Source organism: Hemicordylus capensis, chromosome 6 (assembly GCF_027244095.1).
Source record: "Hemicordylus capensis ecotype Gifberg chromosome 6, rHemCap1.1.pri, whole genome shotgun sequence".
In the NCBI taxonomy this organism is placed as follows: Eukaryota; Metazoa; Chordata; class Lepidosauria; order Squamata; family Cordylidae; genus Hemicordylus; species Hemicordylus capensis.
The window spans coordinates 31208154-31269815 of NC_069662.1; the positions used below are offsets into that span (position 1 = coordinate 31208154).

The 61662-nt window shown below is 42.4% G+C and overlaps 7 protein-coding genes across 7 annotated transcripts; 5 read left to right on the forward strand and 2 right to left on the reverse strand.

Annotated features, from left to right (window-relative positions):
• Positions 1-2856: 2856 nt before the first annotated feature.
• Positions 2857-3810, reverse strand: LOC128331168 (olfactory receptor 6P1-like). The gene has a single exon (XM_053264519.1). It carries the CDS (start codon positions 3808-3810, stop codon positions 2857-2859), a length of 954 nt encoding a protein of 317 aa, XP_053120494.1.
• A 4499-nt stretch (positions 3811-8309) lies between these two features.
• On the reverse strand, positions 8310-9239 carry LOC128331169 (olfactory receptor 6F1-like). The gene has a single exon (XM_053264521.1). The coding sequence runs from the start codon at positions 9237-9239 to the stop codon at positions 8310-8312; it is 930 nt and encodes a 309-aa protein (XP_053120496.1).
• A 13781-nt stretch (positions 9240-23020) lies between these two features.
• Positions 23021-23962, forward strand: LOC128331170 (olfactory receptor 6F1-like). Its single transcript, XM_053264522.1, has one exon. The coding sequence runs from the start codon at positions 23021-23023 to the stop codon at positions 23960-23962; it is 942 nt and encodes a 313-aa protein (XP_053120497.1).
• An 8135-nt stretch (positions 23963-32097) lies between these two features.
• Positions 32098-33039, forward strand: LOC128331171 (olfactory receptor 6F1-like). The gene has a single exon (XM_053264523.1). It carries the CDS (start codon positions 32098-32100, stop codon positions 33037-33039), a length of 942 nt encoding a protein of 313 aa, XP_053120498.1.
• Positions 33040-36986: 3947 nt separating this feature from the next.
• Positions 36987-40881, forward strand: LOC128331172 (olfactory receptor 6F1-like). Its single transcript, XM_053264524.1, has 2 exons — positions 36987-37125; positions 39923-40881. Exons 1-2 carry the CDS (start codon positions 36987-36989, stop codon positions 40879-40881), a joined length of 1098 nt encoding a protein of 365 aa, XP_053120499.1.
• Positions 40882-47621: 6740 nt separating this feature from the next.
• Positions 47622-48563, forward strand: LOC128331173 (olfactory receptor 6F1-like). Its single transcript, XM_053264525.1, has one exon. It carries the CDS (start codon positions 47622-47624, stop codon positions 48561-48563), a length of 942 nt encoding a protein of 313 aa, XP_053120500.1.
• A 4444-nt stretch (positions 48564-53007) lies between these two features.
• LOC128331174 (olfactory receptor 6B1-like) lies at positions 53008-58159 on the forward strand. The gene is made up of 2 exons (XM_053264526.1): positions 53008-53035; positions 57201-58159. Exons 1-2 carry the CDS (start codon positions 53008-53010, stop codon positions 58157-58159), a joined length of 987 nt encoding a protein of 328 aa, XP_053120501.1.
• Positions 58160-61662: the final 3503 nt, after the last annotated feature.

Sequence of the window (61662 nt, forward strand, 5' to 3'; positions counted from 1 at the left end):
TTCCAACAGGAAATCAAAGACCAGGAGTGGTTGAACATATGGAAATGCAAGCCAGTTACTTCCTCCTCGGCCCAAATTAAGGAGAACTTTCTTAAAGTTTTCCATTGATGGTACCTGACACCAGTAAAATTAGCACACATTCATAAAGACTGTTCTCTGCTTCACTGGGTTGTGGGATGAATGGTGCCTATTTTCAACTTTGGGGGACCTGCCCGCATTTTGGACAGAGGTATTCACAGAGATGAGTAAGATCACAAATCAGAAAATAGGTTTATGCCCCCAGCTGGGATTAGTAAATATGTTTTCTGGGGCCAACACAGATGTGTCATCAAAAAAATTAGTAGTGTTTATGGTAACTGCTCCCAAGTTCGTTATAGCCGGGCACTGGAAAGATCAAAGGATTTTGATGGATATCTTGTACAAGAACATCTGGCACATCACAATTTCAGAAAAGTTAACCTATATTATTCTGTCCAGTGCGAACCAGACCACAAATAATTCTTTTTATGTAATCTGGGCAGATTTCATTCTTTAACCCAATTGGGAGAATTATGCTTGTTTTCTTGCCCCAGACATTATTAGATTGTTGATGGAATGATGAATCGGGGTTTGTTGTATGATGTTTTGCTGTTTGTGTTTGGATCAATTTTGCTGTGCACTTTAAATTTTGTTCTAATAAAGTTTTTAATTTTTAAAATGAAAGGCAGTATAGAAATTTAACAATAAATACATAAATATATAAATACATTAATTCATAAATGTGTGAATGTACACCCTCCATTTTGGAGGTGATGCAAACTAAAAGCCGGGTGTGAAAAACTTCAAGGTGTTGGAAAAGACCTTGACCCGAACCTGATTGAATAGTCACAGCCACCCTAAGCAGACAATACTTAGATACAGGTTACCTTAGAGAAGTCCTTCTTCTGAATAATTCCAACCTCACATTAAGGTCATCTGGAGAGGTCCACCTCCAGCTGTCATAAGTTCATCTGTTGGTGACTCAGAATTGGGGCTTCTCAGCAGCTGCTCCTAGCCTGAGGAATGCATACCCTGCAGAAATCTGGAGCCTAACAACATCATTGGCTTACAAGAGAGCCCTTAAGATTTACTTGTTTGGTCTGGCCATGTTTAGTCTTTAGTTTTAAAATGTTTTAAAAGTGTTTTATATTGTTTTAGTTCTTTATTGTTTTACTGGTTGTAATTGATTGTTATGTCTCTGTATTATTTTTTGTAAACAGATGGGGTGGTATAAAAATATAATACATTCATATATATGTACTGGACCAGATAGACCAATGTTTTGATGGTAATATAAGGTAGCTTCCTATGATCATTCAAGAAAGTGAATCCTAGCCAATTACCACTGCAATCAGTGATCAGTTAAAAGAAAGCTTAGCCATCTATCCACACCATAGTTTTATAGTTCCCTCACAAAGAGCCTATAGGGGCATGAATTGCACTGGACATTTATAGAAAAATTATGTTTAAGATACATGCAAATACCTTTGTGATTTCTCATTTATTTATTTATTTATGTTGTCACATGGCTCACTTGATTGTAAGTATTAATTCCACCATAGTACAACATGTTCAAAACCATTTGCATTCCTATGAAACTGATAAGATTGACCAACTGAAATTAATGTACTAATGTAACCAAAGGCTCTGAACAGGTTGGTAGTGCTTTATTATGAAATCAGTAAATGGTGGGTTATCTAAGAGAGATAAGTTGTCTAAATAATAATAATTATCATTATGGATAATTATTAATAATTATTAAATAATATTATTAAATAATAATAAATAAAATATTAAATAATAATAAAAATTAATAATAGTTATTATTATTATCAATAATTATAAATAATTATTACACCATTATTAAATAATAATTAAGTATTAGTTATTCATCATCATCATCATCATCATTATCCTCATCATACTTTAAGGTCATCAAGAGAGGCCCATCTCCAGCTACCACCAGCTTGCCTGGCAGTGATTTGGAATCAAGCCTTCTTTGCAGCTGCTCCTGGGCTCTGGAATGCACTCTCTATTGATAGCCAAGGCTTAAGAGTTTTAGCAGCCTTTAAAAGAGCCCTAAACATTTATCTTTTTTTAGCCTTTAGTGAATACAGAAATGATTTTAAACTGGTTTTAATGAGTTATTTGTTTGTTTTTTCTCTGTTTCTGTATTTGTGAACTGCCTATAGCCATCTGGGTGAGGCAGTATAATAAATACATAAATAAATAAATAAATAAATACAGATACTACAAATACGAATACGACGATTATTTATATACTGCTTCTCAACAAAAGTTTCCAAAGCTGTTTACATCAGTATAAATAAATACATAAAATGGCTCCCTGTCCCCAAAGGGCTCACAATCTTAAAAAAGAAACATAAGATAGACACCAGCAAAAGCCACTGGAGGAATGTTGTGCTGGGGATGGAGAGGGCCAGTTGCTCTCCCCCTGCTAAATAAAGAGAATCAAAACTTTTAAAAGGTGCCTCTTTTATCAGTTAGCAGGGGATTCACATTCACAAATGGATACACAAGATGCCAGAATTGAGCTTCTTGAAACCTACATGTCCTAATTTCATAAATGAACCCTGTTCTGTAGTTTCTAATGTCCTAATCAATGTTGCCTTGATTGTGCACAGAGTAAGCCATCTGGGCTCTACTTCCAGATGCTCCAGTTAAACCCCACTGTGCTCCATAACCCTATTATTATCATAACTGTTATCACCATTAAAAAGTCATCATATCATGGAGGAGGGAACAATTCGAGTTCTCTGAATCTAGGCCCCCCCCCCACCTTTCTTTAATATGGCATCTTTCAGTTTGACCATGGCTTTAGTCTTCTGTTTGAAAACATCCTAATGAAATGACTGTGTTATGCAAAACTCTGCTTATGGTCTCTCTAACTTCCCTGTTCCGAAGGCTGTATATTATTGGGTTAAGAAATGGAGCCACTACTGTGTAGAGGATGGACACCAGCTTATTGAGATCAAAGCTCCCAATGGCTTTAGGACGGGCATACATGAATATGGTGGTGGCATAGAACATTGAGACGACTGTCAAGTGGGAGACACAGGTGGAAAAAGCTTTATGTTTCCCTTTGGTGGAAGGGATCCTCGCAACTGTGCAAAAGATGAAGATATAAGATGTTCCAGTCACCAGTAATGAAGTCATAAGGACTGATAATGCTGCAATGAAATCCAGCATCTCAATTAATGAAGTTTCAGTGCATGACAACCTCAATAAGGGTGACAGGTCACAGAAGAAGTGTCTGATGGTGTTTGTGCTACAGAACTGCAACTTGGAGATCATCACCACAGATGGAAAGGAAGCGAGGAAGCCACCTAGCCAGGAACTCAGGCTTAAGACAGTGCAGGTTCTGTGATTCATGAGTGATGGATAATGTAATGGGTGGCAAATGGCCAGATACCGGTCATAGGCCATTGTTGCCAAGAGGAAACACTCAGAGGAAGCCAATGACAGGAAAAAATACAACTGAGTAAGGCAGCCTCCCAGCGTGATAGCCTTCTCACCCAGCAGTAGAATGGAGAACAGTTTTGGCATTGTTACTGAGACATAGAAGATTTCTAGAAGAGAGAGATTTCCGAGGAAGAAGTACATAGGAGTGCGAAGACGGCTGTTCAACCAAATTGTCGCAATGAGGAGAAGATTTTCAAGCACGGTCAGAATGTAGATAGTGAAGAACAATGTAAACAACACTAGCTGGTACTGCGGAAGTTCAGGAAAACCCATAATTGTGAATTCTACATGGGATGTTTGGTTCTGCATTCTCCTATCAGTATAACCCTCCTTTCCTAATAAAAAAAGGGAAATGCTAGACATAATTTTCCCCAAAACAGAATATAAAACATAACTTGTAACCATTCATCAACTTGTTGATAGGCAATAAAATTTGTGAGGTGATATCAGTTGTGAGGTGTTATCAGTCCAATCAATATATTTGCGAGGGTCAGTAAATGTTGCTGATGTAAATCGTGCCCCATTAAATGAATTAATTCAGCAAACTGTTAATTAAAAGTACAATCTGATGCTGCTGCTCTAGATATCAGTCACAAGGTCAGTTCTGATAAGCCGGATGGAGAACTAAGCAAGGGTTTTTCTGATATATTAGTCAATACATACATAATTATTATCAAATATTTGCAATCTGTCAAAAACTATAACATATTTTGCAACTTGTGTAATGCATAATGTTCTATTCATTTTCATTTAGCTTTACATTCATTTCATTTTAGATACCCTTTGTTGATTTTATGTCTACTTTAATTCTGGAGATCCTAAGTCTTTCATAAAGAAGTTCTTCCATTTCTTTTACAGACAACATATTCCGGCGGCTTGCAATTTCATATCATAATTTTGATTATGTGGTGAAGCTGCATTTTCTTCCATGCCTGAAAAAGTTCAAATTGCAATTGATAGTCCTTCTGCTATAATTGCAAAAGTGCTTCTCAGAATGTCCGCAGGTCTCCTACTGGGCATTGTCCGATAGCAAGTTCTCCTGCTGAAACTTCATCAACCAGATAACAAACAGCTGTGATTCATATACTGACAGATTATCCCATTAATGTAACATATGAAAATAAGAAGCTGCCTTATATCAGGTCAAACCATTGCTCCATCTAGCTCAGTATTGTCTACACTGACTGGAAGCATCTCTCCAAGGTTTCAGGCAGGAGTCTTTCCCAGCCTCACCTGAAGATGCCAGGGAATGCGTCCAGAACCTTCTGCATGGAAAGCAGATGCTCTACCACTCAGCTATGGCCCTATCACTGAGCTACAGTAGAGCTCACTTTAGAGAGCAGACATTCCAATAGCATATACCCAGATTCTGTTTGTGGTTTCAACATTTGAATTACAATTTTTGCTTGAATTTTTTCTGCTAGATTTGTTTTTGATCAAGTAACAACTAAAGATCAAGAGTGTTCATATGAATGGAATTGTCTTACTCTGAGAATCCTATGTGTTTCACCTCAATTCCATGATGGAAGAGAGATATCAGTCATATAAAAATCATCTGAGCTGAAGTCAGAGATCAAAACAGGCCCGAGTGGAAATCACTTCCTCTGCATGCACCAAAACCAATTATTTCTTCTGGTGATACTTTCTAAGTGGCAATTCCAGAGTGTTTAGGAACAATGAAATGTAAGAAACTGCCTAATACCAAATCAGGCACTTAAGAACTTAAGAACATAAGGATAGCCCTGCTGGATCAGGCCCAAGGCCCATCTAGTCCAGCATCCTGTTTCACACAGTGGCCCACCAGATGCTGCTGGAAGCCACAGGCAGGAGTTGATGGCATACTCTCTTTCCTGCTGTTACTCCCCTGCAACTTGATCTATCTAGCTCAGAATTGTCTACACTGATTGGCAGCAGTTCTCCAAAGTTTCAGGCAGGAGTCTCTCCAAACCCTTCTTGGAGATGCCAGAGCATGAACTTGGGACCTTCTGCATGCAAACATAGCTCTTCCACCAAGCTATGGCTCCATCCCCTATTGGGAATACCTAACAGCACTCTGGAATAGTCACCCATCCAAATGCAAACCAAGGCAGATCCTGCTTGGTAGAGGGGACAATTGATGCTCACTGTCTCAAGACCAGCTTTCTGCATGGAGCCCTCACTTTTGAAGGGAGGCTTTGGAAGGGGGATGTTGGCAGAAGGCGGGTGTAAAAAGACCCCTTTGTACATGTGGAAAACTGCATTCATTTTTTTAATCCTGGCTGATGTTTCTAGTAAGAGAATAATAAGAAAATGTACCTTAGGATACAAGAAAATGTATCCTAATATCATATGATTGACTCATGTTTAATTTTGAGTGTAATGCCTCTTGAAGCATTGACCTACTGTTTTCATTTTCTCTGTTACTTATGATGCATGTCCATTGTGATATAGTACTACTAGTAGGAGTACCAAAAAGAACACACACATCCCATATTCCTATTGTCTTTTTCCAGTATCTGTCATTTTTTGTTTGGCAGAACAAAATTTCATTCATGATTTGCATTTTTCAGCTGATTGCTCCAATTTAAATTGATCTGTTTGATAAAAGTTGTTGAGTGTGCTGCTTACAAACTGTATTTTCAAGCTTCTTGACATTCTCCAGACAGCCCTTGCAAATTTTAGGCACGAACCGGACAAAGTTAAGCACATTTAAGATCCATTTATTTCAATAGATGAATCACATGTTCTTAAAACCCGTACTTTGAAATGGCAAAACATTAAGGGAAATATAGATATGGATATACTTCTTTAAAGGATATGAGATAATTATCCATGAAAGAAGTATTTTTCCCTATGTACACATAAGAAGCATGCTCCCTCCTATAAGGAAGTTTCTTAAAATGCCTGCTAAGAAGTTACCTTCTTTTGCACTAGAAAAAATCCTCTTTAATAAGGTTCATGACTGACTCATCTATATTGTTGTTTCCATTTCTGGGGCTATGCATTCCAAACTTGATGTATGCTGTTACTGATTGCAGTATCTCAGAAGAAATGTATCCATAGAATGTATACACTCGGTAAATATAATGGATGCTGCTTGATTTATTACTAAATCACAAGGGATGTTATTATTCATTTTAACAAAGGAGGAGTAATGGCTCAGAGAGAAAGGTTTTTTCTCCCTAGGGTTGTCAACTCACTCACCACCTCCAATTGATATAGTTTATTGATTTTGTTTCATGTGTTCCATTTCCTGTGTATCAAAAAGAATGGCTAAATTGTGCACAGTGTGTATGATACAACAGAAATTACCAATTCTGTTAAAATAAACGTTATTTAAATTCTGTTAAAATAAATGTTAAAATTACATTTTTATTTACCTTAGAGTTGGGATGTGCACAAAACCACTTTGCCCAATTCAGCTTGAATCCGAACTGGATTCGAACCAGGTGGGCATGTTCGGTTTTGGCACCCCCTCAAACCAGGCCCAGTTAGGTTCAAATTCGAACCAGTTTAGGCTCAGTTTGAGGGTGGTGATGGTGGTGTGAGAATTGATTTAATAAAGGAATGACTTACTGCTGCTGAAGGCTTTGGCAGCCTTGGGTTGCTGTGGTAGATGCAGGGGGGTGTCTCCGGTAGCTCCCCTCCCCCGCCAGCCTCCCCCAAGTCTCCCTGGGCTGTTTCAGCCCATTTTGGAGCCATTTGGGCCCTCTGTGTATATGTGGTGGCCCTTTTGGAGCCACCATGCATGTGCACAGTCAATTTGCATGACCCAGGACATGAAAATCGCCAGTGCAAATGCACGGTGGCCCCAAAAATTGACACCATGTATGCACATAGGGCTGAAACAGCCCCAAAATGGCCAAACCACCCCAGGGAAATATGGGGGGAGGCTGCCGGGGGAGGGGAACCACTGGAGATCCCCTGCAGCCACAGCAGCACCCCAAGGCTGCTACAGCCATCAGTGGTGGTAAGCCATTCCTTTTAAAAATCAATTCTAATGCCCCCTGAGTCCCTCAATCTGGGCCCAAACAAGAACCTGCTCAGCTCAATGTCGAGTCGAGCTGGTTCAAGGTCAAGCCAGCTCACACACTTCTACCTTAGAGTTCTGCAAAATGGCACCAATGTTTTCTAAATGGTATACATGTAATATAATGCATATATATGTCTTAGATGGCTCTGACTAAAGCTTGCCTTGCTACATGGTCATCTGAAGAAACTGCCTGCCCGCACTTTGGATGTGGATTGTGTTGGCTCTGATAGCATCTGCCAGGCCACCATTCATGCCTCTAGCCCTACCAGTGAAAACACAAATCCATACAGTCATTTGAATCTATGTTTAATGTATGTTAAAACATTAACATGATTGTGTGAACCCATAATACAACTGAAAAAATATGCCAGAAGTGAGCCTTTATAAGCCCTGATGAGATTGGATTCTGTGAAGCACTCTCTGATATTGAAAATAATGGGACAGATCTTGCTTGCCCACAGACCTATGTGCCAGAAGCCTGTGAAGCCTTAGATCCTGCCCAACAAACTTTCCACAGTGATAATTGTGTAATTTCTGGTAAATCCATTATTTAGTCCAGGTCAGCTCTCAAAAGGTGTTTTAGTTATATATTTTTTGTCCAGACCTAGACTGGAGGCAGGGCAGAAAAACAACAGCAGCAGGAGTATAGAAGGCAATCTGCACTTGCCTTTCCATAAACAATAGATATTTACTCCACGGCTTGGTTTTTGCGTGCCAAAGCTTTTCCTCTGGATTCTACAGTGATCTACTTGATTATTGTGTGTTTTGCTAGTTTCTCCTGCCTTTTCTATAACTGTCATTTTTTGTCTCTGAATATGCTCCTCAAAGCTTCTTTCACCTCCCTATTCCTGAGGGTGTAAATAAATGGATTCAACAAGGGTGTGACCATGGTATTTAAGATGGTGACCCTTTTAGTCAGTTCTAATGACTGATGTTTGGCTGGTGTGACGTGCAGGAAAATGGTAGATCCATACCAAATAATCACCACCATGAGATGGGACGAACAAGTGGAAAAAGCCCGTTGACGTCCTTGAGCTGATGCCATTTTTAATATAGTGGTGATGATATAAATGTAAGATATCAAGGTTATTAAACATGAGCCTGTCATGACAATACCAGCCATTATAAACCACACAATTTCCACTGTGTAAGTGTCAGTACAGGAAAGAACAATCCAAGGCACAATGTCACAAAAGAAATGATTAATAGCATTGGAGTCACAGAAAGACAACTGGGTAATAAGATAGGCTGGCAAGGCAATACCCAAGAATCCACAAATCCAAGATCCAAGGGCCAATTGGACACACACAGTTTTGGACATGATCGTGTTGTAGTGCAAGGGATGGCATATGGCTAGATAACGGTCATAGGCCATGGCAGTAAGCAGAAAATATTCTGTGAATCCCAGGGAGAAAACAATGTACATTTGGGTGACACACCCTATGAAACTGATGGTTTTGTGCCGAGACATGATGATTGCTAAAGTTTTTGGAATACAGGCTGTTGTATACCATATCTCCAGGAAGGAAAGATTGCAAAGGAAGAAGTACATGGGAGTATGTAGCTGTCGTCTGGACTTCACTAAAGCTATAATGGCCATATTTCCTGTGATTGTGAGAATGTACATGAAGAAGAAAAGCATGAAAAGGGATATCTGCAGGTTATGAGATCCAGGGAATCCCAGGAGGATAAATTCCTGCACACTGGAGATATTTGTTTCTTGCATCAGTATCGGGAGTCTACCTGCCAAAACATCAATCATACAAATGTAATGCTTGGGAAAGATAACTTTAAAATTACTGACTATTAGAAAATTTCCAGAAATATAATTGATAGATTGATAGTTTTTATACATTACTTATGTGATGCTCAGAATGAGGACGAAAATGGCTTGCCTGAAGCTAACCAATGAGTTCATGAACTTCATAGCAGGGATATGATTTGAATAAACAACATACTGATTCATAGGCAAGCTCCTAGCCATATGCTGTTCTGATTTTCTCTAGCTCTCAGTGACTTGAGTTCATATTCTATAGAGTTTAAGAAATACATGGTGTTGAGATTCTCTTCTTTTTAAAATATACTTTCAATAACAAAAAGGTGTGTGTGTGTGTGTGTGTGTGTGTGTGTGTGTGTGTGTGTGTGTGTGTGTGTACACACACACACACACGACATATGGAGGTGGTATCACTGGATTTTATATTCCAATTGGCCATAAACAAAATCCATCTCTTTATAAATTTGTTTGCATCCCTGCTTTCATTTGCATGTCTAAAATGAGTCAATTTAGTAAAGAAAACACTATCAAAAATGCATTGATACCAGTTAGTAATAATAAAGCATTTGAAGATTCCCAGTGCGAGGCAATGCCTAAACTAGCTGCTGGTAGCAAACAAAACACCAGTTCCAGATTTTCTGACATGATCTCTCCCTTCAAATATCCAAACAAAATCACATATGAAGTATTTGCAAGGACATAGCATGTACTTTCTTTTATACAGTTCAGATCCTCAAGCTCTTTTAATTTTAACTTGATTTTTTATTTGCATGTTTTTATTCTGTTCTGTTATCTAATATGTGATGAAAGTATTCCCAATCAACTCTCCAGAATGTGTCAGTAACAAAAAGCAGATTTGTTGCAGGTATTCCTTGCACAGTGCACATGGCTTGAAAAGTTTTAGTCAAAAACACTATGCAATTTATAGAAGAAACAAAGAAATTGGCATGCCTAATCCATCAGAACTGAGAAATTATTCTTGGTTCCAAAGATTGCTTTCAGATAATCAAAGATTGCTATCAGAACAGGGCATATGTAAACCACTAATGCAATTAGCAAGTGCAAAGTGAAGCATATTGAGGCAAACCCCACCCCCAACTTCACAGATACGATGGGGTCTGAGCTGTTGGTAACTGACCAGGACAGAGATCTTGGGGTTGTGGTGGACAGCTCATTGAACGTGTCAACTCAGTGTGTGCTGCAGCTGTGGAAAAGGAAAATTCCATGCTAGGGCTCATTAGGAAGCAAATTGAAAATAAAATTGCTAATATCATAATGCCCTTAGACAAACCTATGGTGCAGCCACATTTGGAGTACTGCGTACAGTTCTGGTCATTGTATCTTATGAAGGACACTGTAGAATCAGGGAAGGTGCAGAAGACAGAAACCAAGCTGATCAGGGGCCTGGAGCACCTTCGCAATGAGGCAAGGCTACAGCATCTGGAGCTTTTTTGTTTGGAAAAGAGGAGACTACAGGGGCGGGGGAGACATGATAGAGGTGTATTAGATTATGCATGGAGCAGAGAGAGTAGACAGAGAGAAATTGCTCTACCCCTCTCACAACACTAGAACTAGGAGTCATCCCATGAAATGGAAAGCAAGGGAATTTAGGACCAACAAAAGGAAGTATGTTTTCACACAGCACATAATTAATCTATGGAATTATCTGCTACAGGATATGATGATGGCCACTATCTTGGATGGCTTTAAAGGGGGCTTATATAAATTCATGGAGTATAGGTCTATCACTGGCTACTAGTCTGGTGGCTATAGGCCACCTCCAGCCTCAGAGGCAAGGTTCCTCTAAATACCAGCTGCAGGGGAGCAGTAGCAGGAGAGAGGGTGTGATCTCAACTCTTGCCCGTGTGCTTCTCAGAGGCATCTGGTAGACCTCTCTGTGAAACAGGATGCTGGACTAGCTAGGCCTTGGGCCTGATCTAGCAGGACTGTTCTTATGTTCAATCATCTCACATGGTATCCTATTAGGTACAGCTGCATATCACCCAACACTGACTGTTGCTGTCCCCCCGAAGCCCCAGATTACCAAAGTTTCTATGTCCAGCTTAATTCTAAACTCAAGAAGGATTCAGATCTTAGCAGATTCATATAAAGACTTGTTGTTGATTGACTATCCCATCAATATGTGTAAGCATTGCACAGAGCTAATGAACTGTAATACCCACTTTCTAAACCAATAGTGTGTTCTTAGCCTCAAATTTGAATTAGAGAGATAAGTTTCATAATTTTTATTCTGTTCACATGTTCTGTTCAATGCACATACAATCTGTACAGTGTATGAGCATAGAGTTCTTCAGACATTATGTTCATTCTGCATATTTAGTATACTTCCTATCTGTACCCTGCATTTGAGGAAACCTGTATTCATGTTTGCTTTTTAAATTAAGCCATATCACTCATACAAAAACATGTATAAGTGGACATCTACACACATGTACAAAATGTCTAAACTGAGCATTAGAACGAAAGAACAAATAGAAATCAAGGATGTCAGTCTGACTGGAACTGCATTATTCTTATTACTCTGCATATTCTGCCTTGAATTCCACTATGGAAGATGTGATGTTATACATGAAAACAATAATAATTAAAGCCAGTGACTGAGATCAAGAGAGGACTTCTGCACACAATAGCTGACATCAGGGGCGTACAGTAACTATAATAGGGCAAGGGGAGACAGATGTCTGGGGGCCCCCTGCCTTGGGGGGCCCCCCAGAGGCAAGTCACATGACTGACTCCCCCAGCCACGCACCTTCCATTGTAGTCATCCTCCAAAATTGATGTGAAGACCTGGAGCTACCAGAACAGCATGTCTTTCTCTCGTACCATTAAATGACTTGTATCATCCACAATTTACAAAACATTTTAAAATATAATTTAGGATGATGTTCTATTGTGACACATAGGTGTTATATGTATATGTATATGTATATGTATAACTTCAGTGGGGGTGCATTTTAAAATCTTGTTTCTGGGCCCACTACAACCTTGCTACACCCCTGGCTGACATCCAGACTACTCAGCAGTTATTCTAAAGAACTACTTAATTTAAATAGGACTACTCAGTAATAACATAGTTTGGATGTCAGTTGATATGCCCAATTTTTTTCTTCCTATGATAGCTTCTAAGCTGCAACCCAGAAGTAGGGGTGTGCACAGAACCGACTGGTCCAGTTCAGTTAGAGTCTGAACTGGACCAAACCAGACCGGGCCAGTCCAGCACTCCCTCGAACCCCCCCCCCCAGTTACTTGTATAAGGAAGTTTCTTAGAATGTACAGCCTAGTGAAAACATAGCCACCTAATGCCCCAACGGGGAAGTGACTTACCTAGGGAGCAAGAGATTGCCGGTTCGAATCTCTGCTGGTATGTTTGCTAGACCATCGGAAACACCTACATCGGGCAGCAGTGATATAGGAAGATGCTGAAAGACATCATCTCATACTGCATGAGAGCTGGCAATGGTAAACCCCTCCTGTATTCTACCAAAGAAAGCCACATGGCTCTGTGGTCACCAGGAATTGACACCAACTCGATGGCATGACTTTACCTTTTAGTGAAAGCATTACCTATTTTCGCATTGACAAGTATTCTCTTTAATAAGGCACATGACTTACTCTACTATATTGTTGTTCCACTTTATGGGGCATTCCAGACTTTTGTCATCCTGCTATTGATTGAAGTCTCCCAGAAAAAATGTATCCATAGCATACAGTATATACTCTCTAAGTAAATATAATGGATGCTGCTTGATTTATTATCAAGCCACAAAAAAATGTTTTAATTTGTTTTAATGAAGGAGGTGTATGGCTCAGAGAGAGCAGCTTTTTCTCCCTAGGGTAAGTGAGTCAACTCACTGGCTGACATCCAGAGCCATGGAGCTAGATGCTAAGGGGAGCTGCATCCTCATGGCTTGAGTCTGTATCAGCTTACCCCACTGTTGCTGCACATGCAGGCAGGGTGGAAACATTCTTTGGAAGAGCCATGTAGCTTCCAAAACTATGTCCCCGAGGCAGGGGTGTAGCAATATCTATAATGCTTCTATCATTCTTCTATTATTCTGTCCCTCTTTCTCACACACACCCACACCCACACCCACACCCACACACACACACACACACACACACACGTCGTGGTTTTCCATGGGCAACTGAGCCCCAGAGTTCAACCCAAGAAACAGTGCTTATGTATGGATAAAAAGGATGAGACTGCTAGGAATAGGTCAAGATTATTTAGGATTTGCCCTTTCCATTTTTGTTAGTATTGCTCTCTCTCTCTCTCTCTCTCTCTCTCTCTCTCTCTCTCTCTCTCTCTCTCTCTCTCTCTCTCTCTCTCTTTCGCTCCCTCTTTTGGTAGGAGAAGGGGAGCCTAGCCCCTTCCCCTGCGTGCAAGCAGGCTTGGTCTTGGCCAAACATCATGAGAAGAGCTGTCCATCTAGAGTAGGAGTAGACCACTAACTTATGAGAGTGCCTGGCCATAGAGACATGAATGTGGGCTTGAGGGCTTTTACCACCTGGCAGTTCTACCACAGCCCTGGGAAGGGTCCATTAGCAACATCCCTCCCGATCCTGGTGACTGCCAGGAACTGAAAATATCAGCACCCCTTAAAAGAGCCTGGTCTCCTCACAACACATCTCCATGCTCAATTTTGCTGCTCAGGGTCATCTGGCGAGCCTGGTACTTTTCTGACCTACAGGTGTACTGTCCCAGCATGACCTGCAGTGTCCGGCTTGCATCTGATGCAGCATTGGGCCCAGCTGGTACTGATTTATCCCTGTCTCTCCTTGTCTGCCCGCCCAACCTGGAACCACCTGAACACCCAAAGCAGCCCAGACCAATTTTAAGACTGGAAGGATTGGGTGGAAGGGGAAGGTGCACAGTTTTGTTGTTAAGCAGTGGTTCTGGGAGCCCAACCACAGAGGGGTCTCCTACAGTCAGGGCCCTGTACAGTTAGAATGTTCTCTGTAGATTTTTTAAAATCACTTGTAGGTATTAGGACCAGTGAAAGCAATCCCTATTCCCCAAATCACACCTTGAACTTACCCAAAATTTAAAGTGCTGCTTAAGGCTACTGCTTTCTCTCTTCACCCTTAATTTTTGTTGCATCTTGGCTTCCTGCTGTGTCTGATGCCCTCTTTCCACTGATTATTCTGCACCTATATGAGGCTTGAATCTGAGCCAAACCAACAATATTTCATTCCCTCTAACTGACTAACGTTTTCTTTTCCTCAACAACTGAGCATGCCTTGCCATGGCACAAGCTCAGCCAATAAGTGAGTCTCTTCTCATGATTAGTGAGAAGAGCCTGGGGAGGGTTTGTGGGGAGAGTGGTCTTAGCCCGCTATCCCCGCACACGAGCAGGGAGTCTGCTCCGGGTGGCCGAAGCGGCTGCCCACATGACTGCTGGCTCCGTTACGGAGCTGGTGGGGGCTGGGAGGATTGGGGGCCGCGTGGACCCTGGAAGCTCCAGCATGCCCTGCATGAGTGTGCAGGGCATGCTGGACAGACCCCTGATCTTTTCAGCCTCTCAGTCAGGGGTCTCCTCGTGAGTAGTTGTGGCACGGAGCCACACCACGGCAACTCACAATTTTAAAAAATGGGTTTGCGGAGCACTCACTGCACAAACCCAGTTTAAAGGCAGGGGTAGTTTGGCGGGTTAACTGCCTGGAAGCCACTGGTCTCACCTGCGAGCCCGGTGGTTCCCATGGTCAGGCATCAGGCTAGGCTCCCCTAGCCCAATTTTGCCTAATCGTGGGAATAGCCTCGTGTCAGGGATTTCATTGCTACAAGTGCAAAGCACTATAGATGGTCTTAAGGTGACAAATGGAATCCAGTTAACCAGGAAATCAATTTCACTGAAACAGACATATTTTTATACCATCGATATCCTCTTGATATGATGGAGCAACATCCATAAGTAGCAGATATATTAAATAGTTTAGAAACTGAGAGCACAGAGCAGGTTGTAAAACATAGTGGCAGTCCACACTTATTAACTGGCTTAAGTCACAGAAGTGCAAATAGTACCTTAGACTGTTGAACCAAACTGTACCAAGAAGTGATGTTATAATTTTATGTCCTTTTTAGTTACCGGTGGAAGCAAACTGTTTGCACCCAGACCAATGAAGACATGAGTCAAGTATAATTGGTATAAAAGGGGCTACTACATATTTAAATGATTTAAACAGATGAGGACCAGACTACAGTGTGGTCTCTATGGGCATGCTACAAACATTGCGAGCTTGTCCTAAAATGCCCTGGGCGATACATCTTGACTCCAAGCAGCCCCATTACCCTAGGGGTTGAGGCTGCCCTTCCTAGCCGACAACAGCATTATACACACACAAACAGCTGATGCTGCAGAGCCTTTCAGGAAGGTGATGCTACTGCAGACTGGAGGCTAACTTCCCAGCCAAAGAACCCTGAGCTGTAGAGCATCTAGGGGCTGGCTGGGTCCTCTTTTCTCTAACAGTATGCCTAAGGTGCTCACCAGCACTAAAGTTAATATGAACAATCACATTCTACCTGCTGTTGTGACCATGAAACCTAACTAACTATGGATACAGTGTGAGGTAGGTGAAAAAGGGCCCACACGAAAGGCCAATATGGTGAAAATCCAAAAAATCCCTACCCAGCTCCCAACAGCAATCAGCAGAGCCAATTCCTTTGTCCCCACACCCAGAACCTTGGGGACCAATCCATTTCATGCAGGAGCTGGGGTAAATGTCCACACTGCAGAAAGATAGCAGAGGAGAAATTATTGAAATTCTGTAAGTATAGATTCAAAGTGGATGAATCAATAGGGTAGATTCAATTCACACTCAAATGACATTCAAAGGCTATTAAAGGAAACAAACAGTCCATTAATATTTATGATATACACTTCACCTTTATTATTTGATCTTGTATAATTAGTTCCAGACACCTCAACAATTATTTTGAATCTTGTGGCATTAGTTGGCAGAGGGAGGTATGGTGGTGGGAGTTGGGCAGGCCCTTACAGGGGGAAACCACCTAGGCAACTGAGGTCTGTTCCTTTTTCCTGCTCTTCTCCTAACCTTACAGCCCCAGGGAGCTCTGAGAACACTCCCTCGAAGATTAGGGTGTTGCTGTTGAATGCCAAGTAGGTAAATGCTAAACCATACCTAATCCATGATTTGATTGTGGATGTGCATGTTGACCTGGTATGTGTGACGGAAACCTGGTTGGATGAGCTGGGTGGGGTTGGTCTCTCTCAACTCTGTCCTCCAGGTTTCTCGATCCTGCAGCAGTCCCACCTGGAGGGTCAGGGAGGGGGCATTGAAGTCATCTATCACAAGTTCTTTCCCCTTTCCGGGTTCCAAATTAGGCAATCACAGAATTTCAAGTGTTGGTCCTTGAGGGTGGGCCTCCGAGATAGGCTGGGGATTCTGCTAGTGTACCAACCACCCTGCTGCACTTCAGTCTCCCTACCTGAGCTGGCAGGGGTGGTCTCGGAGGTGGCTTTTAGTTCCCCTAAGCTTACTGTCTTGGGATATTTCAGTGTCCATGCTGAGGCACCGCTAATAGGAGCAGCTCAGGATTTTATGGCCTCCATGGCAACCATGGGCCTATCTCAGTTGCTATCTGGCCCAACCCACATAGCAGGACATACTCTGGATCTGGTTTTTGCCAACCGGGGAATAAATGATCTGTAGGTGGGGAAAATAACTGATCTGTAGGTGGAGGAATTTGAGATCATTCCCTTGTCATGGACAGATCACTATCTGGTGGGGTTTAGTTTGACTGCTCCATCTGCCCTCTGCAGGGGTGGTGGACCATTTTGAATGGTCAGCCCCCAGAGGCTTATGGAACCGCTCAGATTCCAGACAGCCCTCGGGGAGTTTCCAGTGTCCAGAGCTGGTGATTCTGTTGATATAGACCAGGCTGTTCACACAGTTGCGCCTAAATGCCCCCTACGGCTTGATGGAGCTCATTCTGCTCCCTGGTTGTCCTTGGAGCTTAGAGTAATGAAACAACTTGGACAATGGCTGGAATGACACTGGAGGAAGAGTCATAATGAATCTGATCGAACACGGGCTAGAGCACATATGATGGGACTAATCTGTGGTGAGGGGGGTGGCAAAGAAACACTCCCCCCCACTTCATTGCATCTGCTCAGCGCAGATCAGCGGCTATTTCATGTAGCAAAGACATTGCTTCACACACACCCCAGGTAATGGGGGAGGAATCATCTACAGCCCATTGTGATCAGTTTGCATGTCAATATGCAGATAAAGTCACTCGCATCCATGCTGATTTGGACTCCAGAGTGATGTATAGTAAATCAGAAATGCATAGAGGTTCACAGCTTGACATAAGCAACGCCATTATGTTTAACTAAACTCAAGGATCTGCTCTGCTAGAAGGATGCTTACTACTGTGCATTCTCTCTAGTAGTCTTCCATCCCCCATAAATTAGAGTGACCGTGGGATTTAGAATGTAGAACAATTTTGAGATAAGGCTGTCTGTCTGCCTGCGTGCATGTTTGTGGTTTATTCCCTAATCTTAGCAAGTCATGATGATGTATTTGCTATGTGGCTTAATAACATGTTGTTCTGGAGAACAATTTTAAGAGTATAAAATGTATGCTCTCTGTATGGTCCTTTGTCCTGCTTTGAGCATAAGCCAAAGTAGTACCTCTGCAGAATAAAAGCTTTGATCTTAAGACGTCTCATCTGGGCTGATTATTGGCTCCATCTGCCCAGATAAGAACCTCCCCTACTGGGTCAAGTCTACCCTAACACATCAAGTGGTGCCGTGTCTCAGATTTGGGGTGAAATTAAGGACCCCACTGGGCGGTGCGTCCCCTCCGGGGCTCTTGCTGGGTCAAAAGGCATGCCGGCTACCGGGAAGTTTCCCGAGTCCTTTTTCACAGGCACAGCAGCCCCCGAGTGGCCACCACAAGTGAAGGAGTCTAGAGAGGCAGATCATTGGGTGCAGTCTGGCCGGTGGGATGGGGAAGCGTGCAGGGGTTAATGTCCCAGGTTATTAAGGTTGCATATTATTGGGGTGAGTATTGTGCAGGCCTAGACACTATTGTGGGTTTAAGTCCCATCGTAATCTAGGTGCACAAGATTGGTTAAAGTCCTACTCATTGGGTTGGTCCAGGGCTGCTCGGCTTCGGCCCTCCTGGCAGCTGCTTTTGTTGTGCAGCTGGGGGCCTGGGTTGAGGGGGCCTGGATTACTCCCACCCGCTGGGTTTAAGTCCCGAGCCCCATATAGTGATGGGGAATGCTCAGAGCAAATTTGAAAGGGGAGTCATGAACCCCATTGGAATGTGTTTTATAGACCTGACTGGTTCTTGTGGGTGGCGTCCCGTTAGGGAAAAATGATTGGTCTTTGTCAAAATTTGGTTTTGTTATGACTAGGAGTCTGGAATGAAATGGCTTTTAGAAGTGATATTGCCGCTTCTATTGTTTTGTACCTGGGTGGGAATTGGTTATCCAATTCTGTCCAATTGGTCATCCAATTCTTCCTGGGAGGTTTGTTTAACATTATATGTTCTGAGGTTTGTGGACTGGAATCGAAAGAAGCAGGGAAGGGTGTTTTCATCAGCTGCATCCCCTCCTTAAGAAGGCAGATCTGGCCACAATGACCCATGCCTTAGTCATGTCATGGCTGGATTACTGTAACACACTCTAAGGGGTGGGGTGGGGTGTGCCCTTGAAGAATATTTTGAAACTGCAGCTAGTGCAAAAAGTGGGAGCAAGGATTTTATCTGGAGCTGTTCGCTGGGATGACATCACACCCATTTTGAAAGAGCTGCACTGGTGCTGGTTTTGACTTTTAAAGCCCTTAATGGTTTGGGTCCTGGATACTTGAGAGACTGCCATCTCCCAAAGCTTGCTACCCACTTGACGAGGTCATTGCAGGAGGCTCTGCTCGATGTGTTGATAATGAGGGAGGCTCAACTGTCGTGCATGTGGGACCGGGCCTTTTCAGTTGTTGCCTCCAGACTCTGGGATGATCTCCCAGTGGCCAACTGCTCCTCAGTCTCCATCACAGTTTTTAGAAAGTATGTGAAATATTGGCTTTTTACCCAAGCCTTTATATGATTGTTTCTATTCCTGCTGCTTTGTATCTTTTATGGTTATATTGCACTGTCTTTCAATCTTCTAATTAGATTTATATTTTAGTATTCTAGTTAATATTTTAATTGTGTAAATGTTGTAGTCTTGTTTTAACTTCTGTGTGAACTGCCTTGAGATTTTTTTTAAATGAAAGTTGGTATGCAAATTTAACAATTAAAAATCATCTTTGTCCTGTTTTAGACAGTCAGTATTGAGAGTTCTGAAGTAACCCAGCAAACTAAAACCACAGAGAGAACAGATAAGTTAGTACCATTAGGATCCACCCCCACCAACGGGCATATAATTATGTATGAATTTTTCAAAAGGTAAGGAATTCTTTGGGGATGAAATCTCAAGGTAGCTTTGGGTTGTGATCACATCAAAGTTCTTTAATCATCCATCTCCATCTCAGATAGGCTCAATGGTATGGGAGGGCCTCATGTTTTAGATTGGATGAGTAGAAATGACAAAGAGCTCCAATCAATATAAACATAGCTGAAAACTGAGAGACTGAAGAATGAAGATGTTTGAGATATGGGATGGATGAAAGATGAATAGATCAAAGCAATTCAAATTCAGTCAAACTGGTATTGTGTGCATATTGATATAGGTGAGGGAAGGAGGAACTGATCAATAATTTATCTGGTAGTTTTCTGATTATGCCTCTGAATATCAGTTGCTGAGAAACATAAGTGAAAAAGACTAATTGCCTTGGTGACCCACTTCTTGGCTTCACAAAAACATCTGGTTGGCCACTGCGGGAAACTGGATTAAATGAACTTTTTGTTTGATCTGGTAGAGCTCTTATTGTTTTTTTATCACTGTTTCAAAACAGATACTGAAAAGTTTCAAGTCACATCAGATAATCCAATGGAAAACAGCACCTTGGAGGATCATTTAAGATATGCAAGAACATCTAGAGAAATTTTCTGAGGATAAAATAGATGACAGAAAGCTGACTTTAAAAGTTACATTACAAAATCATTTTAGTAACTGTAAGTCACATATTTATCTTGCCTTTTCAAACTTCTGCCCTCATATGCCTGAACCTGTCAGTTTTTTAATATCTTCTTTCTTTGTCTAGGGGGTTATATGTGATATGTAAATGATAAATGATTTTGACAACTAGAAGACAAGCAATGGAAAGTGTATCCCTTTTGGGGGAAAAAAATAAGAAAATGATTTATTTCATCATCACCATCAACAACAACAACTTTATCTGGGCAACTTACAACATTAAAGGGGGGTACAAAATACAGTACAAAAACAATTTTAAAAACATTTTTAAAAATCAGTTACAATCAGATCATAATTTTTAATTTAAAAGGCCTGAGTGAACAAAAAATTATTTAACATATTTATATACCGCTCACTACCCAAGTCTCTAGGCAGTTTACAATAACAAAACAAAACAAAATATTTAACATTTATAACATCTGTAAAATTTAAATTTGAAGTTGGGACAATCAATAAAATTCAACTAAAATATCAACTAAAACCACCAACTAAAACTTCAACTAAAATCTTGGCTGAATATATTTGTCTTCAGTTGTTTCTGAAAAGCCATCAGGGATGGAGCAGCAATAATCTCAACAGGAAGTGTGTTCCACAGCCTCTCCTCTCCTCTGTTTAAAATCCACTGCTTTCAAAATGACCCTTTTAAAAAACCCATCTTCCAGAAACAGTGGCTGACATCCTAAGAGTGTGCTTGAGCAAGAATGTTGTGAAAGCACAAGGCTGCCGCCCTATTTGCGCCATATCTGGAGCAAACATTGCAGACTACTGTCCCGCTAGCACAAGCATATTGTGCTGGTACAAGAGATGTGCAATTTGTGACACACCTCACATGATTTACAGGGAACTTTTTCACAGGAGTGCAATTTGGAAAATCCCCATGTCTTTGCACAGGGGCACCATTTTTCTTGTGCTATTGCAATTTTGCCTTTTGCACAAGTGCACCATTAGTCAGGATGCCAGTCAATATTCCTTTCCAGTTGTCATAATATATAATAGATCAAGAAAATATGGACAAATGTGTATGTCCATAACTATGCATAACTGTATATTTGTAGTTGCAGGTTGAGGCAAGTATCATGATCAGTGAGACCCACTTTGTCTGGGTTTGTGGGGAGAGTGGGCTAAGTCTGCTCTCCACACAGTTGAGCAGGGCAGCAGCCCTGGGTGGCCAGACTGGCCGTCCACACAACTGCTGGCTCAGTGATGGAGCCGGCGGGGGCTGGCAGGATTGGGGGCCGCACAGCCCCTGGAAGCTCCAGTATGCCCTGTGTGAATGCCCAGGGCATACTGGAGAGACCCCTGAGCGAGGGGGCTGCTTTTAAGCCTCCTGGTTGGGGGTCTTCTCATGAGTAGCTGCGGCACAGAGCCGCATCATGGCTACTCACAATTTTAAAAAATGGGTTTGCGGAGCCCTTGCTCCGCAAACCCGGTTTAAGGGGCGGGTTACTTGAGCGGGTTACCCTCTCAGGAACCACTGGGAGGCTAGCCCAATTTCGTCCCATAGTGTGAATAGCCTCATTGACATACTGCACAATGTTCCACTTGACTTTTAACTTATATTTTGACTTGGCCACTCAAAAATATGAAATCTCTTCTTCTTCAGACATTCTATGGCAAACTTACTTGAATGTTTGGGGTCATTGTCTTGCTGCATGACCCACTTCCAGCTCAGCTTCAGCTCTTGGGCAGATGGCCTGACATTGTCCTCTAATGTTTTCTGATATGCAGCTCAATTTATGGTTTCATTAGTGATGGCCAGCCATCCAGGTCCTGATGCAGCAAAGCAGACACAAACCATGATGCCTACACCACCATGCTTGACAGTCAGGATGAGGTTCCTACTTTGGAAGGCAGTGTTTAGTTTTCATCAAACATATGTGATTGGGTCCAAAAGTCCAAGTCCCAACTTAAACCTTATTGAAATGTTGGGGCAAGACCTGAGCGAGCTGCTCATGCAAATAAATCCTCAAATGTCACAGAGCTGAAACAGTTGTGTATGGAAGAATGGGCCAAGATTCCTTCAAGCCAATGTGAGAGACTGATCACCAGGAAATGTTTAGCTGCACTCACTGCTGCTCAAGAAGGTGACACCAGTTACTGAATGAAGAGTTCATGTATTTTTTCACAAAAGGATGTTTGCTGTTGAATCTTTCTGTTGAGTGAATATACCCTTTTTGCCTGAGTTATTTATTCAGTGGGGTTGCCTTTCCCTCTTATTAGGGTTTAGTTTAGGATATAATCCTGTTTTGAATAAACATTGTGCTAAGATACAGACCATCTTAGGGGATTCACAAACTTTTTCTCAGCACTGTAGGACAATGTGGGCATAAGAGGGATAAAGTGGAACTGAAAAAAATTGATTAAGAACTGGCCTGTGTTTCCCTTTTGTTAGATGGATGTGGAAAATTGACTTAATTTTAACTTGGGCCATACAGAGGATAAGCACAAATTGAAAAGTCACTTTGTGTTGACAACTGCTTTCCACCAGATGTAGAATAGACAATTGATTTTTAAAACTGAATTCACATTACCAGCTTATACAATTCCTGGTGAAACCTCCTATGTGTTAATTTAGCATTTTGTTTCAGCAGGCAAAAGAGGACAGATGGAAGAACATAATCAAAATGGACAAAATGAAACACAAGTGATGGAATTCTTCCTTCTTGGCTTCCCTGGGTCTCAGCAATTTCAAATGTTCATCTTCATGATCTTTCTTATCATGTACTTCCTGACAGTCTCTGGAAATGTGGCCATCATCATTTTAGTAATAACAAACCATCATCTCCACACTCCTATGTACTACTTCCTTTGCAATCTCTCCTTCCTGGATATATGGTACATAACTGCCTCTGTTCCCAAGATCCTTGCCACATTTCTGGGAGGCAGCAGAAGAATCTCCTTCACTGGCTGCATTATGCAGATGTATTTTGTCTTTTCATTTGGGAGCACTGAACAAGTCCTGCTATCTGTCATGGCTTATGATAGATATCTGGCCATATGTTATCCCCTGCACTACAACATCATCATGGACATTAACCTCTCTAGCAAGTTGGCACTTGCTTCTTGGCTATGTGGATTCCTTGTTGTGTCTGTACCAGCCTATCTGATTTCAAGACTATCCTTCTGTGGGCCCAACATGATTGACAACTTCTACTGCAACATTGATTCTTGGATAGTTCTCTCTTGCACAGATACCTTTGTCATTGAGATGTCATCTTTTGTCATCGCCATTGTTGTCATTGTGGGCTCATGTGTGATAACCCTCCTTTCCTACATATACATCATTTCCACCATCCTGCGCATCCCTTCTGCCAAAGGACAGCAAAAAGCCTTTTCAACATGCTCCTCCCATCTTGCCCTTTTGATCATTTGGTATGGCTCCACTATCTTTCTCTTTGTCAAGCCTTCTAAACATATATCTTTAGAAATGAACAAAATCTTGAACACCCTCAGCCTTATTGTGGTTCCACTGCTGAATCCTTTCATCTACACTCTAAGGAACAAGGAGGTGAAGGAAGCCTTGAGACATTTATTGCATTGGCATTGATACAAACCATATATCAAGGTCATTCACATGACCATCTGCAGGGTCGGGGAGGGCAGGTGGGGGGAGGAATGCAGGAGAGCACCTACCTTCCCTTCAGAAGACCCAGTGGTGATGCTAGCCACACGGTTTTCATGCCCACACAACTGGCGTTGCTGCAAAAAATGGCTCAAAAATGAGCTATAATCCTATCTCTGAAGGCATATTCAAAAGGAGTCATTTCTGTAACCACTAGCAATTCCTAATGCCACAAGAAAGTGGGTGCTCTGCCAGTTTTTTAAAATGCAATGTAAATAAATGGTTTTCCATTAAGATATAGAGGCTATTCTCACAACCAGCAAAAATAGGGCTAGGAGAGCCTAGCCCGATTTCTGCTGGTTATGTAAACCACTGGGCTTGCAGCAGAGGCGTATCTAGGGAAAATAGCGCCTAGGGCAAACACTGAAATTGCGCCCCTGTCCAAGCATCTGACACCCATCTTTCAGATAACTTTACCATAATATCAGCTCAAAAATACAAGTAAGGCTCATTAATCTTTTAATATTTCAAAAACTATTTTAGCAGTGGACTTAGCCAGACCAAAAAATGCTGGAAAACTACAAATTTCAGTATGCTGGGGCTCATGAAATACCCAAAGACTATGTGGAGGTGTACTTGGAAAACTAAACAGAAGTGCCTGTCTAATTCTCTACTATGTATTGTAGCATCACCATTACATAAGTTTTAAAAATAAATGGAGAATTTGACTTTTCCCAGATACTCTGTAAATAATTAAAGGATATGCAGAGTAAACTGTGTCACTGCTTGGAATATATTCTAGTCTTTCAGAAAGACAGTTAAAATGAGAGAAAGAGAGCAAGAAACTACCAGTGGGCCTTAATATTAAGGATTTCACACTGATTCAAAGACAAATTCACCATTAATAGCCATATTAGCAAGACATCACATTTAACTCACTTATCACAAGAAGCAAAGTAAGAGCAAATGAATACAATCCTAGCTCATAAGCGTCAGCTCAGTATTCACAAGCCCTGATTCTCTGTACATAGTGCCAATCTGAATATGTGTACAGTGACATATTATATATTATAATTATTTTACCTGTAGCCCCTTCGGGGGGCTTCCTAAAGGCTGGGGGGGTTGCAAAGGTTCCTCCTCCCCCCCACGCCTCTAGGGCCTCGTAGGGACCATTTGAGCATGTGCAGTGGCCATTTTTAAAAATCTTTTTTTAAATGGCCACTGAAAACAAAATGGCCACCTCACATGCTCAAATGGCCTCTGCAAGGCCTGGCATGACCTAGGGCCTCACAGAGGCCATTTGAGCATGCATGGTGGCCATTTTGTTTTTGGCAGCCATTTTTTTTAAAAAAATAATTTTACAAAATGGCGCCCCCCTTCAAGTGGCGCCCAGGGCACATGCCCTGCCTGCCCTACCCCTAGATATGCCCCTGGCTCGCAGGTGAGCCTGGTGGTTTACAAGCGGCTAACCCATTTGCGAAGCCCTCCCTTTAGCCCAGGTTAGTGGAGCGAATGCTCTGCTAACCAGGGTTTCTAGATCGTGAGTTGCCGCGGTGCGGCTCTGCAGTGTGGCAACTTATGAGGAGACCCCCAACCGTGAGGCTAAAAAGCAGCCTTCCAGCTCAGGGGTCTCTCCAGCATGCTCTATGTGCACTTGCACAGAGCATGCTGGAACTTCTGGGGGCAGTGTGGCCCCCCCAAACTCCCAAGCCCCCACCGGCTCCGTGACAGAGCCAGGAGTTGTGTGGGCAGCTGATCCGCCCCCCCGGAGAGGGCTTAATGATCATCTGCTGGGAGATCGGGCTTAGCCTTATAGAGTTCATGATGATCCATTCGTGAGACCAATCTCGAGACCCGGCTCATAGAGTTTGTGATGACCCATGTTCATATTGCCTAAATGTTTGGTCTCCAGACAGTGTACAGTGTACAGCTGTTTGTTTGTCCATCCATTCATTCATTTGGTGTGTAGATTAGCTTTCTTTTTTTACTCTAAAAGCTTGTAACAATTTTTTAAAAACATAAAATAACAATCTATTAACATATAACATGATATTAACACAGGAAAAACCAAAGAGACTTTCCATCTTAATTTTTAATGTTCAGCAGTCCTTTAGGGAATCTCTGTACAGGAGATGTACAGAACCAAGATATCTTTAGCCATATAAAAACTGAGTGTGGGTGAAAAATGGCAATATGAACTTCATGAGGGAGAGAATTGTGGGCATCATCATGAAGAAGACCCTCAGCAGATATTCCCATAGAGAGCAGAGCCTCCCCTGAAGATCTCAGATGGCAGGTAGAATCTGGATGGGAAATGAGAGGTGCCATTTTTGTTTGTCTTGTAATTGTTACAAAACACCTGATATGATCTGCTCATTACCTGGTTATTACATGTTCATTGAAAGAGAATGCTTTATGAAACTTCTCACTGGATTGCCTCTTACTGGGATTGTCTTCACTGACTCATATGAGTCATACCGATCTGAGAACTGCTACCTCCATCAAAATTTGGTGCTATTATCTGGATTTATTTGAGAAGGGAAAGGACCTCAGCTTAGCTGCTATACTGAGAACCCTGGATTAAAAATGTGTTTGGAGGCAACCTGCTTCTGAATTCTAGGCATATGGGGAGATAGGAAAGTGCAATTATTCAGACAGGAAAAGAGCAATTTCTTGGGGCCACTAGCAATTTCTAAGGTTAGAGGAGAGTGGGTGGTATGCCAGTGTCTCAAAAAGTTAGTAAATAAATTGTCACCATTGAAGATACAGAGCTGATGATATTCATATGCTCCAAGGTACTTTAATTCATCTATTCCTGGGCTCAGTACTAATATTCAAAACTAACTCCTGGGCATTAGCTTTGGTGACAGGGGCTGACATCCTAACTAATGAAGTGCACATGGAAAGAGGCTCTGCAGAGATGTGCCAGGAGCTCTCACACAACTTTTGGGATGAGGCTGCTGCTCAGTGGTAGAGCATCTTCTTTAGCCCTCTAGGTAGGGCTATGAAAGACTGATGTCTTATTAACTTACTTACTTACTTTCTTACTTACTCATTCATTACATTTCTACTCCACCCAATCTAATGACTCTGGGTGGTTTACAAACTAAAAACAAAATATAATCATTCAAAAATCAAACGTAAAACTATAAGATCTGAACAATTAAAATGGTTCAAAACAGTAAAAACCGTTTAAAACAGTTTTAAAACCCTGGAAGGCCAGGCCAAACAAATAAGTCTTAAGGGCTCTCTTAAAGGCCAAAAATATATTTAAACCATGAATTTCTGTGGGGAGTGCATTCAACAACCTAGGAGCAGCTACAAAGAAAGCCCAGTCTTGCGTAGCCACCAGACCCACTGGGGGCAGCTGGAGATTGAACTCTCTAGATCAGGGATGCTCAAAGTTGGGCCCCCAGATGTTCTTGGACATCAACTCCCATAATCCCCAGCCAAAGGCCACTGGGCCTGGGGATTATGGGAGTTGAAGTCCAAGAACATCTGGGCGCCCAACATTGAGGATCCCTGCTCTAGATGACCTCAATGTGCGGTGGGGATCATACAAAAGAAGGTGTTCTCTAAGGTAACCCAGACCTAGGCCATTCAAGACTTTAAAGGTAATAATCAGCACTTTGTATTTTGCCCAGAAATGTATCGGCAGCCAGTGCAGCTGTTTAAGAATAGGCATAATATGGTCTCTCCAGGTTGTGCCAGAGACCAATGTGGCTGCAACAATTGGAACAAACTGAAGTTTCCAACTACATACAAAAACAGCCCTATGTAGAGTGCATTGTAGAAGTCAGGCCTAGGGATGTGCAAAACTGGTCTGGTGGTCTGTGGTCCAGCCGTTCGGTCCGGAGGTTTGAGGGTTCGGGATTGAACTGACCACCACCCCCGTTCCTTCCGGACTGGAACTGAACCACCAGCAGGTCCGTGAATTTGGTCTGTGAATTTTTAAAAAAATTAAAATTAATGATAAATACCTGTAGCCCCTTCGGGGGGCTTGTTGTAGGCCACTGGGGGTCTGTGAGGGTTCCCCCCCACCAGCCTCCCTCATCACTGCTGTGGCCAGGTAAATCACAGCCGCAGCCAAGTAAATCATGTCTCTCATCACCACTGTGGCCAGGCCTCACAGAGGGCATTTGGGCATGTGCATTGGTGGCCAAAATGGCCGCCACTCACCTTTACAGAGGCCCCAAAGGGCCAAAAATACTACATTTACCCAGCTGCGGCCTTGATGAGGGAGGCCAGCAGGGGGAGGGGGAACCCTCGTGGACCCCTGCAGCCTACAGCAAGCTCCCCAAAGGGGCGAGAGGTATTTATCATATTTTTAAAAAAATAATAATAATTCGAGGACAACCACCGGAAGGGACCAGACCAGGGGGAGTTGTTTGATTGGGGCTGGACTGAACTGGCCCGGTTCTGTTTGAGGCCATTCCGGCCTCTAACCAAACTGGGCCAGACGGTTCCATGCACACCCCTAGTCAAGCCTGGAGGTTACCAGCTGGTGCACCACTGTTTTGAGATTGTTCTCTCCAAGGAATGGACATAGCTATTGAATCAGCTGAAGCTGATAATAGGCACTCATGCCATAGCCTCCACTTGAGATACCAGGGTGAGGCCTGGGTCTAAGAGCACCCCTAAACAGTGTACCTGTTCCTTCTGGGAGAGTGTAACCTGATCCAGATCAGGAAGATCTATCCTATCCCTCAAATTCTGGTCCCCCACAATAAGCACCACCATCCAATTTGTCATCCCTCATCCAGCCCATTATAGCCTGTAGTAGGCAGTTATTTAGGGAATGAGTGCCATTACCTGATGATGATGATGATGATGATGATGATGATGATGATGATGATGATAAATAGACTTGAGTGTCATCAGCATACTGATAACACTCAGCTCCAAATCCCCTAATGACCTCACCCAGTGGTGTCATGTAAATATTAAAAGCATTGGTTACAGAATGTAACCCTGAGGGACCCCTTATAATAGCTCCTCCTGTTTAGAAGAGCAACTATTACCAAGCACCACCATCTGGAAACTACCTGAGAGATAGGAGTGGAACCTCTGCAAGGCAGTGCCTCCTGTCCCCAACTCTTCTAAGTGATCCAGAAGGATACTATGGTTGATGGTATTGAAAGCTACTGAGAAATCCAAAAGAACCAACAGAGTTACACTGTTTTACAATGAATATTTATATACCACTTTTCAAAGAAAGTTTCCAAAGCAATTTACATAGAATTATAATAAACAAACAAACAAATAAATAAAATAGATTTCTGTCCCCAAAGGACTCACAATCTAAAAAGAAATATAAGATAGACACCAGTAACCATCACTTGAGGTAATGTACTGTGGGTGGATAGAGCCAGTTACTCTCCCTCTGCTAAATAAAGAGAATCACCACATTAAAAGGTGCCTCTTTGCCAAGAGATTGGTTTAATCAACAGCAGTATAAGCAATAATTAGTAACTTGTCCTGTTGCAACCAAACTGGACAATTAAGTGCTACATTCATTTATTTTTACTTTAACTGGAGGAAGCAAACTAACCTGTTAAATTATGGAAGTAAATGCATCAGTGAATGATATACAGTTCACATTCATTTGATATTTAGAGACTATTACAAAGCCTTCATCTGTAGTTAACAGGTTTTAAATACTTATCTCCCAGATACCTCATCTGTCCTTCAAATCCCATGACATTCTCTTTGGCCCCCATTACTCTGAGAGGTCTAAATTAGCTTAGCAATCCAATGTCATCAAGAAAATAGAATACCAGACATTCTGATGATCTTTGGATGATCTGAAAATCCACCTACTACAACAACTTGTGTTTTTTTTAAATCAAGGAATTCATTAGAGACGAAGTCTCAAAGGATCTTTTAATGATATAAAGGCTTTTTGCTCAACCACTGCCATTTCAGTTAGGAAGAACTGCATAGGAGGTGTTCTCAGTCAGGTTGTAGGCTGAGTGAGTTGGAATTATAAGAATTCCAGTCAATACGCAAATTCATGAAAACTGAGGCTATAGAAGTTAATTGAAAGTATAGATGGATGGATGGATATATGGATATGGATGGATGGGTGGGAGGGTGATGATGTTGATGCAAATTCAGCTGAAGTGGTAGTGTTTGTATATTGATTCAAGGAAACGAAAGAGGGAATATTTAAGTGGCTCTATTTTATGATTTCTGTGTGAATACCGACTCAGGAATTTCAAACCCTAAACGTTTTTACCAATAGTCGTTTAGCCAGTAGAAAATGCTGCATTAATTAGTTTGCCTCTAACTTAACCTGAAAGCATTTTAAAGATTGCTGATTAATAGTGTACTTTCAATCTAGCTTTACAGCTGGGCTGCACAACTTGTGACCCCACAAGCTCTACTTAGATCACTGATCATGATCAGTAACCTGCCAGGTATTTTATCTTATTCTCTTAAAAGGTGTATATCTCACTCTTTATAAATACAGTCAGGGTGGCTCCCTACTTATATCTATATCTAGCCTAAGCATAATATGCTCACAGATCACATACAGCTGAAAATACATCTGAAAAGCAAGGTAGTTGTGCAATAAGCTCATAGGAATGCTGAGTGACGTTTTTAAAAATACTGTAAATATCCATAAATTTATTTCAAACCACTGCCTCCACAAGCCTGTTTATTGCAAAATCAGAGTACGCTTACAGGAGGGTAGCAAAAAAAAATTTCATAGCAAGCAAGATTTGGTTTAGAGTGATTGAGGCGCGTGATGCCGGGTTGTGCACTTCAGATTAACCGGTTTTATTTGAATGAAATCAGTCATGTATACGGTATATGAAGGTATTAATGTTTTATGTATTTTATGTATTTTACTGTTGTTGTTGTTTCTTTTTCTTGTATTTATGCTGGCCTTTGGCTGAAATAAACAAATACAGTATACTCTATTTATTTTCAATTAGTTTTATTTTTCTGCATTTCCCCTCCACTCCATTTGAGTTCCTTGCCATCAACAAGCAGTTTGATATTTCTAACCTTGGGCATCCTACGAGGGGCTATTTTATATTATTCTCTGGTTATTTTAATTGTCTCCTTTGCTATATTGAACATAATATATGTGCTATAATATAATATTATAAACTAGATGGGAATGTTTCAATACGTTTTCATCAGAGATATGAAAAAAATGCATTCAATTAAAAAAAACCAAACCCTGATTCATCCTGTGGCTGTTTTCAAAGAAGCTAAACCAGTTCCCTCAGTGCTAGTCTTCCTTTCTGTCATCTCTTTCCTCCTCAGGCTATTTAAAATCCACCTAATACTACAGGACTGCTCGCTAGTTGCTATGATCATATATCTTTTCATCACACATGTTTCTATAACTCCAGGCTGCTATAAGTTCCTGAAACTTTACATTTCAGCCGTCCACTTTTTTGTTCCTGGCAGGATGTTTGTTGACTGTTGCCACATGGATGTAATCAAAGCAACCCATCCCTTGCTAAATCTTACACACATCACAGAGCATTTCTGTTTATCAGAATGTACATCTTTTTCTTACTGATGTTAGCACAACTCTTCTAACTATGCCCTCTCCTTCTGGCCAGTTGTGTTGATTTAAACTAAATGATAGAGCAATCAAATGGAAGGGGGTGACCGTGGTGAAAGCGAAGGGGGACAGCTCCAGGATGCAGCACCACTGAGAACACTGCATCCTACCATGATGCTCTCAAAGTCTTGAATCCTCCTCCTTGTTATCCATCAATCAATCTCCCCATTTGACACAAAGCTCCTCCAAAACCCACTTCTTTCCACAGTGACATCACAGTCATTTCTTATGTGCACTCTACTATAACCCATTCGGATCTTCTGTTTAGTGGTGTGCATGAACAAAAAAATGTGGTTTGGTTCAAATGCAAATCTATATGAAAGGAGCATTGTCAACTGACCGGCCAGTCCAGTCTGTTTGATTGAACAAGTTTGGGCGGTTTGGGCAGTCATTACTTGTAAATAGAAATTTGCTGAGGAGTGGGGGGAGATAACTAATTTGTTGGAAGGACAATAAAAGGTTAATAATTTTGGTGAAACTTCTATGTGATCATTCTGCATTTTTAAAATTTGTTTCAGCAGATAAAGGAGAACTTATGGGAGATCGCATTGAAAGAGAACACAGTGAAGCAAGCGTAATGGAATTCATCCTTCTCGGCTTCTCTGGCTCTCCGAATTTTCAGATGTTCATCTTCATTCTCTTTTTTGTAATGTACATCCTGACAATAATTGGAAATTTGTCCATCATCATTCTAGTGATTACAAACCGTCGGCTGCATACTCCCATGTACCTCTTCTTATGCAATCTCTCTTTCCTAGAGATATGGTACACGACAGCCTCCATCCCAAAAATTCTTGCTATTTTTCTAGGGAAGAGCAGAAGCATTTCTTTTGCTAGCTGCGTTCTGCAGATGTACTTTATTTTTTCCTTTGGGTGCACAGAACATTTCTTGATAGCTGTCATGGCCTATGATCGCTATCTGGCCATATGTTATCCCCTGCACTACAACACCATCATGGACATGAGCCTCTCTAGAAAGCTGGCACTTGGCTGTTGGTTGAGCGGATTTCTTGTTATTTGTGTACCAGCCTATCTGATGACAACACTATCCTTCTGTCGATCCAATGTGATTGACAACTTCTACTGCAATATTGATTCTTGGATAGTTCTCTCCTGCACTGACACTCATTTCATTGAAATTACAGCATTTTGCATAGCGATTTTTGTCATTGTGGGCTCATGTGTGATAACGCTTCTTTCCTACATGTACATTATATCCACCATCATGCGCATCTCTTCCAGCAAAGGGAGGCAAAAAACATTTTCTACATGCTCTTCCCATCTTGCTGTTGTGGTGATTTGGTATAGCTCCACTATCTTTCTCTTTGTTAAGCCTTCTAAACAGACATCTTTAGAAAGGACCAAAGTGGTGAGCATCTTCAACCTCATTGTGGTTCCACTATTGAATCCTTTCATCTACACCCTAAGAAACAAGGAAGTGAAAGAGGCATTGAGAAGCTCACTGCACAGAGGATGAACAAGCATGGATTTTGTGATTTGAAGGAGCAGAACTTTAAGGACAAATCTATCACCTGCACAGGCAGAGTCAGACAGTCAAGCTTTTCAAAGTTGTTTGAAAATTCATATCTTATGAGGCTTCTCTTCACTATCCTAATCAGGGTAGAAAGAGTGCTCAGCCAGGGTAGGATAACTAGGCTCACTTCTGATTGGCAGGCATGTGAACTCAATGATCAGGAGAGGAGATAGGGAGACTCGTCATGTGTGAGGCAGGAGCTGGTTAGGATGGTTTTTCATCCATCCTCAGAAAAATGCTAGGGACAGAATGTGAGTCAGTGGTGCTCATCCTATATAGCTTCCTACACAGCTCCTGTCTCCCACACAATGGCTACATTCACCTAATTGGAGACCAGAGTTGGAGGGACCCACATTTTCCTTGCTGTTACTTCTGAACCCAGCCAACTCTGGTCCCATCAGCAGCATAGCCTGTGGGTGCACTGACTGGTCTCCAATTTGACCTCTCAGTTTTGAGTGAGTTTAAGTTGTTCCAAACCAAGGGTCCAGGGAGCCTTCTTTTCATCTGAATGCAGCACTGGAGGCTGCCTTTGGCTTAATTGGAGTTGAGGGAGGAAGTTCCTCATTCTCTCCATTCCTGATTGGATGTGTGGGCTGTCAATCTGTAAAGAAGAATACCCGAACAGCCAGCTCCCCTGCCTCTCTGCAGTCTCACTGACTACAGAAAGGACACTCTCCTGAAAGTTCAAATATGGAAAGCAGAGCGAGGGAGGGGATGTGGAACCTTCTGTTCCTCCACTTACCTTGCCCTTTGAGTTCACATTCCTTCTACCCTTAGTAAGATCATGAGAACCAGCCCAGTGTGTACAGCCCGGTGTGTACACACCTATATTTTTATCCAAATGTCACCTCTGATTAAAAAGGTTTAGAGGATTTGAAGCCATAAAAATGTGCTAAATCTGTATGCCTCAGATGAAAGTGGAATAAGTCTATCCACCATGACTCTGATCCTTCTTCCAAACTGCCTTCAACAACATAAAAAAGAAACTATTGGAAACAAAGAATTTCTCTTGCAATTCCTGAGGCTGGAAAGAAGTTAATATTGTGCCAGTGTTCTGAATGAAAGATAAATTGTGTTCCATGAAGACATTGGACTTGGTAACAGTACTTTTATGGAATTCCTTGTTCAGAACTCAGTTTTGTACAAAGTGAAATCTTTGATAACACATTTTATATTACTACATGAATTTTTGATCTCTATTATTATCTTGTGATGCCCTTTGTAAAGTACTTTTGTCTTCTCAAATGTGGTTGGAGAGGATGTGGGAGAGGATGTGGGGACTCAGAATGTGGGATTCCATTATTCATCTTTCTCCAACTCTACCAGTGTTCCATCACCTTCTGTTTCGCCAATCTTTAATTTAACTTCTGGGTCAGTTGATTTTGTTCATTCTTGACTCTTGAAATTTTAATTGTATCTACTGCTTCTGGTATTTTATAACTCTGTATTTTTTTAGTAATGCAGATGCCATGGAGGCTATTCATAGGAGCAGCCCTAACCGGGATTGAAAAGCCCCACCGGGTTGGGCCTGATTGTTTGAAGCACCAGGATCAAAGCTGTACCACTGTGGAGACCAGGGACTTCCCCCAGGGTATTACCCAGGTAGAAGAGTGTGAGCATGCCCTTCTGCTCAGATACCCAGTTGTGTGTGTGTGCAGGCTGCAGGCAACCCACACACACACAGAGCCAGGTGGCAAGAGCGCCCAGCTGAGGGAGAATACCCTTAATGCACCATGCACTTGGTGTGGTGTATTGAGGGTTACTGGAGGACTTCCTCCTCCGTCTCCCTGCACTACCGCTCCTTGTGGTGTGGCTTGTGTACCATGCAAGTGGCAGAGCCTGGAAAATTAATTTGATCATGTGCAGGGTGGTAGGCCTTCCTCCCGATCAGCCTCCCTATCATCCCTCCCCTGCCATGCCATAATTACTGGTCATGTGAACAACCTTATATTGTTTTATTGGGGTTTTTTTATTGGTTATGTTATGCATCTCAACTTTGGAGGTGGAAAGACAGAATAAAACTTATCCAATAAACATATGTTTGCTCATTGCCTGGTCACCGTGCTTCTAAATTTTTGTTAAAACAATATATTGTGAAACTGACCATTGTGTTCCCTCTTATAAGTCTGAGCTGAAACCATTCTTTTGAGTAAAAGGGATCTCAGAACCACCAACACATCTGCAACTTGCTACCCATCTATTTGCCTGTATCCTTCTTCTGAACTTACTATAGCAATGATGAATGTATGTTGATGGGTTTTTACCCCTAAACAATAATGATAGCGGCTGACATTCAGGTGAATAAACCCCAGTGCTGTGGAAGATGCACCAGAGCTTCTAAAGATTTCAACTAACTTAAGTACGTTAGAGTAAGGGAGTAAGTTAAGTAAGGTTAAGTAAGGGAGCCAGCATGGTGTCGTGGTTAGAGTGTTAGACTAGGACTGGGGAGACCCGAATTCAAATCCCCGTTCAGCCATGATACTTGCTGGGTGACTCTGGGCCAGTCACTTCTCTCTCAGCCTAACCTATTTCACAGGGTTGTTGTGAGGAGAAACTTAAGTATGTCGTCCACTGCTCTGGGCTCCTTGGAGGAAGAGTGGGATATAAAATGTAACAATAATAACAATGAAGTAAGTTAGTTTGCTTCCATAAGGATGCAGATTTTGATTATCTCGCCTTGCTCTGGAAAGACAGTGTGCTGTGCAAAAATACGTTGCTCAAGTTAGTTAATTTGCTTCCCTAGGGATGCAGATTTCAATGGGATGCACATTTTTGAGTCGCCATGCAAGTGCACTCTTGCACAATTCCACCAGGTTTAGATTTTAAATCCATGGCAGACCCAGTTGAAGGGAAATGTCCATGTTAGGCTGTACATCACCTTGGCCAGCATATATTAAAAATCCTAACAAGAGGAACTAACAACCCCATGGTTGTTCAGCACCAATAAGAACAAGAGCAGCCCATACAGGCAGGGCAGGGTGGCAGCAAATAAACCACAGGTGCTTATTGCTCCTCTCCTCTCCTCACTCTGGCCACTTTGCTTCGTCTAATTTTTCCTGTCGCCATCTTAACTGCAAGCATGCAGGCTGAAACCAGGCAAATAACTCCATGCTTGGTTTTAACGTGGCAGTGGGTGAAAGAATGCAGAGAGAGGTGGCTGAGGTGGGTAGAGAAGAGAAGAAACGAGTGGCTCCTGCAGCTTTTTTACCCTGGATAAGAATAAGAAACATCAAGGAAAATTGTATGCATATGATCTACCCCCTTGGGGTCAGTAGCACACAGGGGAAGAGATCAGAGAGAACTGAGTCTCCATCTTCTTCTCTTCCCTTGGAAGCGGTATGCATGAATCTGAGTTCTGTCAGGTACAACTTTTAACCTGCAATCTAAGAGGATCCCCATAAGTAATTTACAGCCACCCTTCTCCTCCTCATATCTCCAGAGCACAAATTACTCCTTTTACGGAAAAGGTTTTAAATATCATTTAAAAGAGTTTAAATGCCCTTTCTCATGGTAAGCAGTCCACGCCGAAAGGGCAAAATCATACTGGACACACCCCTTTGAAGGTCATGGCCAATGGCTGCTGCCCTGCTAGTGTGCTGACACCTTGCCTGCAGTTTGCTGACATGAGCAGTACGGAGCTTGCTGGGATGTGGATTTGGAGGACTATGAAGAGGGAGCGGCTCATCTGCCCTGAAACCAGAGGTTGCCTGACTTGGGTTGGGCCATCATCTGCAGGATGATTTCCAGGTCCAAGAATAAACCTCAGATTTGTCTACTCATGGTTTCACACTATTTTCAGAAGTGGACCTTATGTCAGATATGAAGGAACATTTTACCCCCACCCTAAACTATTTGCCAATACAGATCTTTACTGCCCTCCGCTAAAATGAATGGCCAGCATTCATCCACAAGTGGACAAACACAGCATTCCATATGGAGAAAAAGATCCAGGGGAGCTTAACATTTACCCACTACTTTGTGAGAAACTCAGCCCAATCGAAGGAACATCAGTGGATGTGGATTTCCAATGTACGCATTTATATACTTTATGTACATATTTGATGTAATTTGATAAACAGTAATGTGTTCCTTTTGGTTAATTTATGTTTACATTATAAAGGATTTTCGGTGACACAGTGAACAGGAAATGATGTTAATTGATATGTTGTTGCAGCTGAAGTGTGTCTAAGAAGTGACAATTTTATCTATAATATTATTAGATGGAGAAAATAAACTGAATTGTGGCATTATTCAAATATAGGTATATTAAAAATGTCATACAATTCATAGCCAATTGAAATTCAAAGTTAAACATTTTTAAAAGTTAGTTATTAAGATTTATATCATTGATAGCACATTTTATATATTAGCCTTGTATACCACGTCTTTATTTCCACTCTCCTGGAATACATCCAGTGTTGTAAGTTCTGAGTTAGCTTATTACCAGTATAAATTCAGACACAGTAGAGATTTATCTTTCTATGTAAGAATTTCTTGTTCTTTAAAAAGCTGGGGATTTATTTTCTTTGGAGAGGAAATCCCATAGGAGTGCTTGTTTGTAATTATAATACATTTCCTTCCACAATTATATTTATGTTAACTCGGATGTCTATATAGGAGGCATGTCCTAGTTAGGTTTTGGAATGGCTGAGCAGATATAGTAAGAATCCCAACAAAACAGTTGAATAGTGCGAGTTTGTTTGTGTGAAATAAAGGATGTATGTATGTCTGTAGGTGGATAGTTATACAAATTCAGGAATTGTGGAATTGTTGGCATACTAAGACAAGAGAATGAAGGAACCATTATTTGGTAAGTGGCTCTATATGATAATCACTCTTCAAGATCATTCTCATGACGGATACAGATGGGACAGGGGGAGGGCTGGTGAGGAGGTAGAGTCCTACCTCAAATTTCATTCCAAGGCTCTGCTGCTTGCATAGCACAAGCCATTTTGAAGCTAGTGGTAGAGCAAAAACTGGGGTGGGGGATGTTTGAAGGCAGGGAGGTGTCTTTAAGGGTGGGGGGTGTACTTACCCCTCCATCTGTTTTCCTCCCACCAATGCTCAGATTTTTGAAAGTCCATCAGGGTGGCAGCATACCTCCCTGCCACCCCGTTGCTCCTTTGACTGGAAGTACCCGGAAGTACCCAATGGGCCTGCCCTTAAAGACAACCCCTGCTGCCTTCAAACCAGCAGAACCAGTGGTCATTCGAACCAGTTCACCAGTCGTTCAAACCGCTGGTCATTTGAACTGCTTTGGAGGCCCATAAAGGGTCTCCGAACTAGTTCTGTGCACATCCTTAAGAGCAGGGAGCCATAGAAGAAAGTCCTCCAGCGTCCCTCAATACAACATGCCAAGAGTGCAGTGCTTTGAGGGATTTCCCCTCAGCCTGGCACTCTTACCACCTGGCTCTGTGTGTGCAGCCCAAGCATGCACATGACCAGGTACCTGGGTACAATGCTGCGCTCATGCCCTTCTACTTAGTTAATCACCCGGAGAAAATTCCCACGCTACCCGATGGATTTGTTCTTGATCCTGATGCCTTATGCAAGCAGCCCTAGGGCCATGCAAACCTGTGTAGGGCTGCTCATGTGAATAGCCTTTTTGACTCAAAACTCTGAGAACTTGCAAGCCTTACCTGTTTTGTCTGAAAGTAGTTCAGCCAAAGATACTGGGTATTTCTTGGTGTGTAGTTTGTCTCTATTTCTTTTCTACACCAATGTTTGTGAAAGGCTAGGGAAACATCCAAAATGAAAGCACACCTCTGACCTATTGAGCTGAATGCAGCACACCAGCCACGTATTTGTGAAATACATATCCAGACTGAATATCGCACAAGTGCAAACACATTGGAGGTGAGGTGGAGGAGGGCCCTGCACGGCAGCTGGGGTCAGGAGGCAGCTAGGCCACCAGGAAGAGGAGGAGGCGGCAGGAGTGAACAGACCAGCAAACCAGCCAGAAACCATGAGCAGGGAGTGGGGCGGGGCGGGGGAGAGAAGCGGGCCAGGTGGGCATCAGAGAAGCCCTGGGGAAGAGTTAGGGAGTGGGGGTTGAAGGGGGGGAACAGTCAGGGAGAACTGGGAGTGCAGATGCTATGAGCCGGGTCAGCTAGTACTACATAATGCCTGAAATAATCTATAATGCTATGGAGAGGGCAGCATCTCAGGCCCCTGACAGAGCCTGACAGAGATGGGAAACCACATGTTGACTATAATTGGAATTTTGGCATATTGCTTGGCATATTTATTAATTAATGTATTTATTTATTTCTACATGTATGTTCTGCTCTTCCTCCAAGGATCCCAGAGTGGTGTACATAGTTAAGTTTCTCCTCACAACAACCCTGTGAAGTAGGTTAGGCTGAGAGAGAAGTGACTGGCCCAGAGTCACCCAACAAGTTTCATGGCTGAATGGGGATTTGAACTCAGGTCTCTCCAGTACTAGTCCAGCACTCTAACCACTACACCATGCTGGCCTTTGTTCTACTTATTAGCCTTTACTGCCTATGTGAGCATTATTTTCCAGGCTCATCTTTGGCTGGCTTGTGCTCTTGATGAAATAATATGATATTCTCAGTTCTTTATCAGCAGCGGACAGCTAGCTCCCCCCGACACGACACGCCATGCCACGCCACACCCCCACAAGATGAATTAGATCATTTTATACTCAGGGGTTGCCCCAGTTCTTACTCTCCATTTCAAACTCAGTATGCATAAACAATTGTTTTTCTTCAAACTCATGAAGGCCAATTGCTTCACTGTAAATGGAATAATTAAAAAAAACCTGATGAAATCTTCTGTGTGTTAACTTACCAATTTGTTGAAGCAGACGGACAGGGATGCATAATAGAACAGAAACAAGGAAAACAAAATGAAACAAGAATGACAGAATTCATCCTCCTCGGCTTCCCTGGGTCTCACTATTTTCAGATGTTCATCTTCAGCCTCTTCCTTAACATGTACGTCTTGACACTTTTTGGAAATGTGTCCATCATCATCCTAGTGATTATTAATCGTCGGCTCCATACTCCCATGTACTGCTTCCTTTGCAATCTTTCTTTCCTAGAGATATGGTACACAACAGCCATTGTTCCTAAGAGTCTTGCCATCTTTCTGGGGAAGGGCAAAAGTATTTCTTTCATTGGCTGCATTCTGCAAATGTACTTTGTTTTCACCTTTGGATGCACAGAATACTTTCTGCTAACTGTCATGGCTTATGACCGATACTTAGCTATCTGTTATCCTTTGCATTATAACACCATAATGGATGCCAGTCTCTCTTGCAAATTAGCAGCAGGTTGTTGGATGTTTGCTTTCCTTTTTATTTCTCTTCCAGTCTCTTTGATATCAAGGTTGTCTTTCTGTGGACCCAGTATGATTAATCACTTTTATTGCAACATTGATTCCTGGATAGTTCTCTCCTGTAGTGACACCCATGTCGTTGAAATGGTAGTGTTTGCTCTTTCAATAATCATCATCTTGGGCACGTGTGTGATAATCCTTCTTTCTTACATATACATTATCTCCACAATCCTAAGTATCCCTTCTGTCAAAGGACAGCAGAAGGCTGTTTCTACATGTTCATCTCATCTTGCTGTAGTGATTATTTGGTATGCCTCCACCATCTTTCTGTACGTCAAACCTTCAAAACGGACATCTTTAGAAACGACAAAAATAATTAACATCCTGAACACTGTTGTGACTCCACTGCTGAATCCTTTCATCTACACACTAAGAAATAAAGAGGTAAAGGAGGCCTTAAAAAATACATTGCACTGGAGGTGAAACAAAACACATCAGATGTTCTCTAAGAGGGGCATAAAAATTGTCTCACAATATCTCTCACTGTATAGAATGGGGCAGAATATATACTGACTGAAATACTTCACAAAGGTCCACCTGCCTAGTAGTGTTGCATGCCCACAAGTTGTGCACATGCAAATTTTGCACAAATGCCATTGCACACATGCAATCCCATTGGAAATAGTGGGCTTACCCTTGTGTGACATCATTTGCACAAATTTTGCATTTGCACAGTTTGTGTGACTTGTGCATTTTGCATGCACACCACATTACTGGGCTGACATACCCTTGTTTATTAGTTTTTTGCGAGCCATTCGTTTTTATGTGAATTGTAATGTTTTTTATTTCAGATAGTTGCATAATAATGCAAATGATTTTAATGATCAATGAGCAGCATCAAAACTAAATTAATCATGACAAAGTCCCATTGAAATTAATGGAACTTCAGTTAGCCTGGATCAACTTGCCTGAATAATTTCCATGGTGCTTAGTCAACAGTGCAGAAACACTAATTTCATGGTCTGGGCCACCCCGGTGCCCCCCAGATGCAGTTATGGGGCTGCTGAAATCTCCATCGTTCCCTATGGGGAAGAACCTTAAAGATGCATAAAATCCATTAAATCTTTGAAAATCAGTCTTCTGGCCAATTCCTTTGAAATAATTCTGGCAGCTTCCTTGCCCCCACTGGACACTACCACCCACCCTACTCTGCTTTGTGCCATCCCTTTCCCCCCCGATGTGAAGATATACTTTTGCTGAAACTGCCATTATTCCCTATGGAAAAAAATCTTAAACTTCAACAATTCACCAAAAACCAGCCCTTTGCCCAATTCCTCTGAAATTTGGGTGGTAGCTTCCACCCATTAGGCAATACCACACCCACCCATTATTTTTGCCCCAGGGCCATTTTTTTTTAAAAAAATCCAAAACATTTTGGATTAGGATTTTGCAATTTCAAACAAAGAACAAAATTGGGGTGTTTCGGATTGGCTGGTTTCAAACCATGAACAAAATGGGGGGTGTTTTGGATTCGGGCCAAAAATAAAACAGAAAAAACAAAACAAAACACACAACCCTAGTTTGCAGAACTGAAAGCCACACATGTGCGTAACTACCGCTTCTTTTTCAATGGCAGTTAATGACAGGAACCATGAAGTGCGGTGAGTGGCTATTTATCCCTTTCTGCTCATGCCCCATGAGTGATAAAATTTTGGCCTATTTCAAAGATGCTATTATTAGCCTTGGGAGTGATGCTCCTGTTGGTGCCAGTAACCATCCAATATATTGTAACTGCTTTACCCACAATAGTGGCTGACATTATGCACAATGTTATGCACATGACTGACTATAACATTTGTGCTGTTGTGCAAGAGCACCATTGTGCAAGTGCAAAAATTGTGAAAATGGTCACCTGAAAATTATCCATTTATACAATTTTTGCACTTGAGCAACAATGCTCTTCCAAAACTGTTAGAATGTTAGTTTGACCCCATGTGTAACACTGCACAGTGTGTCCACCAATGGAAAAGCAACATTTATTGTTTTAACTAAACTGATATGTGTCAAGGAAGTGGTACTTTCATTTGTGATGTTTTTAACAAGAGACTAAACTGTGACATTATGAAACTAAGGGATACAAAATGGTGCATTAATAAATGATAATCAACAGATGTTCAGAGATTATTTTTAAAAACCCACACAAGTAGTTCAAGCAGATTGCATATAATTAGCTCCCAGAGACTCCACCTAATCTTTCAAACCCCATGACATTCTCCTTGAAGAATGTTCAGCAGTCTGATAACTTAATTTAAAAATGTTGGGCAGTCTGATCATTTAGCAATCCAAAGTCATAGAGAGAATGAAAGCATTCTAGATGATGTTTGAAAGATCTATTATTTATTAATTTACTTATTTATTTATTCAGTTTTTATACCGACCTTCCGAAAAGGCTCAGGGTGGTTTACAATTAAAAACAGAAACCATTAAAACCAATTAAAACAGAGATATAAATATTAGCAACAATTTTAAAACATCTTTAAAAAACAATCAAACTATCATTTCCTAATTGCATAAGAATCAGCTGCGGTGGTGCAATGGGGAAGCAGCTTGCCTAGGGAGCAAGTTAGTTTGAATCCCCACTAGTGTGCTTCCCAGACTGTGCCTGGTAAATTTGCAGACACCTATATCGGGCAGCAGCAATGTAGGAAAGTGCTGGAGGCAGATGCTCACTTCAGTGACAATGGCAAAGGCATAATCTCATTCTGTGCAGGAGGAAGGCAATGGTAAACCACTCCTCTACTCTACCAAGTAAACTACATGGCTCTGTGGTCTGCAGGAGTTGACACTGACTCTTGACAGCACAATCTTTCTTCCCCACAGCACAATCTTTCTTCCCCTTAATTGCATAAGAACTGTTGTTTTTTTCCTTAAAGTTGAAGATTTCCTTGAAGATGAAATATCAGAGGATCTTTTACTGATAAGAAGGTTCTTGACTTAACCAATGCAGTTTCAGTTAGAAAGAACTGCATAGGAGATGTTTCCATTTAGATTTTAGATTGCATGAGCCGAAATTGGAAGAGACCCATTCAATATACGAACTGGTGAACATGGAGATTATTGAAGTTTGTATGTATGAGAAATTGGTTAATTGGATGAATTGATTAATGATGATTTAAACACAGCTTAAGTGATATATTAATTGTATATTGAGCCAAGGAATATTTAAGTGGTTCTGTTTTGTGATTGCTGTGTTACAGAGTGTGTTTCTGAAATGCTTTCAGGGCTTATTGAAAAAAATATTTATGACTAAGCAAAAAGGAGACTTGCTAACTATAATCAAAACAAAGCAGATTTATTCGGCATATAAAGAAAAAGAGCTCAGTTTCATTTAGAAAACAAACTTAAAAGATGAGTCATTAAAGTCTGGGCAATAATTTTAGGCATAAAGTAAAGACCATGACCTGCAGTTGACTTAACAGGCATTTCAGGAGTTAATTAGAAAAGTGATTTCTGAGAAAGGAAGAAAAAGACGGTAACAGTATCCCATGGCAAAGCACAGACACAGGGTGAGGGGAGGGAAATAGCTTCACTGGAGAAAGAGCTGAGATAAGATAGAAAAAAGCTTTAAATACAAAAGTTGACTTGAATCCAAAGAAATTGGGTCACCTACCCCAGTGCATCTGGATGTGGCCCATTTGCCCCAGCCACTCTTCAATGAAGCATGAGACAAAGGGGCCCAAGTGATTCATGCAGGCTGAAAAAGGGGTGGTATTGGGGGGCCACCCACATATTCAGCCTCTCCATTTTCACATGTTCAGCCTCTCAATTTGCCTCTGACAGCAACCCCTTCCTTTCTTCCCTGGGCATAGTGTGGACTTAGCTGGTTGCCCTTTTGAGGCTGAATAGGAATTTCTTGGTCCCAGTTGAATTGCCAGGGACAGAGGTCTTTTTTGCTCTCCTCACACTATGTGACTTAGTGAGGCTCAACACACAAGCAGTTCTCATGATGTTAGGTGGGGAGAACGGGTCAAGCCCCCTCTCCCTGCACATGAGCAGCTAGCTCACCCTGGGCAGCTGGAACAGCTGCCCACATGATTACCAGCTCCATCACCAAGCTGCTGGGACGGTGGGGATTGGTGGCCACCAGAAGTCCCAGGATGCCCTGCATGAGTGCGTGGGGCATGCTGGGGAAACCCCAGTGCTGGGAGGCTTGTTGGAGACTCCTGGTAGGGGGTCTCCTCGTGAGTCGCAGCAGCACAGAGCCACACCGTGGTGACTCACAATCAGGTAAACAGGGTTAGCGGAGCACCGGCTCCACTAACCTCATTTAAGGGTGAGGGTATTTAGTGTGGTTTGCTGCCAGGAAACACACGGGTCCTGTTGCAGCACATGATTGCTGGGAAGCGGGCTGGGCTCCCTCCACTCACTTTCCAGTGGTCATGAGAATAGCCCCAGTGGGTCAGGCTTCCTGGTCAAAACAACAGGTACAGTGTGGAAGGCGAAATATTTGTATGGGGATGCTGAGCACTTTTAAGGAACACTTTTGACATTAAGAGGAGTCCCTGGCAGTCCCCAAGATGCTTCACAGCTCAGGGAGTGCTGGCTGGGGGTTTCCTATAGCCTGTGGAGGCAATCACCAGTCTTAAGGGTTTCATGGCTTTGGGTGGGCGGCTAATGCCGTAGGCAGGTGCCTGAACTTAGGCTGGCTAGGAAGGCATATTAGCCATAGGGCCCTGATGCTGCCTAGAGCCAAGTTATCTCTCTGTCTACATCCTAGGTTGGGCTCATAGGGCCTTGGTGGCAATGTCAGGATGGAGAGCCAGTCCCTGTCCTTCACATATGATTGAATCAGTGAAGTAGTGGCCCTTTACTTCCAACTGTGCCTCATGTCTTCATTTGGTGTGGGTGCAATATACCTGTCCCCAATCTGCTGAATGATGTCTTGTAGCCAAAATGGGATGAAGCTGGATCACGGGGGGACAGTGAACCTAGCAACCACATGTTGGAAGTTAAAGGACTTTGCGCTGTCTCTTTGCCTCAGACAGTGGAGGACAGACTAGTAAGTCAGAGGGCTAGAGGGTCAAGACATTTGTCATCACTTCTCCACTGCTCTGATGCTATCCCTTTGAAATGTAGATTGCTACTCTTAGGGGATTCAAACTTCCTCCTTCCTCTCTCTCTTCCTACCTGGCCGCCTACCTTGCAACATGGCAAGCTTCTCTCCCTGCACCATATGCGCAGAGAGGATGCAGAATCTATCTGCATCCAGCTAAATAGTTAGATTAGAGATCCTAAATCCTCACTTTCCTATCTAGAATGGAGTTCCTTAATAAATGCCTTTTATATTGATTTGAAACTATGAATTGGCTCCAAGTTACTTTACTCTCAGGATACACGCATGCTTAACTAAACTAAACCGCTGTGTTGTGCCTCGGTGCACTCTGCTATAATGAGAAAGGAATTCTCTCACCACAGAGAATATCCAACACCACACAGAGATCTGTACTAATTAACTTTCTTCACCTTCTGTTTTAAAATGTGCTCTAGTTCTAGGAAAATCTCAGCATGTTGATGTACAGGGGACAAAGTGGGTGAATGATTTAAGGAGGCACTAACTATTCCTGAAATCACGATTAATGGTTCTGTACAAAATGTCCAAGCTAGCTTGAATAGGAAGATTCTTGAACCATCTTTGGGTTGTGGATTTAGGCTGGACATTTTATAGTGGGAGGTCCTTTTTTACTTCAACCATTACTTTGCATACATGATCATGCTGTTATAACATCTATTCCTTGCAGGCCCTGAGAGATTAGGCATCATTGGAATCATGCTTCCTGCAGGTGCTGAAACCTTTTAATTTAGATTGCAGTTTGGAAAGTAACTCTCAGTCATTTGTGTCAGATGTGTAAAGGGGAGAAAGAAACCCCTACAAATTCTATTGCTCAAACAATTTCCCACTGCCCTTGACTAGAGCTAGGAGATGGATTGATGGATGTTTGGATGTGTGTGTGCGTGTATGTGTGTGAAACAGGTCAGGGTCTCCTTAGCAGCTTGTGCAACAGGAGGCATGGCTTGTGGCATACATATGAGACCATTCACAAAACCACAAGGGGGTGGGCTGGGGGGAAGGCAGGGGGCCTACCTGCCCATCAGGGCTCTGTTGCCCATGTGCCTACATGAAAGGTGTGATGACAAGCCCAGTGGCAATTGGGAGGGCAGCAAGCAAGCTGCCACCTAACACCCCACAATGCAGCACCCAAGCAGCTCCGTGCTCCCTGGCTGCAACTCCCCGCACCCCCGGTTCTATTATAAAGATGGCTGCTGGCAACCTGGGAGCAGCTGCCAGCAGTGTGGAGCCCCAGATGACTAGAGGGCTACCTAGGGGAGGAGTGGCAGGACTGGGAGCAATCCCAGGGCCCCAAATGAGCAGCCATACCTGGGCTAGCCCTGTCCGACCCAGGTAGGGATGGTCATGAGAATGGACTCAATATGTTTGGCAGGAAACCTCTGTGCAACTGGTCTTAGCTGCTGGTCCATTGTCAGTCAGTAAACTATATGAGTCACTGAGTTTCCATTCCCCAGACTAAAGAACACCTTGACCTAGCTACCAGTGTTTCCTCTAACAGGGATTCACAGGTGTTGTTGACCACAACTCCCAGAATCCACAGCTGCAATGGCTTTTGCTTGGGGATTATGGGAGTTGAAGTCAACAGCATGTGGGGATCCCTGTTAGAGGGAACACTGCTTGCTACTACCAGGAACAGGGTCATTCAGTATGCGTCCGCCTCAATTTGTGAAGTGATTGGTGCTTTGGTTTATTAAAATTGAGGATGGAAAACGTGTCATGGGGCACATTGTTGCAGAATCTACCAAGCAGGAAAAATACATGCAACAGTATAAAGACAATGGGTGACATGAAATGGAGTATTTTGGAGCCCCAGGGCTGATGCAGATTCCTAAGGCAGCCCTGACATTGGTAAGAATGTACAGTAGTGCAAGCAGTACTTCTGCATTTATCCTCTTTGTCACAAATGTGGAAAATTACAAGATATATCCTTCAGCTCATGCCTGATCTCACTAGTGTTTGGGCTGCCTTCAGAGTTTGCAGCAACCCTGGAGCACAATGTAATGCTGTGCATCAGGTCAGAGCATTAATTTTGGTGAACTTCTTTGCAAGAATTCAGCATTGTTTGTTTGTTTGTTCAGCAGGTAAAATGGAGCTAATGGGTGAGCATAATCAAGGAGGGCAAAATGAAACAACAGTGACAGAATTCATCCTTCTTGGCTTCCCTGGGTCTCTGAATTTTAAGATGTTCATCTTCAGCCTCTTTCTTATCATGTACATTCTGTCAGTTGCTGGAAACCTCTCCATCATTATTCTCGTGGTTACTACCAGTCGGCTCCATACTCCCATGTACTTCTTCCTATGCAGTCTCTCTTTCGTGGAGATCTGGTACACAACCAACGTTGTCCCCAAGGCTCTTGCCATCTTTCTAGGGAGGAGTAGAAGCATTTCTTTCAGTGGCTGCATTCTGCAAATGTATTTCGCCTTTTCCTTTGGGATCACACAACACTTCCTGCTAACCGTCATGGCTTATGATCGATATTTGGCTATATGCTACCCCCTGCATTATAGCACCATCATGGATATCAAACTTGCTTGCAAGTTAGTAGTTGGTTGTTGGATCTGTGGTTTCCTTTCCATGTCTATTCTAGCTTATTTGATATCAAGGTTGTCTTTCTGTGGACCTAATGTGATTAACCACTTCTTCTGCAACATTGATTCCTGGATAGTTCTTTCCTGTAGCGACACACGTGACATTGAGATATTAGTATTTGCCCTATCAATCATTGTAATCTTGTGCACATTTGCAATAATTCTTCTCTCTTACATGTACATTATCTCCACAATCCTGCATATCCCTTCTGCCAAGGGACAGCAAAAAGCCTTTTCTACATGTTTATCCCATCTTGCCATAGTGATTATTTTGTATGGCTCTACCATCTTTCTGTATGTCAAGCCTTCTAAACAGACATCTTTAGAAATGACGAAAATAGTTAACATCCTGAATGCTATTGTGACTCCATTCCTAAATCCTTTCATCTACACACTAAGAAACAAAGAGGTGAAGGAGGCCTTAAGAAATGCATTGCACTGGAGATGAAGCAAATCACATATTCATCAATCAATCAATATGTATTGTGCTCAGCCATATGCCATTGAATATAAACAAAATACTGTAATATTGAATAAATACAACTAAAACAGGTGCTTTAAAGGAAACAAGTAATAAAATCCCATAAAATCAAAATTCCTGATTGCTTGAAATAAAGTAGGCTCCTAACGTCCTAGCTGCCACAGCAAATAAAGCAACAAAATACATTACATGCAGTAATCATCACTCAATAATTCCAAAACTGCCTCATGACAATCTATCAGAGAACTGTTGAAGAACAGTTGCCAGAAACTTCTTCCGAGGTTCTGTATAATATATACAAGGAACAGAACAACAGATAATGGACAATATCTTCAATCTGGTAACAACCATAAATACATGTCCATTCAGCCATCGATTATCTATATATCTCCCTTCCAATTTGGCAGACGGCATCACCTGAAATCTAAGTTCTGAGCAAGCTCTGCATATCTGAGGGTAAATTAGAGTTTGAAAATAGGATACCTCTGAATGGTTCTTCTTTATTTTGAGGAACCAGACTGAGAAACATCAGCAATTGATTATTGCCCTATCCTTTGTGGCATCCTGCTCAAAACCCAATTCCTTTCATTGTTGGCCAAGAAATCACCCATCCTCATATTGTATATCCTTAGCAGAGCCTCATAATGCTGTGCCCAACCTCCATCCTTTAATTATTGAAGCCAACACATCTTTGTGAGCTTGTGTCTGACACTTTATTTAATTTGCGCCAATAGTAAAGAAAAGGTAAATCAATTCTGCCAGTGATGGAGGGTAGCCATGTCTCTGCCCTAAGGAAGTCCTAATATTTTTCTGAAAAAATTGTTTTGAGTAATCTCTAACTCTTCCTTTACTTTTTCTCCCAAGATTTCTGCTCCATATAACAACTGAGTGATGGTTTTGGAAACAGATCTTCTGAAAGGGGTTCATCAAGTTCCCCCCTCTAGAATTAAAAAAAAAGTGTTGCAGCTGTGCATTAGTTTTGGCACCTGCTAGCAATGTTGTCTCTGTGTGATGTTTCCAAATAATGTTAACATCAAAATTTATCACCAAATACTTAAAGAATCACACCTGGCCCAGAATGTGCCCATCAAGTACCCATTTGAAGTGTTGTGGGGTAGGCTTTTTCCAAAGACCATTACCTTAGATTTGGAACAATTTATTAACAGTTTTTCCTCTTTACAGAAGCTCACAAACTTAAACAATGTTATGTCTTATTTATTTATTTATTTATTTATTTATTTATTTACACAGTCAGACAGGTGTTATTGACTGGTAGTCCTTCCCAAGGACCTGGGATGGCTGAATTTTATTATCAATGTTGTTGCTCTTATTATAGATATCGTCGCAGAATATAGGCTGTTCCCAGTAAAGTTGCTTTTTGTAATTGGCTGATGGTGATTTCTGTTGTTGTTATCATCATCATCATCATCATCATCATCATCAGTATTATTATATCATAGTAATAAATTGTATGGCTAAAATTATCCAGACTAGGTTATATATACTACTACGGATATTTATATACCACTCTTCAACCAAGTTCTCAAAGCACTTTACAAAGAAAAAAATACATACATAAGATGGTCCCCTGCCCCCAAAGCATTCACAATCTAAGCAGAAACATAAGGCAGATACCAGAAACAGAAACCAGAGGAATGTTGGATAGGGCCAATTGCTCTCCCCCTGCTAAATATAAGGGAATCACCACTATAAAAGGTGTCTCTTTGCTCAGTTAGCAGGGGTCATATAATGAATCCAAATCTATATACAATAAAATAGATGAAAAATGATCAATAAAATTTCATTATAACAGTTTCTATGCATCCAGCTGAAAAGATAGAATCCAATAGAACATGTCCAAAATATGTTCCAAATAACAGGGAGAAGTATTAACCGCTGTTCCAAAGTAGTCACACATTGTGGTTGAGAGATAACATGTCAAATATTGATTTCCCCAATTTCTACACAATTTTGCCAAACACATTTTGACTAGAAAGTCTTTATTAGTGGCAATTATCTGTAAAATAAGAGAATCACCATGTTAAAAATGTGCCTCTTTGCCAAGTTAGCAGGGGACTACTGACAGTACTGAGCTAGATGGACCAATGGTCTGACTCAGTATATGGCAGCTTCCTATGTTCCTATGTACTTCACTTAGCAGGAGGAAAGCAATTGGCCCTATCCAACCCCAGCACAGCATCCCTCCAGTAGCTGTTGCTTGTGTTTACCTTGTGTTTCTTTTCAGAATGTGAGCCTTTTGGGACAGGAAGTCAAATAATTATTTATTTATTTTTCTATGTAAACTGCTTTGCAAACTTTTATTGAAAAGCTGTATATAAGGAGGAGGAGGAGGAGGAGGAGGAGGTGGAGAAGGAAGAGTGACTCATGCAGGACACAACAGTCCCCTCTGGGGGTAAAAATTTTGCTGCATCTCTTCACCGGGAGTAACAGATTAATTGTACCACACCCAGTGCATCAGAACTCTTGATTTGTCTATACAAGCAGGCCAGAACAGTGAATCATGCACAGACATAAGTCCATCTGCCAATAGGTTGGTGTTTTGGGCTTACAGGAATCTTTAATTGTGCACTGCATAAATTGCTCATGGTACACAAGCAGCAAGATTTTTAGATTGTGAGCCCTTTGGTGAGAGGGAATCATCTCTCTCTCTCTCTCTCTCTCTCTCTCTCTCTCTCTCTCTCTCTCTCTCTCTCTCTCTCTGTGTGTGTGTGTGTGTAAGCTTTGAGAATGTTGAAAAGCAGTGTAAAATATTACAGGTTGAGTATCCTTATCCAGACTGCTTGGGACCAGAAGTGTTCCAGATTTCAGATTTTTCTGGATTTGGGAATATTTGCATAATGATATATCTTGGGCATGGGATCCAGAGTCCCAAAACAGATGCCAACAGAGTAGGCGTCAAACTGAGCAGGGAGTGGAGGAGGAGGGCTTTCCCTTTTCCCTCTAGCGTCAAAGCGAGAACATCAAAAACATTAAAAAGCTTCACAATAAAAACAGAGCTGCGACTAGAGAGAATTACAGACAAAACCCCTATCACTAACAGCCTTCTGAAATAAGTAAGTTTTGACTCCATGTTTAAAAGCAGCAAAATTAGGAATCTGCAAGTGAGTGCGCTGAGGCATTTTGTTTTTTGTTTTTGTTACAGCGTGGTGTCCTGATTTTGGAGCATTCCGGATTTTGGATGTCCAGATGAGGGATACTCAACATGTCGTTTCAGTAGTAATAGTAGTAGGAACAGCAGCACATGTTGGGATTGTTGTAGCAGAAGGACTATCATGAGCACTTCAGAGTACAGGAAGCAGCTATAGAATGTTATTCAGGTCTATTTTACAGCAAAACAGGTCACATAATGGCCCAGCCCATGTTACTGAAATATCCACAGACTCTCTTCAGTCCACAGCATGAAGAAGTGCCTCCAAAATGGCAGGGTGTGTTCATAAAGCAAAGCTTGGTTGCGAATGCTGATCCCTGCCAGCACAACAGCATGAAGGAGCAGGGGGCAGGGTTGTGCACCCAGTACATGAGGCAGGCACAGCGCCACCATCTTGCCTCCCCCACACGTGACCAGGACTGGCCAATGATGGAAGCGGGAGGGCTGGTTACAGCACCGGCCTGCATCGCTACTGCGGGTTGTTGCAGAGAGATTACATGGCGGAAAGGGTCAAGTGGTGGTGCGGCAGCAGTAGCAGGGCCTGGAGGCCCCTTGATTGACTGCTCAACCATTCATGTATGGCCACGAAGCAGCAGCGGCAGCCACAGAAGGGGCAAGTGGTGGTGCAGTGGCAGTAGCAGCAGGGCTTGAAGGGCGGGCAGTGGAGCAACAGGTCTCTCAGTGATGCATTCATTGCTTTTGTATTCAAGTCCATCCACCTTGCTGTTGGTCATCCTCTTTTTCTCTTTCAGCACATCCTAGAGGGAAAAGTCACATACTCCTTTTTTCTTTTCAAGAAAAGGCTTTTGTGGTTAAACATAGACTATATTTAAATGTGCTTCTTTCACAAGCTGCAGGTAACTAGTCATCAAGCAGAAAAATCAAGTATACATCATATCCTTCCTTACTTTTCAGTCTCCTGAGTTTACACTTAATGTAGTCGTAAATAATCCCAACTGGAGATGGAATGGTGATACAAATTGATCCCTGTTGTTGATTCAACTACGTCAGTATGCTGCAGCTAAATACACCAATTGGCAAAACAAACACCTTATTGGTGGTGGGGTTTTTACCAGTGGCACACATCACTCCAGTCATTTTCTCCAGAATAAATATTGTGTGGACCATTTTTCTCTCATGGAATCAACTCACTTCAATAATATATTCTAGGTCTTTTAAAAAAGAAAAAAGAAACAGAAAACTATCAAAACATCTGAACTATCCTGTGATAAGCACACAAAGATGCATTTGGAAGATGGTGGATTTAAAGGTAAAAAAAAAAAGGTTTATTTTTCTCCTTCCATTTAAATACTTAAATACTTTAAATATTTAAAAAGAACCCCATCATTGGTTATGAATTTTTAAGTTACATCCAATGTAAGCATATGTGTTTGTAGCAGATGAAGATAATAATGAGGTTCTGGGTGTACATGTTCTCTGTGTATTGATACTCATAGGAACATAGGAAGCTGCCATATGCTGAGTCAGACCATTGGTCTATCTAGCTCAGTATTGTCTTCACAGACTGGCAGCGGCTTCTCCAAGGTTGCAGGCAGGTTCGTTGCTCATCCATGCCTCATTGACCCAGCATCTTTTGATATAGATGTGCATCGCGATCTGGGGCCATGGTTTTTTATGTGCAACTACTTATCCATGGGCCTGTGTGTAATTTTCAGTTTTGCACATTATTTATTTATTTGTCAAATTTGTGTACCCCAAATGTACATCTCTGGATGGTTTACAACAACATAAAACAAGATAACACACACACACACAAACAAACTCTTAAAACAATTTAAAACACAATTAAATTAAAAAGCTTGGGTGAATAGATACGTCTTTAGGGAATTTTGATGCTAGCAGCCTGTTAGGTTATATATCATCGACAATACTTTTTGTTTAGTAATTGACTGCATTTTTATCCCCCTCTGTCTTCTAAGGAGTTTATGGTCATATTCTTGGTTCTTTTCTTCTCCTTTTTTCTTCACAACAGCCCCCAAAGAAGGTTAAGCTGAGAGTTACTGGCCCAAAATCACCCAGTGAGCTTCATGGCTGAGTGGAGTGATGAATCCACTTATCAATATCTATCTATCTATCTATCTATCTATCTATCTATCTATCTGTCTGTCTATTTGAGTTATATACCACCCCTCTATAAATGGCTCAGGGCAGTTTACAACAAATAAAAACAATTAAAATCAATTAGCAGTTAAAAATCAAAACTAAACTAATTAAACAATTAAAATCATTTAAACATTAAAAATAATCATCATTTAAAACCAGCATTAAAAACTGGGGGTGATTCAGTCTGTGATCAGACCGAACCAAGCCTGATGTGGGTAGACCAGTTCAGTGCTGAACTGGAAGCTGGGGGAGCAGTGAGAGAGGTTGTCAGAGGGTCTTCTTACCTGCCTGGTGCAGCTGCCAGCACCACCACTCCACCCCCCAGCAGAGCCCATAGCCCAAACACATGTGACCCTGCCTCTTTTAGGAAGCTGCCAACGTGGCAGCAGCTTAGTTCTGGCTGCCATGGATGTGCGGAAGCTAGAACCAAGATGCCACGGCACGGTAGGCTTCCTTAAAGAGGCAGGATTGCACATGTTAAATGATTGCACATTTTAAGAGACCCTATGGGCTGCGCGCATGGGATGTGTTTGTGTGGCAGCACTGGCTGCCTTGCCTAGTGGTTAAGAAGTCCCTTTGACAACTTCTCTCACCACCACCTGTTGGCCACCCCTTAAGCGATAGGAGTCAGGGCCCCTATTAAGCAATACGAGCCTCACCGGATTACCCTTTACAAGTATTAGCCACCCAAATCACCAAACCAGTTTGGTCAAATGGACCCGACCAGCCATCCAGTTCAACCGAACTGGTTCGGCAGCATGCGGTTCAGCTCAAGTTGGATTTGAATTTGAGCCGAACTGCAATTTTTGGTTTATGCACACCCCTACCTACAGTTTCAGGATTTGGTCTTTAGGGAGTTGTTCTCCCAAGAGTACCAGAAGTGCTTTTCCTGTTTACCCAGCTTTTGTTGTGTTTAATAATGAAGTCACTCACTGTGCCCTGCTGACACCTCCATGGGATTGCTGTGAGGAATCCCCGTCCCCTTTACCCCGTGCGGAGGGGAGGGAGTTTGTCCCAGCCTGGCTCCGCACGAGGCCCAAGAAGCAGCCTGATTGGCCCTTTCGGAGTTGGGGGCGTGGTTTCAGCCGCAATCGGCCGATCCATGCCCTGGTCTTTCAGTTTGGCTTGTGCAATCCCCTCCCTCCCTTTCCTGATGCAGAGCGGGTCTAGTGACTGGTCGCCCTAGGGGCCGAGTAGGAATTTTTTGCTCTCTGCGCATTGGCCACTGCTGGGTTTTTTTCCCGCCTACTCCGTTCTGCACTCAGTTGTTAGCTAGGTATAGGTCGGTCACAATGGCAGTATCAGTGCGGGCTGAGGGGTAAGTTGAGGTATAGCATATCGGTGAGCACCCTTGGATATTTAAAGGTTGATTGGTTAATCGCTCCTTTGTGGCCTGTGCGGCACGGGGAGAACGGATTGCCATGAAACCTGCTTCAGGATTTCGTCAACCTTTGGGCTGTGTGGTCCGGGGTGGGTGAAGTCCTTGAAGTATCCAGATCCCCTCTGCTAAAGGGGGTGGTTGGCTTTGAAGGAATTAGGTGGGATGTACCTGCCTGCTTCCTGAACCAGGGTGTGTCGCCTGTGTGAGGTGATGGGTAGGACACTAGAGTCCTAGCTCACGCCTAGGGGCCCGCACTGTTCTTTGTGGGTGATTAATCACCTTGGTTCAGTTCGCCATGCCTGTTAATTTTTAATAAAGTTGTGGCCCTTTCACCCATAAAATGTCTCCGTGTCTTCTTGGGCTGGGGGCTGGGGACAAGGTGGAAACACCCAGCACAGTGTGAGTGGGAGCTGACATTCCCAGAAAAATTTATTTCCAAGCCCTATTAACTAGTTACTTTCCTAGATCCCAAGTGATTCCTGTTTCTGCAACACAGCAGCATGTAAGACACCTTGGCTAGGTAGGTGGGTAAGACGATGCTGGGCCTGGTTGATGCTTCCATAATATGCTTATAGGAAAGATCTGGGGGAAAATTGGAATCTGGACCCAGGTGTGCTTCACAATACCCATCCTCATGCCAGTTAGATTCCGGACCATATCAGATGTGACATGGGAACTCCCTACATCTCTAGGGGGTGGATTGGATTGAAACAATAGTACAGGGGAGGATGATTTAACCCTGTATGCTTCACCAATTTTCTAACTAAACATACCTCTCCCCAATCTGCTCTTAAACACAGAGAATGAAATTTGCATGCACTTTTTGAAACTTACCCCTACCGCCACCCTGTCCACGGCTCCTTTGGGGCAAAGCCCTTTGGGGAGAGCCAGCATGGTGTAGTGGTTAGAGTGCTGGACTAGAACTGGGGAGACCTGAGTTCAAATCGCCATTCAGCCATAAAACTAGCTGGGTGACTCTGGGCCAGTCACGTCTCTCTCAGCCCAACCTACTTCACAGGGTTGTTGTGAAAGAGAAACTCAAGTATGTAGTACAGCGCTCTGGGCTCCTTGGAGGAAGAGCGGGATATAAATGTAATAATAATAATGATGATACCTCAACACCATAGGGGGCCACAGAAATCACCATCAGCCAATTACAAAAAGCAGCTTTACTGGGAACAGCCTATATTCTGCGATGATATCTATAACAACAGCAACAACATTGACAATAAAATTCAGCCATCCCAGGTCCTTGGGAAGGACTCCATGTCTGGATAAAACAAACCAGTCAATAACACCTGTCTGGCTGTGTAAACAAGAAATAATAAAGAAAAACAACTTGGGAGTTCCAGATGCAGAGCTCCCACATCACACCTAGAACTGTAGGTGTGATGTGGGATAATCATAATCAGCCAGTAACTATGCAATTCAGTAGGCGAGACTGAGGCATCATCCCTTGGCCTGCTTTGACCCCTTTGTATTTTATTATGTTGTCTGAGTGTTTCTGTTGAAAGTGAGAGGTGGGCTATCAATATGATAAATAGATAATAGAAGATAAACAGTGCCAACCAAAGGATAGAACCACAGCCTTTCCAAATTTCAGGACCACCATAGAATTGAATAACTGTGAGGCATAAGCAGCAAAGTATCGTATTTGCAAACAATAAATTGAGATAAAATCCACCCAGAACATCCAAAATGAATAAACCTGTCCCCATCAACAGGAACACCATCGGGGTGAATTTCAAAAGTATCTCTTTGTGCACATTTGATATAGTCTGATCACAAGAAATACGTTTTCCTGTTGCTAAATTTTATTCTATTTTCCAAGAGATTCCCTGTGACACATTAACAGAGAATTATGCTTAAGAATTCATACACTAATTTCCGGTTCTGTTTACCTTTCTTTCCCTTGTGTTATGTGTTTTAGGTGGAAACCAAACTGGAAGCCAAAATCAAACTGTGGTACTAGACTTCATCCTCCTGGGGTTTGGTAATCTTCATGGGCTAAGGATCCCCACCTTCGTGATATTTCTTGCGGTCTATATAGTAACCGTCACAGGGAATATCATGATCATGCTGATAGTGTTAACTGATCGTAACCTTCATAACCCCATGTACTTCTTCCTAGGAAATCTCTCCTTCTTGGAAATATGGTACACTACCAGTGTGGTCCCAAAGATGCTGAAAACATTTCTAACCATCCATGAAGCCATTTCTTTCTCAGCTTGCCTCCTTCAGTTTTATATCTTTGGTTCATTGGCAGTTGCTGAGTGTTTCCTCTTAGCTGCTATGTCCTATGATCGTTACGTTGCCATATGCCATCCATTGCATTACACAAACCTTATGAATTTCAGGGTGTGTGTTCGGCTAGCAGTAGGATCCTGGGTTGGTGGGTTCCTCTCCTTGGTGGTCACCATGCCAATGGTTTCCATGTTGCCTTTCTGTGCTTCTAATGAGATTGATCATTTCTTCTGTGATTTGGCACCCGTCGTAAAACTCGCCTGTGGAGACACACTAATAGTGAGGATCCCAGCTTTCATTATTGCCTCCCTCGTGTCATTCTCTCCATTCCTTCTAACCATTCTGTCCTACTATAAAATCATTTCCAACATCCTCAAGATTCCATCCACCAGAGGCAAACAGAAAGCTTTTGCCACCTGCTCCTCACATCTCATTGTCGTTACAGTGTTCTATGGGACATTGATGGTGGTATATGCTGTGCCTACAACAACCTGGTGTCCAAACCTAAGTAAAGTTTTTTCTGTGCTCTATGCAGTAGGAACACCAATGCTTAATCCTATTATATACAGCCTGAGGAACAAGGAAGTACAAAATGCATTGAGGAAGCTGTTGAAAAGAAACCCCTCATTAACACAAAACAAGTGAATGGTTCTTTTATGCACCATACATTTCTATCAATTTGTTGTTTAAAAGCTGCTGCTACCATGTTTGAGAGATGTTGGTCTATGTAAAACAAAGCAATGTGGGCTTTTTTCTAAAGGTATATGTGTAGAGGTTCTGCTCATAGAGTGGGGCTCTCCTCCCTGCGATGATAGAGGCAAAAGAAGCATGAAACAATGCAAATATTGGGTGAATCCAGTATTATTTTTGGTAATACAAATTATATGTGCTCCTGTTTGCTCCGTCTTTTTAAACGTTTATCGATGGTGGATGAGATGGGTGCAAAGAATTCAATTTAAAATGTAAGCTCACTCATTGTGCATTCCGTATGTGTATAATTTGTTTTCATTTTAAGATGTATAATTTCATATTTTTTAAAATTAGAAATGGAATGGAACAGCTGCTACTAGCTTGTTGAGACACATTAAGCGTATCTATTAAAAAGTACTGTTTTCCCCACCCCCACCCCAAATTAGACATTTTTTAAAGATCCAATTTGTTTTTGAGCACTTTGTATTATAATAATTTCCTCTTCTATAACTACTGCTAGTCTCATTTGTGATCCTAATGTTGCAGATGTGGGCTGTAGAGAGATTTGAAGCACTGGAGCAATATTTGCATACTTTGAAGACAGATCCATAAGAACATGTGTACCTGCCTTACACATGAGTTAAAGCGTTGATCCTTCTAGCCCAGGATTATGTATCCAGACTGGAAGCAGTTCTCCAAGGTCTGAGGCAAAGTTCTTTCTCAGCCTAGCTGCTGAGATCCTATGGATCAAATCTGGGAGCTTCTAGGTACATAATATGTATTCTACCACCAAACTATGGTCTTTGCCCTCTATGCAGAACTGGCTTCTGCTTTCATATTTTTGTGGGGCTCATAAAATTCTCTTCACTATTTACTCCTTCCCAGAGATGGGCAGTATCTAAAATACAAGTATTTAAAATATGTATTTTCAATACATTTGTATTTTGTATCTAAAACACTAGAAAAGTATTTTGTATCTAAAATACATATGCTCAGGTATTTTGTATATTTCTTGCTTCAGGATAGAGCTGCCTTTTTATTGCAAGCAGGCAGCCCATTGGTTTCCAAGCATCCTCATGTGCGTACTCTGTTACTTATTCTCTGCCCCCAAAGTTTGGATAGTTTTACTCTGCTGCTGACTGGTCAGCCAGCTGAGTTTGAAAACCAAAAAGGGAAAAGAGGGAGACTGTCCTTGTGAGTAAAATGGGAAATGAGGGGTAAGCGTGGCATGTGAGTCCATGGGGGTGGGCAAGAGGGAGCTGTCCTCCCGACTTGATTTTGGATGCAGGAGAACTCCCTAGCTCACAGTTTGCCTGCTTTAAAGTTTCTCTGTCCCTCTAGCATGGAGTGATGGAGCATTAATGATCACCTCCAACCACTTGCCTGTACCCTCCCTGGCAGCTTTTATTAGCCATGAAGGGCAAGGGTCAGGAGAGCATGATGTTGCCCACACACTGCACAGGATATTGTCCACATCCTCAGGCTGCACCAACTGAAAAGAATCCAACATAACAGGACCAGATGGTACCATAGGCATGTCTTGCGGAACTGCCAAAATTCTGGAGTCCAGGTCAGCACAGATGCGAGCTACATTATCTGCAAAGTGGCAAGCAAACTGATCACAATGGGCTGTAGATGATTCCTCCCTCATTACCTGGTGGGATGTGTGGAGCAATGCTTTTGCCACATGAAGCAGCTCTGCTTGTTTGCACTGAGCAGATGCAATGGAGGCAGAGAAAAAACATTTCTTCGGCGCCCCCACTGCCACAGAGTAGTCCCTAAAATGGGCTCTAGCCCGTGTTCAGTTGGATTTGGCATGACTCTTCCTCCAGTGTAGTTCCAGCCATTGTCCAAGTTGCTTCATCACCCTAAGCTCTGAGGAGAACCAAAGAGCCGAACGGGCTCCACCAAGCCGGAGAGGGCATTTAGGAGCAACCATGTCAACAGCCTTGGTTGTCTCTCCATTCCAGAGATCAACCAGGGTCTCAACAGGGTCACCAGCTCTGGACACTGGAAATTCCCTGAGGGCTGTCTGGAATCCAAGTGGATCCATAAGCCTCCGGGGGCAGACCATTCTAATTGGTCCACCACCCCTGCAGAGGGCAGATTCAGCAGACAAACTAAACCCCACCAGATGATGATCTGTCTGTAAAAATGGAGTTATCTCAAACTCTTCCACCTCCAGATCATTTATTCCCCGGTTGGCAAAAACCAGATCCAGAGTGTGTCCTGCCATGTGAGTAGGGCCCGATACCAGCGGAGACAGGCCCATGGTTGCCATGGAGGACATGAAATCCTGAGCCAAACCCACTGCGGGGGGGGGGGGGGGGCTCAGCGTGGACATTGAAATCCCCCAAAACAATAAGTTTGGGGGAACCCAAGGCCATCTCTGAGACCACCCCCACCAGATCAGGTAGGGAGACTGAAGTGCAGTGGGGTGGTTGGTATACCAGCAGAATCCCCAGCCCATGCTCAAGGACAAACACTCAAAATTCTGAGATTGCCTGACTGGACCCTGGAAATGGGGAGGGTCTCTCGATAGATGACTGCAATGCCCCCTCCCTGACCCTCCAGGTGGGGTTGCTGCAGAATAAGGAAACTGGAGGACAGAACTGAGAGAGACCAACCCCGCCCAGCTCATCCAACCAGGTCTCCGTCACACATACCAGGTCAGCATGCTTATCCACAATCAGATCGTGGATGAGAGATGTTTTAGCATTAACCGATCTGGCATTCAGCAGCAGCACCCTAATCCTCGAGGGAGCTCCCAGGGGTCTCAGGGTTGGGAGAAGAGCTGGAAAAAGGAACAGGCCTCAGTTGCCTGGACCGTTTCCCCCTGTAACAGCCAGCCCAACTCCCACTGCCATATCTGCCTCTGCCCGCTACCAGTGGTATTGCTGCCCCCACACCAACACCACTTCCCTGCCCTCCCAGGCACATTCCTCTGTCCAACCAACCACAGCTCCACTACTTAACAAAACCAAAAACAGGACTCAAACAACATATGCTGACTTCTTGATAAAAGAGATGTCAGAAAGATCTTACAACCCTAGGCAGCTCTCCCCAAGGCTGAGAGCCAGAAGGACGAGAGCCCTTGTGCTCTCACCCTTTGGCTTGTGCCATTGGCTCAGCCTGAGTTTTAAAGCAGCAGAATCAGCCCCATAGATGGTACACACCTGGAGAAGGTGGGGCAGAGGCAAAACCACAATCAATGCCCAAGATGCTCCCTCTTCCCTTCCCCATGCATGTGGATAGCTTCAGTGTAGACAATACTTAGCTAGATGGACCAACGGTCTGATTCAGTTTAAGGCAGCTTCCAATGTTCCTATACTGCATTTCAGGGGATATGGACCCCAGTTCATTTTAAAGTGAATGCACCTACAATTCTCACACCAAAACACATAAAGCTAAACTTGGACTCCAAGCCCGGCTTCCTCCCAAAATATTATGCAAATAAA

Bases quoted from the DNA above. Each gene is read 5' to 3' on its own strand.
- LOC128331169 (XM_053264521.1), bottom strand. From the start codon at position 9,239: ATGCAAGAAACAAATATCTCCAGTGTGCAGGAATTTATCCTCCTGGGA.
- LOC128331170 (XM_053264522.1), top strand. From the start codon at position 23,021: ATGGAAGAACATAATCAAAATGGACAAAATGAAACACAAGTGATGGAA.
- LOC128331173 (XM_053264525.1), top strand. From the start codon at position 47,622: ATGGGTGAGCATAATCAAGGAGGGCAAAATGAAACAACAGTGACAGAA.
- LOC128331171 (XM_053264523.1), top strand. From the start codon at position 32,098: ATGGGAGATCGCATTGAAAGAGAACACAGTGAAGCAAGCGTAATGGAA.
- LOC128331174 (XM_053264526.1), top strand. From the start codon at position 53,008: ATGCATTTGGAAGATGGTGGATTTAAAG. The intron at 53,036-57,200 runs GTAAAAAAAAAA...TATGTGTTTTAG, and splicing joins GGAAGATGGTGGATTTAAAG to GTGGAAACCAAACTGGAAGC.
- LOC128331172 (XM_053264524.1), top strand. From the start codon at position 36,987: ATGGCCAGCATTCATCCACAAGTGGACAAACACAGCATTCCATATGGA. The intron at 37,126-39,922 runs GTACGCATTTAT...AATTTGTTGAAG, and splicing joins AGTGGATGTGGATTTCCAAT to CAGACGGACAGGGATGCATA.
- LOC128331168 (XM_053264519.1), bottom strand. From the start codon at position 3,810: ATGCAGAACCAAACATCCCATGTAGAATTCACAATTATGGGTTTTCCT.